This window comes from Schistocerca serialis, unplaced genomic scaffold (assembly GCF_023864345.2).
Source record: "Schistocerca serialis cubense isolate TAMUIC-IGC-003099 unplaced genomic scaffold, iqSchSeri2.2 HiC_scaffold_1297, whole genome shotgun sequence".
NCBI lineage: Eukaryota > Metazoa > Arthropoda > Insecta > Orthoptera > Acrididae > Schistocerca > Schistocerca serialis.
In genome coordinates, this window is record NW_026047510.1 from 166,434 (window position 1) to 238,522 (window position 72,089).

Here is a 72,089-nt window from a genome sequence, read left to right on the forward strand (position 1 = left end):
CTTTCTTTCTTTCTTTCTTTCTTTCTTTGGCCCTCTCTCCTTCCCGCCATGGCGGTTACGGCACCGCCTGCAGCGGCAGATTTTTTGCGCCCACACGCCTACTCCTACCACCATTAACCTTGCCCTGCCCTGCCCTGCCCTGCCCTGCCCTGCCCTGCCCTGCCCTGCCCTGCCCATCAACGTCGCAGTCGAACCGACGCTTGCCAACACACTGCCCACGTTCCTTTCTCTTTTCGGCCTACGCCCATTACGCGCCGCCGCCACAGCACCTTCCCTTCCCACAACACACCGACGTCATCACACGCACCCAAAACAGGGGGCCACGACCGTGTTCCTCGCCCACTCCCATCCCGCACGGTACGCACATTCCCAACTACTACCGCGCACCCTCCCTTTCCAATCTGTGTGTCTCTGTGTCTGTGTCCTGTCCGCGCGTGACGCCTCTCAGCATCCGCCGTCCCCCGTCCCGTTTTCGCCCCCATGCCGTCGTCGCGCCGCCTCCTCCCCGTCCACCGCCGCCCCTGTCCGCCCCGCACCACACCATACACCGCTGCTTGTCCCGGCTGTTGCCACCAAAGGCGCCGACCGCAAACGCGCCACGCCGCAGCCCCCGTGCGTCTCGCGCTCGCTTGCATCTCCGTGCCGACGCTGCCTCTCTTCCCGCTCGCACTCGACCTCGACAACACAGTCTTTGGCTCCGCCACTGCGTGTTCCGGTGGTACGCACGCTGCAACACGTATGTATTCATTACCAGAGCGATGGCGAGGCATGACAGCATCTCTGTCTGACCAGAGAGTTATTTATCGTTGCTAGTCGGCGCTTGGACCGCGCCAGACGACAGTAGTGGCACGCACCGGGTCGCCAGGAACAGTTGTTATATATATATTGTAGCGCGAGTCGGGAGAGGTAGTAGTCGGTCGACAGTAGTAGCGGGTGGACGGTTGTACTGAGCGGGCGTCGGCGGCGTGCTCTGCTCGTCTCGCGACTCTGGCCACGGTTCGGGACGATGTATAGTATATTGTGTTATAATCAAAAGGTAGTGTGAAGCTGCATTGCGCAAATCTGATAACGTATGTTCATTGTACTTATTTTGTTCAACAACAAAAGCCCCACTATTACTTTTTTCTAACGTACCTTTTGTCTTTTAACGAAAAACATTCACTTTTTAAAGACTACTTCCTATGGCATTTCCCTCCAAGGAGTGCAATTAATTACCAGCCAGCACTCATTCATTGCACACAGCTGTGTAAGGGGTATCTACAATTGAGGAGCGGATATAAATGCAATTTTTTTTTTTTTTTGTGTGTGTTGCAACCTCCCCGCAAATTTTAAAATAATGGACAATGTTATTTACGGATGCTAATGGACATTGCGCTAATTGTAACCTCGCCCACAATGAGAGGTATTGAAAATGGCAACAAAAATGTGAAATTCGCAATCTGCCTCAAATATAAATTCTTCACAACATTTAAAGTCCGTTCAGTGACAAGAAACTTCAATTACACCGAAATATCGGTCTTTGGCCCTGTGCAAAACAATCAGAATTAAAGTCTTACCTCCGAATAAATGGATGTCACATTTCTGCTCTTGTTGTTGCGCAGCGCTTGGAGGAACTGCATTGCAAATAATAATAATATTCTCTTTTTTTTGTGATTTTAGTGAAATTTTTCTTCAAAGAAGTGGAATGAAATGTGAAGTGCAACGAACTCTTTAGTTCAATAAAAAATTAAATGTTTGAAAAATGCTTTTGAAATAAACATTATTATTGGGGAACTTGTTGGAGAATAATTACAATAAATAAAATGTTTCATTATCTAATGGTTATATTAATTAACAGTATACCTTATGCACCATCTTGACCAGTGTTGCCAACCGCCTACATCACACAACCGCACTCGGCTCCTACTACTGACCGACCGCTCTGCATGACGACTATTAGCGTACTGCACGCGACGACTACTGACAGAGTACAGCCCTCAACTACACAGAGCTACAGACTCGCAACGACTGACTGACTGACTGAGAACCGCTCGCAACACTCGCGCAGTCCAGCGCAAACTCTCTGGTCACAGATGCTACAATGTCTCGCCATCGCTGCTATGTTACATACGTGTTTCAGTGTCTTTTTCATTGGGGTAACGATCTTTGGCTCTTTTTATTCTGAATACAGGGCCAAAGGTCAACGCTGCTGCCCTTATACAATTTATCAGGTTTCATTGTGTCTGTTGCAATGTTACATACGGTTCATTCTTTCATTAATATTATCGTTGGGTTTCTTTTGTAGGGACGTTAACATTCTGGCACATTTTTATTACCATCGGACTCTCTGCTATTTGTGCAGGGAGGTTATACCTGGGTCCATTTCCATTTCCATTTACATTTTAATATTGATAGACTTTTTGTTTTCTTTTTTGTTTCTTGTTGTTTTTCCTTCTTTTTTTTTTTTTGTTGTTTTTTTTTTGTTTTGTTTTTCCCGCTCTCACCACCACCGCCGCATCACGCCTTCCGTTTTCTTGGTTTCTTTTCTGCTTCAACATCACCGCGCCCCATTTCCACACCACAGCCATCAGCCTCCAAGACGGGCAGGCGCAGTGTGCCATTTCCGGCGCACAAGCACACCCGTACGGTACTCTCCTCGCCCCCACGCCACCAACAACACAGCGACCACGCGGCTTTCAGGCATGGCACGGCACGGCACGGCACCGGCGAAATGCGCCGCCCCCGCCCCTCCGTGCATCCGTCCGTCTCGCCACGTTCACTGACAGCCGCGTCTGCGGCTACACCACGACAACCACAACACAACACCGCTCCCCTCCCTGGCAACTCATTGTTTTTCTCCTCCTCTTTTGCACAAACCACAACGCCGAGCACAGGCGCAAGCCACCCACACCGCGCCCCTCCCCGTCCCGTCTTTGGCCGCCGCTCCTCGTTTCCTCGTTTGCCCCCTCCCATCTCCCGAAATGCCATGCCAGCAGCGTTACGCATGCCCCTCCCCTGTCCACACAACACTACCGCCAAACGAACAGCCTTCCGGGCCACATGCAGGGCACGCCCACCTCCAAACACTGCCAATTCACGGACGCGCGCGCACACACACACACACACACACACACACACACACACACTCACTCACTTTCTCGACACCTTTCTGTACGGAGGGTGCGTCATCTCGACCGTGACAGAGTGACGGCAACTATCGACGATCCATTTCCCCCCACTGGTAAAACATGTCCACTAACACCTACATACATCATTCAAGTACACAGACAATAGCATACACACAATGGGAGGGCACACGAACATGGACGGCACGGCACTGTCATACACTCTTCCTCAGAACCATATCAACAAACGTTACGTACATCCGGGAAAGCGAAAGCGAAAGCGAAAGCGAAAGCAAAGGCAAAGCCCAATGCAGCCGTCAAAGGTAACGTTCACCACGGCAGACACTTGCAGCCGCGCCGCCGTTAAACGCATTTCAGTCCGGCTCCAATACGCCTCCGACACGGGAACGTTCCGTTGCTCTACGAATGCGTTTCTCCCCTTTTTCCCTTCCTCTCTCTTTTGCCCCCCCCCCTCCTTGCACTCTTGCCTCATTCCTCACGTTCTGCCCAGACATTCGACCGATCAAAGTCAACCTTTCGTTACCGCTCTCAGCGCGACGGTGTACAACAGTATGACGGGTGTGCCCAAGACTTCGGTTCAGTTGCGTGACGCCGGTCTATCGCGCCGATCGACAGTTACTCAGGGGGCGACGGATCGGACCACGTCACCGACACACAAAACACTTTCAAACAAACAAATACATACCGGATGGACACAGACAAACACGTGTACAGACATTCGCCAAACAAACGACGACCGCCGCCGCCGTCGTCGTCGTCGTCGTCGTCTAGCGTCGCGCTTACTGTACTGCACTGGACACGCGTGCATCTTGAATGACGACATCGGTGTGCGTGCGTCGTACGCAATCAGTCAGACACGGCTATCAAAAATCAGAGTCGAATGGTACATCATCGTGCGTGTCGCCGTACACGTACAGTACAATACAACAACAATGCGTCTTAATGGCACGTTCATTTCAACGTCACTCACACACCTCCACGCTGCAGTTACGTCGCACCATTGTCAAACTCGGCGTACAGCAAAGGGGAAAAAAAAACAAACCAAACAAAAACATTTCACATTTCACCCTCGCCATGTATGATGTGCAAAAAACAAACCCGCAAACGGCCGTCGTTACGGTGACACAAAAGTCGCCGATCGCACTGTCCCCCCTCGCAGACAGGTAACACACACACACACACACACACACCAACACCAACACCAATGGGTCAAAACCACTCCAACGAGGCGTGCCACCATTCCACGCCACGGCGACCAACCTCGTGGCCGTACCCCGCAACACGCTTTGACGCGCCCCCCCCACCCACAATCAAAATGCACACATACATCACAGCCGTCCACACAAACAACAACAACAACAATTCCGCCCTTCCCGCAAAAGGCAAGTTGGTGGCCCTGAAAAGGGCCGTTTTGCCGCTCTCGCAACGGAGGAGCCTTCTCCATCCTTCCTTCCTTCCATTCCAGAGCCACCTCCTTACTTGGAGCTCGTGTACTTGGTCACCGCCTTCGTGCCCTCGCTCACGGCGTGCTTGGCCAGCTCGCCAGGCAGCAACAGCCGCACAGCGGTCTGGATCTCGCGGGACGTGATGGTCGAGCGCTTGTTGTAGTGCGCCAGGCGAGAAGCCTCGGCCGCAATGCGCTCGAAAATGTCGTTCACGAAGCTGTTCATGATGCTCATCGCCTTCGACGAGATGCCCGTGTCAGGGTGCACCTGCTTCAGCACCTTGTAGATGTAGATGGCATAGCTCTCCTTCCTCTTGCGCTTCTTCTTCTTGTCGCCCTTCGAAATGTTCTTCTGCGCCTTGCCAGCCTTCTTGGCGGCCTTCCCGCTAGTCTTGGGCGGCATCTCGAACGAACGTACGGCAGCAGCAACACCAGTAGCAAGCGCTCCGCTCTAGTCAGCGTCTCCCCACACAGTGGCACCCGCCGCCAGCCGCCGCCGCACCTTTACCAGCTCGCCCTGTTGCGGCCGCCGACCAATGGGGCGCGCGCGCAACCGGCCGCCGCACCCGAGCCCATAAAGCACCCCCACCCCGGCTGCGCCGGCACGCACTCCGCTGCTCGACTCGCTGCCGCTCGCACCGGTCGTTTTCGTTTCCGTTTCGTGTGCACCGTCGCTAGCCCATCGCCATGTCCGGACGCGGAAAGGGAGGCAAAGTCAAGGGCAAGTCAAAGTCCCGCTCAAGCAGGGCTGGGCTCCAGTTCCCGGTCGGCAGAATCCACCGCCTCCTGCGCAAGGGAAACTACGCAGAGCGCGTCGGCGCCGGGGCGCCCGTCTACCTCGCCGCCGTCATGGAGTACCTCGCGGCTGAGGTGCTCGAGCTGGCCGGAAACGCGGCCCGCGACAACAAGAAGACGCGCATCATCCCGCGCCACCTGCAGCTTGCCATCCGCAACGACGAGGAGCTCAACAAGCTCTTGTCGGGCGTCACCATCGCACAGGGTGGTGTCCTGCCCAACATCCAGGCCGTCCTGCTGCCAAAGAAGACCGAGAAGAAGGCCTAAAGGAGGCCAGGCAATCGCAGCCGCCGCGTGCTCCCCTGCACGCAACGCGCTTTGCCGGCTCGGCCCACAACAATCGGCCCTTTTCAGGGCCACCACACAAACCTACGTCCAAAGCAAAATTTCAGTCGTCCTCGCCGCACCTTGTTTTGTTTTTTAACTTTGCACTTTCACAGCACAGCCGCCGCCGGCGCACGTCCGCCATCTTGTCGTCCACACAGCCCGTGTGGCCCAACACACACACACACACACACACACACACACATTTTGCACGGTCGCAGTCGCCTTCCAAACGACAACGGCAGCAATAATGACCATTGTTAAAGGGAGGCGTGTCGACACACCGCCCTCCACTCCCGCGCGCAACGGCCGTCGACACGAACGAAACAGCTGATCCGGCCGCCTTGCCTCGGAAACCCCAACGCCGCCGCAAACACACAGAGCCAAACCACGCAAGCAAATAATCACCGCCTCTCGCACAACAACACACAGCCCGCCATCTCCGTCGCGATCGATACAAAGACACACAAACGAAGCAGCTCCACACACAGCCAGCCACATGACACGTTTCCTTTCCTTCTCCCCTCCCAGTCACATCACGTCGCTCACAAACGGAAAGAAAGAAACAAAGAAAGAAAGAGAGAGAGAAACAAACAAACAACACAGCGCACACACGCAGCAACAACACAGACTCTTTCGCACTTTTCAACTTCCGAACAGTGTGGTGGCCCTGAAAAGGGCCGTTTTCTAGTCTCTCCCACCCACAAGCACGGCCGCGGGAAGGCCAGCGCCCGCTGCGACGCAGCCTAACCGCCGAAACCGTACAGGGTGCGCCCCTGCCTCTTCAGGGCGTACACCACGTCCGTGGCCGTCACAGTCTTGCGCTTGGCGTGCTCAGTGTACGTCACCGCGTCGCGGATCACGTTCTCCAGGAACACCTTCAGCACCCCGCGGGTCTCCTCGTAGATCAGACCAGAGATGCGCTTCACGCCGCCCCTGCGAGCCAGGCGGCGGATGGCGGGCTTCGTGATGCCCTGGATGTTGTCGCGCAACACCTTGCGGTGCCGCTTGGCGCCACCCTTGCCGAGCCCCTTTCCTCCCTTGCCGCGGCCTGTCATCCTTCCTTCCTCGGGCAAAGCAAAACGTGCACAAACAGCAGCTGCAGCGGCTGGAGAGTCGGCTACGGTCTGCGCCCAGCGCGCCCGCCGCCCCCCTATATAGACTCTGGCCCGCCCTCCCCCCACCACGCGCAACCGAGGGCATATAAGCGCAGCACGGAGGCGCGCGGGCCCGTTGTCAAGGCAGCACCGGACGCCGCGCCGCACCTAACCTCCACGCACGCCGCTCCGCTACCGCTATGGCCCGCACAAAGCAAACGGCCCGCAAGTCCACCGGCGGAAAGGCGCCGCGCAAACAGCTCGCCACCAAGGCGGCGAGGAAGAGCGCGCCCGCCACCGGAGGCGTCAAGAAGCCCCACCGCTACAGGCCGGGCACCGTCGCCCTGCGAGAAATCAGGCGCTACCAGAAGAGCACAGAGCTGCTCATCCGCAAGCTGCCATTCCAGCGCCTAGTGCGCGAGATCGCCCAGGACTTCAAGACCGACCTGCGCTTCCAGAGCTCCGCAGTCATGGCCCTGCAGGAGGCCAGCGAGGCCTACCTCGTCGGCCTCTTCGAAGACACCAACCTGTGCGCAATCCACGCCAAGCGCGTCACCATCATGCCCAAGGACATCCAGCTCGCGCGCCGCATCCGCGGCGAGCGCGCCTAAACCGCGCCGCGGCACCGCACCGCACAAACAAAAACGGCCCTTTTCAGGGCCACTAACATCTCTCCGTCGCGAGCAAACTTTGTCGGTCGCCTGCCTCTCGCCCCGCAACCCAAAAACAAAAACCACCACTTCCCGTCCGTCCGCCACACCCGCTCACTCTGCCTGCCTGCCTGCTAGCAGCGCGCAACAATCACACATCATCCCTCCCCGGCGCTCCAAGCGCACAATACCCAACGGCCGACGTCACACCGCACGGGTGGCTGGCCGGCCGGCCGCCGCTTTCGTTTCGAAAACAAAAACAAAAAAACCCGCACTCCACTCCGACGGCCAACGGCCAGGCAGGCGCGCTCGCTCGCTCTACACGCCACCGAAATCCCCCGCCGACTCCTTCCCACATCTCAACGTGCCCCCCGTTGCAAAACATAACACACACAAAGGAACAAAACAAAGACCAGACACGACTCGACAAGACAGACATCCGAGAAGAACGAACGCAGGCAAGCCAACCAACGTATTCAAACAAAACAACAACGTGACAGAAAACCAACCGTCGGCCGCCGCCACAAACACGGCGACAATCAACCACGACAACAACAACAACACCGCTTACCGCTACCGCCGCCCACACCCGCCACCGACCCCCGCAATCCAACCACCGCGGCACGCAAACAGCATCCCCACGGGCATACAGAAACGCCAGACAGACAGACACCCACACCAAACAAACGCAACACGACAATCAAAACCTTCCCCGACGTGCTTTGATGGCCCTGAGAAGGGCCGTTTTGGGCCGCGCGTCTCTTGCGCGCCACTAGACGACGACGGGGGGTGGGGACGACGGAGTCAAGCGCCAAACCCTTCCTTTCCCATCTCTTTCTCCTCTACTCTACTTCTTCTTCTTGGGCGAAGCCTTCGCCTTAGACGGCGTCGTCGCCTTCTTCGGGCGCGGCGCCTTCGGCTTCTTCGTCGGAACCTTGGCGGCCTTCTTCGCCTTCGACGGCGACTTGGCCTTGGCCGGCTTGGCCGCAGCCGCCTTCTTCGCACCCGCGGGAGCGGCCGACGCCGCAGACGCCTTCTTGGCGGCGCCCGCCTTCCGACCGGTCGCCGCCTTCACGCCACCAGCCTTCTTTGCGCCGGCCGCACGGGCGCCCTTCTTCTCCTTGCTGGCCGGAGCGGCGCGCTTCTTCTTGGCACCGCCAGCACGAGCCTTGCCGCCCTCGGCCGCCCCCCCGCCGCCGGCGCCGGCAAGCTTGAACGAGCCGGACGCGCCCTTCCCCTTCGTCTGCACCAGCTCGCCCGCCACGACGGCCGACTTGAGGTACTTCTTGATAAACGGCGCCAGCTTCTCCGCGTCCAGCTTGTAGTGCGCGGCTATGTACTTCTTGATCGCCTGCAGCGACGACCCGCCGCGCTCCTTCAGACTCTTGATGGCGGCCGTCACCATCTCAGAGGTGCGCGGGTGCGCAGGCTTGGCGCGCGGCTTCTTCGCAGACGACGCAGACTTGGCCTTCTTCGTAGTGCCGGTGGCGGCGGGTGCCGCAGCAGTCTCGTTCGTAGCCGCCTGATCTGCCATTTCGACGACGCGCGTAACACACAGCGAGAGCGAGAGCGAGAGCGAGCGGGACGGCAGGCACGCAAGCACAGCACAGCAGCGGAGCAGAGAATCACAAGGGCCCAGCCAGTGTCGCGGGCGGGCGCGGACGGCCGAGAGAGCGGCCGCCACTCTGCGCGCCGCCGCGCCGCGCCTCCCGCGCTTGCTACCGCCCAACGTCCGACAGCCTGTGCGGAGCAGCCCCAAACCTGCGCCACAACCGCCCGCGCCTTTCAAACCACCGAGGATGGGGCTACACACAGCCACACCACAGTCGCCAACCAGTCGCCACGGCAGCGCCGCAAACCACGGCCAAACTGCAGCTACCGCGCGCTACAGCCTGGGTCGGCCCGCCGAGAATCGCCGCCCCCGCCCAAATGCCGCCCCCACAGCCCCAGCCGACGACCCGCCACAATGGCCAAACCTTCGGCAAAACTCCCACACCGTCGCCGCGGCAGCCCGGCCAGCGCGGCCGGCGCCACAGCCACACAAGCCGAGGCGTGCGGCGATGACGGCCGTGCAAACGCGCCTCCGCCGCCCCATCGCCTTCCGTCGCCCTCCCGCCGTTTCCCGATCGGCCCGCAGCCGTCGGGCCACATCGCGCGCCGTCCTCCTCCTCTCGCCCGCCAACATTCACAGCCGTTTCTCAACAATTGCCCGCCGCAAACGGACGCCGCCTGCGCAACAGGCGCCGCCGCCCCTCGCCGCTTCCGACCCAACCCCTCGACCGAGGCAAACCGCAATCCGAATCTACAGACCAACCCAATCTGCCGTCAGCACACACGCCAGCCGACCTTACACGTTACGCGTTACACATTACGTTTACACGTCTAGGTTAGGTTAGGTTAGGTGGACGTGGGTTAGGTTAAGGGGACTTGGGTTAGGTTAAGCGTCAAACTTAGGTTAAGCATTCAAACACGTCAGGCGTCAGAGGCTAGGTTAGGTTAGGTTAGGTTAGGTTAGGTTACACGTTAGGTTAAGGGGTCAGTGCTAGGTTAAGAAGCGTCAAACGTAGGTTAAAAAAGCGTTCAAACGTGAGGCGTGAGCCGGACAGCTTACCGTACGTAGACGTTAGGGGCTCACAGGCTGAGCTCACCTCGCCACACCACAGGTTAGGTTCGGTTCGCTCGGCTCAGCGTAAAGCGCCGAGGTCAGGGTTACGTTCGTTCACCTTCGGGCGCCACACTTTCGGTTGAAAGGTCGCGACGGGACGACGTCGGCAGGCACGCCGCAAACGAACAAAAACGTACAGACGACGTCGAAAACCGCCGACAGACGGGGGAGCAGCACGACCACGACCAGATACCGAGCGCGAACGAGACACACGCGAACCACCCCCACCGGCCAAAGGGCACCACACAACAACCCAGAGCACCACGTGTCGACACCAGAGCAACCCGCCGCTCACGCGACATGGCTGGCACCGAAGGGCAACCGCCCGCAACTGCGCTTTCCGCGCCGGCCCGGATGCACGTCGTGCTACAACAACACCACTACCGTACACAGCCGCTGTTCACAACATCACTATCATGCGCGCCCGCGGCTCGCCGCCGTCGCAGTCGCAGTCGCAGTCGCAGCCCCAACGCCAGCACTTTTGCACCACCGTTCACACGCACCGCAACACAGCTCGCCGACACAGCCGAACAAAACAAACACCACACAACAACAGCAACAACGCCGCCGCCTCTACTTGTGCCGGCGACCCACCCCGCCGATGGCGCACCTTTCGCCAGCCGGCAATCGACACACACGCACCCACCCACCCACCCCCCGGGGCCCAGTGCAAAAAAAAACAAAACAACACAAACGACACGGGAAGCGCACACCGCCACTTCGCGCGCACGCCACCAACCAGTCGTCGTCTCAAAATAACAAACACAAACAAAATAAACTAACAACTAGGGCAGGGCAACACAAAACAAAAACGCCTCGCACGAACCGCCCACAAAAAAGGACAAGCACACGCACAGCCTCTGCTGACGACCACGACGCAGCGGCACGCTGCTCCTGTCCCGCGCCCCGCGCCCCGCTCGATTCACAACTCACGCGACACCGTCAACGACGGGCTCGCTTCCCGCAACCTACCACCTTTCCGCCACGACGCACAGCCCCAGCCCCACCCGACGACGCCCGTGGCAACGACTGCACTTTCACCACCGCCTCCCCCTTCCCCCCCAAAACACACACACACACACACACACACACACACACACACAGCCAGCCAAAAACGCACTCGCGACCCACACATGCACGTGCATCGGCACACGCCAACCAGTCAACGTCGACAACCACACGCAAGGCTCGAAACGAAACCGGCGTCCTTCCACGTTGCCATCAAGCTACGCGACACAAGACACAAGGAACCAACACAACAGCCGGCCCCACTAATTCCCACTCTCACGCCGCAAAAAGCACACCGAAACCGCCAAACGCACGCACATTCCCCGTCGCACTGACAACGACCGGCTCGCTACCACACACCTCTCGGCAGCCGTTTCACGCCAATTCGCCACACCGCCCACACAGTCGACAAGCGCCCGCCCTGTACGGCACACGCAACGACGCAGCGCAGCAAAGGGCGCCCGCAACACATACCTCTCCTCCCTCTCTCTCTCCGCCGCCCGACGCGCCAACCGCCACACCACACCGCCAGCCACTCGCAAATTGTGCACTGCCACCAGCCACACGTCCAACACGCCGCGCCGCCTCCGGCCACCCGCCAGGGGGCGCTCACGTCCGCGACAACAGCGCGGCCCGCCGGGCCGGGCCGAACCGAACCGAACCGAGCCGCCGCTGCTCTGCACTCGGCACGGCCACACCCTGCTGCAGACCGGGCTCGTCCCTCTGTACGCGTCTGCCTGCGCATCAACACAACACGACCTTTTTTTTTTTTTTTTTTCCTCTCTACCGCCATCCCTTCTTCTCGCGTTTTACTCGTTGTTGCAGCAGCGGCGCACACCTACACATCCACAGCCCCAGCCGAGCCGGCCTCACCTCAGGGCCCGCCGCCAGCGTCTCCTCCTCGGGCACAGGTGCGGTGCTGTGGCCGCCCATCCAACCGCATTGCTGGCCGTCCAGCCACCAGGCGTTCCCACTGCCGCGAGCCACGCCGCGCACCGACCCTGCTGCAGAAAACGAAGCATAGCCAGAGACCGACCGATACACAAAGCAAGCCGTCGCCTCGCCTCGCCTCTTGTCCTTCCTGCCTTCCTTCCGCCCCCGCCCTTCTCACACCACCGCCTCTCCACTTTCGCCCCCGCCTCCTTTTTTTTTTTTTTTTGTTTTCTTCTTTCTTTCTTTCTTTCTTTCTTCTTTGGCCCTCTCTCCTTCCCGCCATGGCGGTTACGGCACCGCCTGCAGCGGCAGATTTTTTGCGCCCACACGCCTACTCCTACCACCATTAACCTTGCCCTGCCCTGCCCTGCCCTGCCCTGCCCTGCCCTGCCCTGCCCTGCCCTGCCCATCAACGTCGCAGTCGAACCGACGCTTGCCAACACACTGCCCACGTTCCTTTCTCTTTTCGGCCTACGCCCATTACGCGCCGCCGCCACAGCACCTTCCCTTCCCACAACACACCGACGTCATCACACGCACCCAAAACAGGGGGCCACGACCGTGTTCCTCGCCCACTCCCATCCCGCACGGTACGCACATTCCCAACTACTACCGCGCACCCTCCCTTTCCAATCTGTGTGTCTCTGTGTCTGTGTCCTGTCCGCGCGTGACGCCTCTCAGCATCCGCCGTCCCCCGTCCCGTTTTCGCCCCCATGCCGTCGTCGCGCCGCCTCCTCCCCGTCCACCGCCGCCCCTGTCCGCCCCGCACCACACCATACACCGCTGCTTGTCCCGGCCGTTGCCACCAAAGGCGCCGACCGCAAACGCGCCACGCCGCAGCCCCCGTGCGTCTCGCGCTCGCTTGCATCTCCGTGCCGACGCTGCCTCTCTTCCCGCTCGCACTCGACCTCGACAACACAGTCTTTGGCTCCGCCACTGCGTGTTCCGGTGGTACGCACGCTGCAACACGTATGTATTCATTACCAGAGCGATGGCGAGGCATGACAGCATCTCTGTCTGACCAGAGAGTTATTTATCGTTGCTAGTCGGCGCTTGGACCGCGCCAGACGACAGTAGTGGCACGCACCGGGTCGCCAGGAACAGTTGTTATATATATATTGTAGCGCGAGTCGGGAGAGGTAGTAGTCGGTCGACAGTAGTAGCGGGTGGACGGTTGTACTGAGCGGGCGTCGGCGGCGTGCTCTGCTCGTCTCGCGACTCTGGCCACGGTTCGGGACGATGTATAGTATATTGTGTTATAATCAAAAGGTAGTGTGAAGCTGCATTGCGCAAATCTGATAACGTATGTTCATTGTACTTATTTTGTTCAACAACAAAAGCCCCACTATTACTTTTTTCTAACGTACCTTTTGTCTTTTAACGAAAAACATTCACTTTTTAAAGACTACTTCCTATGGCATTTCCCTCCAAGGAGTGCAATTAATTACCAGCCAGCACTCATTCATTGCACACAGCTGTGTAAGGGGTATCTACAATTGAGGAGCGGATATAAATGCAATTTTTTTTTTTTTTTTGTGTGTGTTGCAACCTCCCCGCAAATTTTAAAATAATGGACAATGTTATTTACGGATGCTAATGGACATTGCGCTAATTGTAACCTCGCCCACAATGAGAGGTATTGAAAATGGCAACAAAAATGTGAAATTCGCAATCTGCCTCAAATATAAATTCTTCACAACATTTAAAGTCCGTTCAGTGACAAGAAACTTCAATTACACCGAAATATCGGTCTTTGGCCCTGTGCAAAACAATCAGAATTAAAGTCTTACCTCCGAATAAATGGATGTCACATTTCTGCTCTTGTTGTTGCGCAGCGCTTGGAGGAACTGCATTGCAAATAATAATAATATTCTCTTTTTTTTGTGATTTTAGTGAAATTTTTCTTCAAAGAAGTGGAATGAAATGTGAAGTGCAACGAACTCTTTAGTTCAATAAAAAATTAAATGTTTGAAAAATGCTTTTGAAGTAAACATTATTATTGGGGAACTTGTTGGAGAATAATTACAATAAATAAAATGTTTCATTATCTAATGGTTATATTAATTAACAGTATACCTTATGCACCATCTTGACCAGTGTTGCCAACCGCCTACATCACACAACCGCACTCGGCTCCTACTACTGACCGACCGCTCTGCATGACGACTATTAGCGTACTGCACGCGACGACTACTGACAGAGTACAGCCCTCAACTACACAGAGCTACAGACTCGCAACGACTGACTGACTGACTGAGAACCGCTCGCAACACTCGCGCAGTCCAGCGCAAACTCTCTGGTCACAGATGCTACAATGTCTCGCCATCGCTGCTATGTTACATACGTGTTTCAGTGTCTTTTTCATTGGGGTAACGATCTTTGGCTCTTTTTATTCTGAATACAGGGCCAAAGGTCAACGCTGCTGCCCTTATACAATTTATCAGGTTTCATTGTGTCTGTTGCAATGTTACATACGGTTCATTCTTTCATTAATATTATCGTTGGGTTTCTTTTGTAGGGACGTTAACATTCTGGCACATTTTTATTACCATCGGACTCTCTGCTATTTGTGCAGGGAGGTTATACCTGGGTCCATTTCCATTTCCATTTACATTTTAATATTGATAGACTTTTTGTTTTCTTTTTTGTTTCTTGTTGTTTTTCCTTCTTTTTTTTTTTTGTTGTTTTTTTTTTGTTTTGTTTTTCCCGCTCTCACCACCACCGCCGCATCACGCCTTCCGTTTTCTTGGTTTCTTTTCTGCTTCAACATCACCGCGCCCCATTTCCACACCACAGCCATCAGCCTCCAAGACGGGCAGGCGCAGTGTGCCATTTCCGGCGCACAAGCACACCCGTACGGTACTCTCCTCGCCCCCACGCCACCAACAACACAGCGACCACGCGGCTTTCAGGCATGGCACGGCACGGCACGGCACCGGCGAAATGCGCCGCCCCCGCCCCTCCGCGCATCCGTCCGTCTCGCCACGTTCACTGACAGCCGCGTCTGCGGCTACACCACGACAACCACAACACAACACCGCTCCCCTCCCTGGCAACTCATTGTTTTTCTCCTCCTCTTTTGCACAAACCACAACGCCGAGCACAGGCGCAAGCCACCCACACCGCGCCCCTCCCCGTCCCGTCTTTGGCCGCCGCTCCTCGTTTCCTCGTTTGCCCCCTCCCATCTCCCGAAATGCCATGCCAGCAGCGTTACGCATGCCCCTCCCCTGTCCACACAACACTACCGCCAAACGAACAGCCTTCCGGGCCACATGCAGGGCACGCCCACCTCCAAACACTGCCAATTCACGGACGCGCGCGCACACACACACACACACACACACACACACACACACTCACTCACTTTCTCGACACCTTTCTGTACGGAGGGTGCGTCATCTCGACCGTGACAGAGTGACGGCAACTATCGACGATCCATTTCCCCCCACTGGTAAAACATGTCCACTAACACCTACATACATCATTCAAGTACACAGACAATAGCATACACACAATGGGAGGGCACACGAACATGGACGGCACGGCACTGTCATACACTCTTCCTCAGAACCATATCAACAAACGTTACGTACATCCGGGAAAGCGAAAGCGAAAGCGAAAGCGAAAGCAAAGGCAAAGCCCAATGCAGCCGTCAAAGGTAACGTTCACCACGGCAGACACTTGCAGCCGCGCCGCCGTTAAACGCATTTCAGTCCGGCTCCAATACGCCTCCGACACGGGAACGTTCCGTTGCTCTACGAATGCGTTTCTCCCCTTTTTCCCTTCCTCTCTCTTTTGCCCCCCCCTCCTTGCACTCTTGCCTCATTCCTCACGTTCTGCCCAGACATTCGACCGATCAAAGTCAACCTTTCGTTACCGCTCTCAGCGCGACGGTGTACAACAGTATGACGGGTGTGCCCAAGACTTCGGTTCAGTTGCGTGACGCCGGTCTATCGCGCCGATCGACAGTTACTCAGGGGGCGACGGATCGGACCACGTCACCGACACACAAAACACTTTCAAACAAACAAATACATACCGGATGGACACAGACAAACACGTGTACAGACATTCGCCAAACAAACGACGACCGCCGCCGCCGTCGTCGTCGTCGTCGTCGTCTAGCGTCGCGCTTACTGTACTGCACTGGACACGCGTGCATCTTGAATGACGACATCGGTGTGCGTGCGTCGTACGCAATCAGTCAGACACGGCTATCAAAAATCAGAGTCGAATGGTACATCATCGTGCGTGTCGCCGTACACGTACAGTACAATACAACAACAATGCGTCTTAATGGCACGTTCATTTCAACGTCACTCACACACCTCCACGCTGCAGTTACGTCGCACCATTGTCAAACTCGGCGTACAGCAAAGGGGAAAAAAAAACAAACCAAACAAAAACATTTCACATTTCACCCTCGCCATGTATGATGTGCAAAAAACAAACCCGCAAACGGCCGTCGTTACGGTGACACAAAAGTCGCCGATCGCACTGTCCCCCCTCGCAGACAGGTAACACACACACACACACACACACACCAACACCAACACCAATGGGTCAAAACCACTCCAACGAGGCGTGCCACCATTCCACGCCACGGCGACCAACCTCGTGGCCGTACCCCGCAACACGCTTTGACGCGCCCCCCCCACCCACAATCAAAATGCACACATACATCACAGCCGTCCACACAAACAACAACAACAACAATTCCGCCCTTCCCGCAAAAGGCAAGTTGGTGGCCCTGAAAAGGGCCGATTTGCCGCTCTCGCAACGGAGGAGCCTTCTCCATCCTTCCTTCCTTCCATTCCAGAGCCACCTCCTTACTTGGAGCTCGTGTACTTGGTCACCGCCTTCGTGCCCTCGCTCACGGCGTGCTTGGCCAGCTCGCCAGGCAGCAACAGCCGCACAGCGGTCTGGATCTCGCGGGACGTGATGGTCGAGCGCTTGTTGTAGTGCGCCAGGCGAGAAGCCTCGGCCGCAATGCGCTCGAAAATGTCGTTCACGAAGCTGTTCATGATGCTCATCGCCTTCGACGAGATGCCCGTGTCAGGGTGCACCTGCTTCAGCACCTTGTAGATGTAGATGGCATAGCTCTCCTTCCTCTTGCGCTTCTTCTTCTTGTCGCCCTTCGAAATGTTCTTCTGCGCCTTGCCAGCCTTCTTGGCGGCCTTCCCGCTAGTCTTGGGCGGCATCTCGAACGAACGTACGGCAGCAGCAACACCAGTAGCAAGCGCTCCGCTCTAGTCAGCGTCTCCCCACACAGTGGCACCCGCCGCCAGCCGCCGCCGCACCTTTACCAGCTCGCCCTGTTGCGGCCGCCGACCAATGGGGCGCGCGCGCAACCGGCCGCCGCACCCGAGCCCATAAAGCACCCCCACCCCGGCTGCGCCGGCACGCACTCCGCTGCTCGACTCGCTGCCGCTCGCACCGGTCGTTTTCGTTTCCGTTTCGTGTGCACCGTCGCTAGCCCATCGCCATGTCCGGACGCGGAAAGGGAGGCAAAGTCAAGGGCAAGTCAAAGTCCCGCTCAAGCAGGGCTGGGCTCCAGTTCCCGGTCGGCAGAATCCACCGCCTCCTGCGCAAGGGAAACTACGCAGAGCGCGTCGGCGCCGGGGCGCCCGTCTACCTCGCCGCCGTCATGGAGTACCTCGCGGCTGAGGTGCTCGAGCTGGCCGGAAACGCGGCCCGCGACAACAAGAAGACGCGCATCATCCCGCGCCACCTGCAGCTTGCCATCCGCAACGACGAGGAGCTCAACAAGCTCCTGTCGGGCGTCACCATCGCACAGGGTGGTGTCCTGCCCAACATCCAGGCCGTCCTGCTGCCAAAGAAGACCGAGAAGAAGGCCTAAAGGAGGCCAGGCAATCGCAGCCGCCGCGTGCTCCCCTGCACGCAACGCGCTTTGCCGGCTCGGCCCACAACAATCGGCCCTTTTCAGGGCCACCACACAAACCTACGTCCAAAGCAAAATTTCGGTCGTCCTCGCCGCACCTTGTTTTGTTTTTTAACTTTGCACTTTCACAGCACAGCCGCCGCCGGCGCACGTCCGCCATCTTGTCGTCCACACAGCCCGTGTGGCCCAACACACACACACACACACACACACACACATTTTGCACGGTCGCAGTCGCCTTCCAAACGACAACGGCAGCAATAATGACCATTGTTAAAGGGAGGCGTGTCGACACACCGCCCTCCACTCCCGCGCGCAACGGCCGTCGACACGAACGAAACAGCTGATCCGGCCGCCTTGCCTCGGAAACCCCAACGCCGCCGCAAACACACAGAGCCAAACCACGCAAGCAAATAATCACCGCCTCTCGCACAACAACACACAGCCCGCCATCTCCGTCGCGATCGATACAAAGACACACAAACGAAGCAGCTCCACACACAGCCAGCCACATGACACGTTTCCTTTCCTTCTCCCCTCCCAGTCACATCACGTCGCTCACAAACGGAAAGAAAGAAACAAAGAAAGAAAGAGAGAGAGAAACAAACAAACAACACAGCGCACACACGCAGCAACAACACAGACTCTTTCGCACTTTTCAACTTCCGAACAGTGTGGTGGCCCTGAAAAGGGCCGTTTTCTAGTCTCTCCCACCCACAAGCACGGCCGCGGGAAGGCCAGCGCCCGCTGCGACGCAGCCTAACCGCCGAAACCGTACAGGGTGCGCCCCTGCCTCTTCAGGGCGTACACCACGTCCATGGCCGTCACAGTCTTGCGCTTGGCGTGCTCAGTGTACGTCACCGCGTCGCGGATCACGTTCTCCAGGAACACCTTCAGCACCCCGCGGGTCTCCTCGTAGATCAGACCAGAGATGCGCTTCACGCCGCCCCTGCGAGCCAGGCGGCGGATGGCGGGCTTCGTGATGCCCTGGATGTTGTCGCGCAACACCTTGCGGTGCCGCTTGGCGCCACCCTTGCCGAGCCCCTTTCCTCCCTTGCCGCGGCCTGTCATCCTTCCTTCCTCGGGCAAAGCAAAACGTGCACAAACAGCAGCTGCAGCGGCTGGAGAGTCGGCTACGGTCTGCGCCCAGCGCGCCCGCCGCCCCCCTATATAGACTCTGGCCCGCCCTCCCCCCACCACGCGCAACCGAGGGCATATAAGCGCAGCACGGAGGCGCGCGGGCCCGTTGTCAAGGCAGCACCGGACGCCGCGCCGCACCTAACCTCCACGCACGCCGCTCCGCTACCGCTATGGCCCGCACAAAGCAAACGGCCCGCAAGTCCACCGGCGGAAAGGCGCCGCGCAAACAGCTCGCCACCAAGGCGGCGAGGAAGAGCGCGCCCGCCACCGGAGGCGTCAAGAAGCCCCACCGCTACAGGCCGGGCACCGTCGCCCTGCGAGAAATCAGGCGCTACCAGAAGAGCACAGAGCTGCTCATCCGCAAGCTGCCATTCCAGCGCCTAGTGCGCGAGATCGCCCAGGACTTCAAGACCGACCTGCGCTTCCAGAGCTCCGCAGTCATGGCCCTGCAGGAGGCCAGCGAGGCCTACCTCGTCGGCCTCTTCGAAGACACCAACCTGTGCGCAATCCACGCCAAGCGCGTCACCATCATGCCCAAGGACATCCAGCTCGCGCGCCGCATCCGCGGCGAGCGCGCCTAAACCGCGCCGCGGCACCGCACCGCACAAACAAAAACGGCCCTTTTCAGGGCCACTAACATCTCTCCGTCGCGAGCAAACTTTGTCGGTCGCCTGCCTCTCGCCCCGCAACCCAAAAACAAAAACCACCACTTCCCGTCCGTCCGCCACACCCGCTCACTCTGCCTGCCTGCCTGCTAGCAGCGCGCAACAATCACACATCATCCCTCCCCGGCGCTCCAAGCGCACAATACCCAACGGCCGACGTCACACCGCACGGGTGGCTGGCCGGCCGGCCGCCGCTTTCGTTTCGAAAACAAAAACAAAAAAACCCGCACTCCACTCCGACGGCCAACGGCCAGGCAGGCGCGCTCGCTCGCTCTACACGCCACCGAAATCCCCCGCCGACTCCTTCCCACATCTCAACGTGCCCCCCGTTGCAAAACATAACACACACAAAGGAACAAAACAAAGACCAGACACGACTCGACAAGACAGACATCCGAGAAGAACGAACGCAGGCAAGCCAACCAACGTATTCAAACAAAACAACAACGTGACAGAAAACCAACCGTCGGCCGCCGCCACAAACACGGCGACAATCAACCACGACAACAACAACAACACCGCTTACCGCTACCGCCGCCCACACCCGCCACCGACCCCCGCAATCCAACCACCGCGGCACGCAAACAGCATCCCCACGGGCATACAGAAACGCCAGACAGACAGACACCCACACCAAACAAACGCAACACGACAATCAAAACCTTCCCCGACGTGCTTTGATGGCCCTGAGAAGGGCCGTTTTGGGCCGCGCGTCTCTTGCGCGCCACTAGACGACGACGGGGGGTGGGGACGACGGAGTCAAGCGCCAAACCCTTCCTTTCCCATCTCTTTCTCCTCTACTCTACTTCTTCTTCTTGGGCGAAGCCTTCGCCTTAGACGGCGTCGTCGCCTTCTTCGGGCGCGGCGCCTTCGGCTTCTTCGTCGGAACCTTGGCGGCCTTCTTCGCCTTCGACGGCGACTTGGCCTTGGCCGGCTTGGCCGCAGCCGCCTTCTTCGCACCCGCGGGAGCGGCCGACGCCGCAGACGCCTTCTTGGCGGCGCCCGCCTTCCGACCGGTCGCCGCCTTCACGCCACCAGCCTTCTTTGCGCCGGCCGCACGGGCGCCCTTCTTCTCCTTGCTGGCCGGAGCGGCGCGCTTCTTCTTGGCACCGCCAGCACGAGCCTTGCCGCCCTCGGCCGCCCCCCCGCCGCCGGCGCCGGCAAGCTTGAACGAGCCGGACGCGCCCTTCCCCTTCGTCTGCACCAGCTCGCCCGCCACGACGGCCGACTTGAGGTACTTCTTGATAAACGGCGCCAGCTTCTCCGCGTCCAGCTTGTAGTGCGCGGCTATGTACTTCTTGATCGCCTGCAGCGACGACCCGCCGCGCTCCTTCAGACTCTTGATGGCGGCCGTCACCATCTCAGAGGTGCGCGGGTGCGCAGGCTTGGCGCGCGGCTTCTTCGCAGACGACGCAGACTTGGCCTTCTTCGTAGTGCCGGTGGCGGCGGGTGCCGCAGCAGTCTCGTTCGTAGCCGCCTGATCTGCCATTTCGACGACGCGCGTAACACACAGCGAGAGCGAGAGCGAGAGCGAGCGGGACGGCAGGCACGCAAGCACAGCACAGCAGCGGAGCAGAGAATCACAAGGGCCCAGCCAGTGTCGCGGGCGGGCGCGGACGGCCGAGAGAGCGGCCGCCACTCTGCGCGCCGCCGCGCCGCGCCTCCCGCGCTTGCTACCGCCCAACGTCCGACAGCCTGTGCGGAGCAGCCCCAAACCTGCGCCACAACCGCCCGCGCCTTTCAAACCACCGAGGATGGGGCTACACACAGCCACACCACAGTCGCCAACCAGTCGCCACGGCAGCGCCGCAAACCACGGCCAAACTGCAGCTACCGCGCGCTACAGCCTGGGTCGGCCCGCCGAGAATCGCCGCCCCCGCCCAAATGCCGCCCCCACAGCCCCAGCCGACGACCCGCCACAATGGCCAAACCTTCGGCAAAACTCCCACACCGTCGCCGCGGCAGCCCGGCCAGCGCGGCCGGCGCCACAGCCACACAAGCCGAGGCGTGCGGCGATGACGGCCGTGCAAACGCGCCTCCGCCGCCCCATCGCCTTCCGTCGCCCTCCCGCCGTTTCCCGATCGGCCCGCAGCCGTCGGGCCACATCGCGCGCCGTCCTCCTCCTCTCGCCCGCCAACATTCACAGCCGTTTCTCAACAATTGCCCGCCGCAAACGGACGCCGCCTGCGCAACAGGCGCCGCCGCCCCTCGCCGCTTCCGACCCAACCCCTCGACCGAGGCAAACCGCAATCCGAATCTACAGACCAACCCAATCTGCCGTCAGCACACACGCCAGCCGACCTTACACGTTACGCGTTACACATTACGTTTACACGTCTAGGTTAGGTTAGGTTAGGTGGACGTGGGTTAGGTTAAGGGGACTTGGGTTAGGTTAAGCGTCAAACTTAGGTTAAGCATTCAAACACGTCAGGCGTCAGAGGCTAGGTTAGGTTAGGTTAGGTTAGGTTAGGTTACACGTTAGGTTAAGGGTCAGTGCTAGGTTAAGAAGCGTCAAACGTAGGTTAAAAAAGCGTTCAAACGTGAGGCGTGAGCCGGACAGCTTACCGTACGTAGACGTTAGGGGCTCACAGGCTGAGCTCACCTCGCCACACCACAGGTTAGGTTCGGTTCGCTCGGCTCAGCGTAAAGCGCCGAGGTCAGGGTTACGTTCGTTCACCTTCGGGCGCCACACTTTCGGTTGAAAGGTCGCGACGGGACGACGTCGGCAGGCACGCCGCAAACGAACAAAAACGTACAGACGACGTCGAAAACCGCCGACAGACGGGGGAGCAGCACGACCACGACCAGATACCGAGCGCGAACGAGACACACGCGAACCACCCCCACCGGCCAAAGGGCACCACACAACAACCCAGAGCACCACGTGTCGACACCAGAGCAACCCGCCGCTCACGCGACATGGCTGGCACCGAAGGGCAACCGCCCGCAACTGCGCTTTCCGCGCCGGCCCGGATGCACGTCGTGCTACAACAACACCACTACCGTACACAGCCGCTGTTCACAAACATCACTATCATGCGCGCCCGCGGCTCGCCGCCGTCGCAGTCGCAGTCGCAGTCGCAGCCCCAACGCCAGCACTTTTGCACCACCGTTCACACGCACCGCAACACAGCTCGCCGACACAGCCGAACAAAACAAACACCACACAACAACAGCAACAACGCCGCCGCCTCTACTTGTGCCGGCGACCCACCCCGCCGATGGCGCACCTTTCGCCAGCCGGCAATCGACACACACGCACCCACCCACCCACCCCCCGGGGCCCAGTGCAAAAAAAAACAAAACAACACAAACGACACGGAAGCGCACACCGCCACTTCGCGCGCACGCCACCAACCAGTCGTCGTCTCAAAATAACAAACACAAACAAAATAAACTAACAACTAGGGCAGGGCAACACAAAACAAAAACGCCTCGCACGAACCGCCCACAAAAAAGGACAAGCACACGCACAGCCTCTGCTGACGACCACGACGCAGCGGCACGCTGCTCCTGTCCCGCGCCCCGCGCCCCGCTCGATTCACAACTCACGCGACACCGTCAACGACGGGCTCGCTTCCCGCAACCTACCACCTTTCCGCCACGACGCACAGCCCAGCCCCACCCGACGACGCCCGTGGCAACGACTGCACTTTCACCACCGCCTCCCCCTTCCCCCCCAAAACACACACACACACACACACACACACACACACACAGCCAGCCAAAAACGCACTCGCGACCCACACATGCACGTGCATCGGCACACGCCAACCAGTCAACGTCGACAACCACACGCAAGGCTCGAAACGAAACCGGCGTCCTTCCACGTTGCCATCAAGCTACGCGACACAAGACACAAGGAACCAACACAACAGCCGGCCCCACTAATTCCCACTCTCACGCCGCAAAAAGCACACCGAAACCGCCAAACGCACGCACATTCCCCGTCGCACTGACAACGACCGGCTCGCTACCACACACCTCTCGGCAGCCGTTTCACGCCAATTCGCCACACCGCCCACACAGTCGACAAGCGCCCGCCCTGTACGGCACACGCAACGACGCAGCGCAGCAAAGGGCGCCCGCAACACATACCTCTCCTCCCTCTCTCTCTCCGCCGCCCGACGCGCCAACCGCCACACCACACCGCCAGCCACTCGCAAATTGTGCACTGCCACCAGCCACACGTCCAACACGCCGCGCCGCCTCCGGCCACCCGCCAGGGGCGCTCACGTCCGCGACAACAGCGCGGCCCGCCGGGCCGGGCCGAACCGAACCGAACCGAGCCGCCGCTGCTCTGCACTCGGCACGGCCACACCCTGCTGCAGACCGGGCTCGTCCCTCTGTACGCGTCTGCCTGCGCATCAACACAACACGACCTTTTTTTTTTTTTTTTTTCCTCTCTACCGCCATCCCTTCTTCTCGCGTTTTACTCGTTGTTGCAGCAGCGGCGCACACCTACACATCCACAGCCCCAGCCGAGCCGGCCTCACCTCAGGGCCCGCCGCCAGCGTCTCCTCCTCGGGCACAGGTGCGGTGCTGTGGCCGCCCATCCAACCGCATTGCTGGCCGTCCAGCCACCAGGCGTTCCCACTGCCGCGAGCCACGCCGCGCACCGACCCTGCTGCAGAAAACGAAGCATAGCCAGAGACCGACCGATACACAAAGCAAGCCGTCGCCTCGCCTCGCCTCTTGTCCTTCCTGCCTTCCTTCCGCCCCCGCCCTTCTCACACCACCGCCTCTCCACTTTCGCCCCCGCCTCCTTTTTTTTTTTTTTTTTGTTTTCTTCTTTCTTTCTTTCTTTCTTTCTTTCTTTGGCCCTCTCTCCTTCCGCCATGGCGGTTACGGCACCGCCTGCAGCGGCAGATTTTTTGCGCCCACACGCCTACTCCTACCACCATTAACCTTGCCCTGCCCTGCCCTGCCCTGCCCTGCCCTGCCCTGCCCTGCCCTGCCCTGCCCATCAACGTCGCAGTCGAACCGACGCTTGCCAACACACTGCCCACGTTCCTTTCTCTTTTCGGCCTACGCCCATTACGCGCCGCCGCCACAGCACCTTCCCTTCCCACAACACACCGACGTCATCACACGCACCCAAAACAGGGGGCCACGACCGTGTTCCTCGCCCACTCCCATCCCGCACGGTACGCACATTCCCAACTACTACCGCGCACCTCCCTTTCCAATCTGTGTGTCTCTGTGTCTGTGTCCTGTCCGCGCGTGACGCCTCTCAGCATCCGCCGTCCCCCGTCCCGTTTTCGCCCCCATGCCGTCGTCGCGCCGCCTCCTCCCGTCCACCGCCGCCCCTGTCCGCCCCGCACCACACCATACACCGCTGCTTGTCCCGGCCGTTGCCACCAAAGGCGCCGACCGCAAACGCGCCACGCCGCAGCCCCCGTGCGTCTCGCGCTCGCTTGCATCTCCGTGCCGACGCTGCCTCTCTTCCCGCTCGCACTCGACCTCGACAACACAGTCTTTGGCTCCGCCACTGCGTGTTCCGGTGGTACGCACGCTGCAACACGTATGTATTCATTACCAGAGCGATGGCGAGGCATGACAGCATCTCTGTCTGACCAGAGAGTTATTTATCGTTGCTAGTCGGCGCTTGGACCGCGCCAGACGACAGTAGTGGCACGCACCGGGTCGCCAGGAACAGTTGTTATATATATATTGTAGCGCGAGTCGGGAGAGGTAGTAGTCGGTCGACAGTAGTAGCGGGTGGACGGTTGTACTGAGCGGGCGTCGGCGGCGTGCTCTGCTCGTCTCGCGACTCTGGCCACGGTTCGGGACGATGTATAGTATATTGTGTTATAATCAAAAGGTAGTGTGGTAGTGTGAAGCTGCATTGCGCAAATCTGATAACGTATGTTCATTGTACTTATTTTGTTCAACAACAAAAGCCCCACTATTACTTTTTTCTAACGTACCTTTTGTCTTTTAACGAAAAACATTCACTTTTTAAAGACTACTTCCTATGGCATTTCCCTCCAAGGAGTGCAATTAATTACCAGCCAGCACTCATTCATTGCACACAGCTGTGTAAGGGGTATCTACAATTGAGGAGCGGATATAAATGCAATTTTTTTTTTTTTTTTTGTGTGTGTTGCAACCTCCCCGCAAATTTTAAAATAATGGACAATGTTATTTACGGATGCTAATGGACATTGCGCTAATTGTAACCTCGCCCACAATGAGAGGTATTGAAAATGGCAACAAAAATGTGAAATTCGCAATCTGCCTCAAATATAAATTCTTCACAACATTTAAAGTCCGTTCAGTGACAAGAAACTTCAATTACACCGAAATATCGGTCTTTGGCCCTGTGCAAAACAATCAGAATTAAAGTCTTACCTCCGAATAAATTGATGTCACATTTCTGCTCTTGTTGTTGCGCAGCGCTTGGAGGAACTGCATTGCAAATAATAATAATATTCTCTTTTTTTTGTGATTTTAGTGAAATTTTTCTTCAAAGAAGTGGAATGAAATGTGAAGTGCAACGAACTCTTTAGTTCAATAAAAAATTAAATGTTTGAAAAATGCTTTTGAAATAAAAATTATTATTGGGGAACTTGTTGGAGAATAATTACAATAAATAAAATGTTTCATTATCTAATGGTTATATTAATTAACAGTATACCTTATGCACCATCTTGACCAGTGTTGCCAACCGCCTACATCACACAACCGCACTCGGCTCCTACTACTGACCGACCGCTCTGCATGACGACTATTAGCGTACTGCACGCGACGACTACTGACAGAGTACAGCCCTCAACTACACAGAGCTACAGACTCGCAACGACTGACTGACTGACTGAGAACCGCTCGCAACACTCGCGCAGTCCAGCGCAAACTCTCTGGTCACAGATGCTACAATGTCTCGCCATCGCTGCTATGTTACATACGTGTTTCAGTGTCTTTTTCATTGGGGTAACGATCTTTGGCTCTTTTTATTCTGAATACAGGGCCAAAGGTCAACGCTGCTGCCCTTATACAATTTATCAGGTTTCATTGTGTCTGTTGCAATGTTACATACGGTTCATTCTTTCATTAATATTATCGTTGGGTTTCTTTTGTAGGGACGTTAACATTCTGGCACATTTTTATTACCATCGGACTCTCTGCTATTTGTGCAGGGAGGTTATACCTGGGTCCATTTCCATTTCCATTTACATTTTAATATTGATAGACTTTTTGTTTTCTTTTTTGTTTCTTGTTGTTTTTCCTTCTTTTTTTTTTTTGTTGTTTTTTTTTTGTTTTGTTTTTCCCGCTCTCACCACCACCGCCGCATCACGCCTTCCGTTTTCTTGGTTTCTTTTCTGCTTCAACATCACCGCGCCCCATTTCCACACCACAGCCATCAGCCTCCAAGACGGGCAGGCGCAGTGTGCCATTTCCGGCGCACAAGCACACCCGTACGGTACTCTCCTCGCCCCCACGCCACCAACAACACAGCGACCACGCGGCTTTCAGGCATGGCACGGCACGGCACGGCACCGGCGAAATGCGCCGCCCCCGCCCCTCCGCGCATCCGTCCGTCTCGCCACGTTCACTGACAGCCGCGTCTGCGGCTACACCACGACAACCACAACACAACACCGCTCCCCTCCCTGGCAACTCATTGTTTTTCTCCTCCTCTTTTGCACAAACCACAACGCCGAGCACAGGCGCAAGCCACCCACACCGCGCCCCTCCCCGTCCCGTCTTTGGCCGCCGCTCCTCGTTTCCTCGTTTGCCCCCTCCCATCTCCCGAAATGCCATGCCAGCAGCGTTACGCATGCCCCTCCCCTGTCCACACAACACTACCGCCAAACGAACAGCCTTCCGGGCCACATGCAGGGCACGCCCACCTCCAAACACTGCCAATTCACGGACGCGCGCGCACACACACACACACACACACACACACACACACACTCACTCACTTTCTCGACACCTTTCTGTACGGAGGGTGCGTCATCTCGACCGTGACAGAGTGACGGCAACTATCGACGATCCATTTCCCCCCACTGGTAAAACATGTCCACTAACACCTACATACATCATTCAAGTACACAGACAATAGCATACACACAATGGGAGGGCACACGAACATGGACGGCACGGCACTGTCATACACTCTTCCTCAGAACCATATCAACAAACGTTACGTACATCCGGGAAAGCGAAAGCGAAAGCGAAAGCGAAAGCAAAGGCAAAGCCCAATGCAGCCGTCAAAGGTAACGTTCACCACGGCAGACACTTGCAGCCGCGCCGCCGTTAAACGCATTTCAGTCCGGCTCCAATACGCCTCCGACACGGGAACGTTCCGTTGCTCTACGAATGCGTTTCTCCCCTTTTTCCCTTCCTCTCTCTTTTGCCCCCCCCTCCTTGCACTCTTGCCTCATTCCTCACGTTCTGCCCAGACATTCGACCGATCAAAGTCAACCTTTCGTTACCGCTCTCAGCGCGACGGTGTACAACAGTATGACGGGTGTGCCCAAGACTTCGGTTCAGTTGCGTGACGCCGGTCTATCGCGCCGATCGACAGTTACTCAGGGGGCGACGGATCGGACCACGTCACCGACACACAAAACACTTTCAAACAAACAAATACATACCGGATGGACACAGACAAACACGTGTACAGACATTCGCCAAACAAACGACGACCGCCGCCGCCGTCGTCGTCGTCGTCGTCGTCTAGCGTCGCGCTTACTGTACTGCACTGGACACGCGTGCATCTTGAATGACGACATCGGTGTGCGTGCGTCGTACGCAATCAGTCAGACACGGCTATCAAAAATCAGAGTCGAATGGTACATCATCGTGCGTGTCGCCGTACACGTACAGTACAATACAACAACAATGCGTCTTAATGGCACGTTCATTTCAACGTCACTCACACACCTCCACGCTGCAGTTACGTCGCACCATTGTCAAACTCGGCGTACAGCAAAGGGGAAAAAAAAACAAACCAAACAAAAACATTTCACATTTCACCCTCGCCATGTATGATGTGCAAAAAACAAACCCGCAAACGGCCGTCGTTACGGTGACACAAAAGTCGCCGATCGCACTGTCCCCCCTCGCAGACAGGTAACACACACACACACACACACACACACCAACACCAACACCAATGGGTCAAAACCACTCCAACGAGGCGTGCCACCATTCCACGCCACGGCGACCAACCTCGTGGCCGTACCCCGCAACACGCTTTGACGCGCCCCCCCCACCCACAATCAAAATGCACACATACATCACAGCCGTCCACACAAACAACAACAACAACAATTCCGCCCTTCCCGCAAAAGGCAAGTTGGTGGCCCTGAAAAGGGCCGTTTTGCCGCTCTCGCAACGGAGGAGCCTTCTCCATCCTTCCTTCCTTCCATTCCAGAGCCACCTCCTTACTTGGAGCTCGTGTACTTGGTCACCGCCTTCGTGCCCTCGCTCACGGCGTGCTTGGCCAGCTCGCCAGGCAGCAACAGCCGCACAGCGGTCTGGATCTCGCGGGACGTGATGGTCGAGCGCTTGTTGTAGTGCGCCAGGCGAGAAGCCTCGGCCGCAATGCGCTCGAAAATGTCGTTCACGAAGCTGTTCATGATGCTCATCGCCTTCGACGAGATGCCCGTGTCAGGGTGCACCTGCTTCAGCACCTTGTAGATGTAGATGGCATAGCTCTCCTTCCTCTTGCGCTTCTTCTTCTTGTCGCCCTTCGAAATGTTCTTCTGCGCCTTGCCAGCCTTCTTGGCGGCCTTCCCGCTAGTCTTGGGCGGCATCTCGAACGAACGTACGGCAGCAGCAACACCAGTAGCAAGCGCTCCGCTCTAGTCAGCGTCTCCCCACACAGTGGCACCCGCCGCCAGCCGCCGCCGCACCTTTACCAGCTCGCCCTGTTGCGGCGGCCGACCAATGGGGCGCGCGCGCAACCGGCCGCCGCACCCGAGCCCATAAAGCACCCCCACCCCGGCTGCGCCGGCATACGCTGAGCAGCAGCCGGTGCGAACGCACGCGTGTTAGGCTACGCTAGTTCCACCGACCGCGCTGACTGTGAAGCCTTAGGAATCTCGCTTGCGAGGAACACTGCGGGGGCATTTGGTGAATTCCAGTGCAGCCCCGAGTGAGAAGTGTCCCGGTTGTGTTCTTGTTAGGGCACAAACGGGCCTTGTAGGGCCAGCGGTTTCGTTTAGAATCGTGCAAGGCGGCACCCTGAGCTTTTTAGCGTCAGCGGGAGCCGTCGGGCAAATTGTCGTTGTGTTTGGTGAGTTGGAGCTGCGCCTTGGGAGTCGCTGCAGTTATTACTGCCGCGACGCAAGGCGCGTCTTCTTGTTGCCGTGGGCTGTTTTGCCGCCCGGCTCGGGCGCCCCAGCTGCCGCGGGGTATCTCCCTGCTCCCCCGAGAAGTAGGGCATTTACGTGTCAGGGCCTGGAAGACGACCAGAACCGCCAGGAACTGCTCGCCGGCCAGTATACCCGCGCACGTCAGACGTTAGGGCTGAGTGTTGGCCGGAAACGTATAACGGTGTCAACAAAGGCCTCACTCAGCAATCCCTTGGCAGCCCTTGACTTTGCCGCCCCCACCCTGCGCATGGAGATGGAAGACTCGGTGGAGATCCATGTGGCGAGAGAAGGGACGAGTTTCACGATAGAAAGGAGGGACCGCAGGGGACTAGGCTCGATACTCAATTGCCCGCTAATTCAGAACGTTCTTCCACACCTCGACCCCGAAGAGGAGAAGAGGCTGATGGAGAGAGTTATTAGGACGGAAAAACGTAGGGAACGGAGGAGAGAGGAACAACGGAGGGAACAGACAAGACAAGACACAAAAATCAGTAGGGAAATAGAGAGGAAAGCAGAAAGGAAAATTCTCCCAAAGGCGACAGCAAAACTGCTCGTCAGGGAGAAAAGGAAACGCGCTAAGTCACCAAAGCGCAAAGCAGATGCGCCTGTGCTTCCTTCCCTAGCTTTCCAAACACAGACAGACATAGATAGGGCGGACACAGTTGCAGGGCAGGCCAATCCAGGCCCAAGCAACACACACGTGAGGGAACCGACTGCGACTGACGAGCCCTCCGCAGACGCACTAGCGACAGACGGGACTGCAAATGACGAACCAAAAGCAGGCACGACTGCGACAGACGCGCCTCCCGCTGACGCACTAGTGACAGACGAGACTGCAAATGACGAACCAAAAGCAGACACGTCCTCCCTAACACACAACACACATGACACACCGGCCCAAATACACAACACACACAACACCATACACGACACACCGGCCACGGACTCACCCCAGAGCCCAGAGCCGGCACACACAGGCACCAGCGCAGCAGCAGAGAATTCGCCCGCCACAGCCGAGGAACCGGAAGATAACGGGACCTTTGAACTGGCGCGGCGCACGGCTAAGGCCACGCCACCACCAACCGCGGCCGGCACTGCATGCGCCACACAAAATAAATTCGCCGCGCTCGATGAAGACGCACAAGCACAAGCACCACCACCACAGACAAAACAAAACGCACACACCCCAAAACACGAGAAACTGCCACCCATAGTAGCCACATTCCCTGACACATACAAAAAGATGTACGATCTTATCACCGCCGCCATAGGCGACGAGCGCTTCCACGCAAAATCCGCCGGCGGAGATAAGATAAAAATTACACTAAAAACACTAGAAGACTACACCACCGTCAAGAACACACTAAAAACTCACAAAATAGCACACTACACCTACCCAACAGGCGCACAGAAGACCCTGAAAGTCGTTCTGAGAGGCTTTCCCACACGCACCGATCCCGTCGATATCAAGGAAGCCATAACGGCGAAAGGATACGACGTAAGATCGGTACGCAAACAGGGCTCAAACAACCGAGACCCGCTCTACTGTGCCACACTAACCGACACTCCACAGCACCGGAAGCTGTTCCAGGAGACCCGACTAATGGGCCTTGGAATAACTACGGAACCACTGAAGCAGAGAGCAAGGGCACCTCAGTGCTTTAATTGCCAAATCATCGGGCATGTTAACTATCACTGCGATATGCCACCACGCTGCGTGAAGTGCGCTGGCAACCACGCGTCAAGGGAGTGCCGAATGACGCCCCAAGACAAGCCAAAATGCGCAAACTGCAGCGGCGCACACACAGCCAGTTACCAAGGCTGTCCAGCTCACAAGAGGGCCAAGGCCCGACAAACAGGGCAGATCACAAACAACAAAAACACTAACCAAGCACTAACACGAAACAGTACAAACAAACCAACCAGCACCACTCAAAAAACGCATACAGAAGACACTAAAACAAAACCACGAAACAAAGAAAAAGAAGACAACGCAAACACACAAACTTCCAGCCCAAGTACACGAATACAGGACGACACACGCTCTTACGCAAGAGCAGTATCACCCGCACAGACCCCCACAACAGAAAACACGAACCCAGCAGCAGCAACAACAACACAAACATGCAACACACCCATACACCACTTCTCCCAAGCCCTGACGGAAGTCATCAAGCTCATGGACAAGCTGATGCAGACCATGACAAAGAAATTTGACCAGCTCTCCGCCGACATCTCATCGGCAGTTAGGCCCTCGCAGTCCACTGCGACAACAAGCGCTGCAACACCGCAACATGGCTAGGCCAGCAATTCAGGGTTTCAAACTATGCACGTTTAACGCCATGAGCCTCTTCCCCCAGGGTCTAGAATTTAGACAATTCCTGGCGGAAGAAGAAATAGACATATGCATGGTGCAGGAGACCAACCTGAAACCGGGAATCAGAGTTTCTGCACCAAACTACCTCTGCTACAGACGAGACCGACCAACTGCAGGGGGCGGGGTAGCAATCTACATAAAAAGGGGGATTCCGCACCACCAGATTCACACACCAGAAATGACGCAGTTGGAAACAGTAGCATTAGAGGTACAGACATCCACAGGACCGGTAACTGTGGTGTCAGCATATCGACAACCCAAAAACCACAGGTTAGTTGAAGACGACATCGTCAAATTAGGACAAATTGGAGGCAAGCTGATACTTGGAGGAGACCTTAACTCCAAGCACTCCGACTGGAATTCCAGGAGGACAAACCAAGCCGGCCGACAATTAAAAAGCATTGCGCGCATCCACCACATGCACGTGTGGGCCCCCGAGGAGCCCACACACTTTCCCAGAAACGGAAACAACCCGGACGTAATCGATGTAGCAATCACCAAAGGTCTCACAGGGTTTGTGACGGCGCATTCGCTGAATAGAATGTCGTCCGATCACAACCCTGTCACATTCGAGATTGACATGGGCGGCTGGTTACCGCGCAACCGGCATTCAACCTCGTACAAACGCATCGACTGGGAAAGATTCCAAACACAAGTCATGGAAGAACTCACCAACACCCCGCTCCCGACAGAGGACACAGAACAAACGCTGAGTACCTTCACAGACGCGGTCCTGCAAGCAGCACAGGGCGCAACACCTGAACTACCTCCGTCCCCTCCCCACACACAGCGACTGCCACCCCAGCTGCTTGCCCAGATTAGGCACAAAAACAGGACCGCGAAGGAATGGAAACTTACGCGAAATCCGGACACCAGGAAGCTGCTTAATAGGCTACAGAGAGAACTTAAGGTGGCGCTCACTGAGCACAGAAACCAGCAATGGTCAAACCGCCTTACAGCTCTCAATGTGCAGGATAACAGCCTCTGGCAAGCCACCAAGCAGTTCACTAAAAGACGCGCAAGAATGCCGCCTCTGCACGGCGAGAGAGGACTAGTGTTCAGCGCCCAAGATAAAGCCAACGCACTCGCCGACGTCTTTGAGAAACAGTTCACACCAGCAGAGGCGCAGGATCACGAACATGAAAGAATGGTCCGCAGACAACTAACCGCATTTCTGGCAGCGGATGACGACGTCGATGACGATGCACCTGCCTTCTCCACGGAGGAGGTAGCGAAAGCCATCAAAACGCTGCCCAACAAGAAAGCCCCAGGACACGATCTCCTCACCAATGAACTGCTTAAGCACCTGCCCCAGCTAGCGATAGAAAAATTGACAGAAACGTTCAACGAAATCACGCGATCACAAAAATTCCCGAAACAGTGGAAACACGCGGAAGTGGTCGCGATCGCTAAGCCTGGAAAAGACCCCATCTTTCCCCAGCACCATCGCCCCATAAGCCTACTCCCAACACTGAGTAAGCTGTACGAGCGCCTCATCTTAGTGCACATAGACAGGCACATAAGAAGAGAGAACATGCTCCCCAAATTCCAGTTCGGATTTCGCAACCAACACTCAGCACCCCAACAACTCATGCGAGTGGTCGAAGCCGCAACAGAAGCCTTTAACCGGAAAGGCTACTGTGGACTAGTGCTGCTAGACGTAGCCAAGGCCTTCGACAGTGTGTGGCACACTGGACTACTGTACAAATTGTACACGTTAGGGTTCCCTGGCCATGTCGTTAAGCTCCTGAAGAGCTACCTAGCCAACCGCACATTTTGCGTCAAAGTGGACACTGCGAGGTCCTCAAAGCGCACCATCAAAGCTGGAGTACCACAGGGATCGGTGTTAGGCCCAATACTGTACAACCTGTACACGGCCGACACACCGTCTGCCCCACAGACCCAGACAGCCCAATACGCCGACGACACGGCATTCTTCGCCGTTAGTACAAATAGGGGGATAGTGACGACAAGACTCCAAGACCTACTACACCAGACGGAAGCCTGGGCCAGGAAATGGCGGATTGCAATAAATGGGGAGAAAACACAAGCAATAATGCTCACCCAAAGGAGAGGCAAACGCAACCCTGCCCACCGCCGACGACAAAACAGACAACTAAGACTACACAGACGAGACATCCCATGGAGGGCCACGGCCAAATACCTGGGTGTCACCCTTGACAAAAGACTGACATGGCGCGCACATATCGACGATATCAGAAGGAAGGCCAGCGCCAGACTTAACGACATTTACCCCATACTAAATACTGAAAGCAGCCTGGCGGCAACTACAGGAGTGAGGCTGTACTGTACGCTTGTCCGCCCCATCATCGAATATGCCTGTCCAGTCTGGGGCTATGCAGCCAAAACGCACCTGCAAAGGCTGCAGAGAGTCCAAAATCGGGCACTCAGACGGGCAATTCATGTCAGGACGCGCTTCCCCACTGCCGACACCCACGAGGCAACGGAAGTAAAGATGCTGAAAGACAGGATCAGAGAACTCGCGGTAGCATTCTACCAAACCGCGAGCCAATCTGAAAACCAGCTAATTAAACACTTAGGCAATTACAACACCTACAACCTCAAATACAGGAGGCCAAAATGCATCCTAAATTAAACACAAAATAATTACCATAAACACAAAATAGTGGTTCAGAAAAACTAGCATAAAAAGCAAGGACAAAACTAAAAGTAAGGTGCATTCTACATGCAAAATTTAACGTACAGGATTGGAGGAAATGTCAAAGGACAAAGAACCTCCACCACAAGACTACTCAACGTCCGAGTACGTCATATATGCGAGAGAGAGCTGCGCCGGCACGCACTCCGCTGCTCGACTCGCTGCCGCTCGCACCGGTCGTTTTCGTTTCCGTTTCGTGTGCACCGTCGCTAGCCCATCGCCATGTCCGGACGCGGAAAGGGAGGCAAAGTCAAGGGCAAGTCAAAGTCCCGCTCAAGCAGGGCTGGGCTCCAGTTCCCAGTCGGCAGAATCCACCGCCTCCTGCGCAAGGGAAACTACGCAGAGCGCGTCGGCGCCGGGGCGCCCGTCTACCTCGCCGCCGTCATGGAGTACCTCGCGGCTGAGGTGCTCGAGCTGGCCGGAAACGCGGCCCGCGACAACAAGAAGACGCGCATCATCCCGCGCCACCTGCAGCTTGCCATCCGCAACGACGAGGAGCTCAACAAGCTCCTGTCGGGCGTCACCATCGCACAGGGTGGTGTCCTGCCCAACATCCAGGCCGTCCTGCTGCCAAAGAAGACCGAGAAGAAGGCCTAAAGGAGGCCAGGCAATCGCAGCCGCCGCGTGCTCCCCTGCACGCAACGCGCTTTGCCGGCTCGGCCCACAACAATCGGCCCTTTTCAGGGCCACCACACAAACCTACGTCCAAAGCAAAATTTCAGTCGTCCTCGCCGCACCTTGTTTTGTTTTTTAACTTTGCACTTTCACAGCACAGCCGCCGCCGGCGCACGTCCGCCATCTTGTCGTCCACACAGCCCGTGTGGCCCAACACACACACACACACACACACACACACATTTTGCACGGTCGCAGTCGCCTTCCAAACGACAACGGCAGCAATAATGACCATTGTTAAAGGGAGGCGTGTCGACACACCGCCCTCCACTCCCGCGCGCAACGGCCGTCGACACGAACGAAACAGCTGATCCGGCCGCCTTGCCTCGGAAACCCCAACGCCGCCGCAAACACACAGAGCCAAACCACGCAAGCAAATAATCACCGCCTCTCGCACAACAACACACAGCCCGCCATCTCCGTCGCGATCGATACAAAGACACACAAACGAAGCAGCTCCACACACAGCCAGCCACATGACACGTTTCCTTTCCTTCTCCCCTCCCAGTCACATCACGTCGCTCACAAACGGAAAGAAAGAAACAAAGAAAGAAAGAGAGAGAGAAACAAACAAACAACACAGCGCACACACGCAGCAACAACACAGACTCTTTCGCACTTTTCAACTTCCGAACAGTGTGGTGGCCCTGAAAAGGGCCGTTTTCTAGTCTCTCCCACCCACAAGCACGGCCGCGGGAAGGCCAGCGCCCGCTGCGACGCAGCCTAACCGCCGAAACCGTACAGGGTGCGCCCCTGCCTCTTCAGGGCGTACACCACGTCCATGGCCGTCACAGTCTTGCGCTTGGCGTGCTCAGTGTACGTCACCGCGTCGCGGATCACGTTCTCCAGGAACACCTTCAGCACCCCGCGGGTCTCCTCGTAGATCAGACCAGAGATGCGCTTCACGCCGCCCCTGCGAGCCAGGCGGCGGATGGCGGGCTTCGTGATGCCCTGGATGTTGTCGCGCAACACCTTGCGGTGCCGCTTGGCGCCACCCTTGCCGAGCCCCTTTCCTCCCTTGCCGCGGCCTGTCATCCTTCCTTCCTCGGGCAAAGCAAAACGTGCACAAACAGCAGCTGCAGCGGCTGGAGAGTCGGCTACGGTCTGCGCCCAGCGCGCCCGCCGCCCCCCTATATAGACTCTGGCCCGCCCTCCCCCCACCACGCGCAACCGAGGGCATATAAGCGCAGCACGGAGGCGCGCGGGCCCGTTGTCAAGGCAGCACCGGACGCCGCGCCGCACCTAACCTCCACGCACGCCGCTCCGCTACCGCTATGGCCCGCACAAAGCAAACGGCCCGCAAGTCCACCGGCGGAAAGGCGCCGCGCAAACAGCTCGCCACCAAGGCGGCGAGGAAGAGCGCGCCCGCCACCGGAGGCGTCAAGAAGCCCCACCGCTACAGGCCGGGCACCGTCGCCCTGCGAGAAATCAGGCGCTACCAGAAGAGCACAGAGCTGCTCATCCGCAAGCTGCCATTCCAGCGCCTAGTGCGCGAGATCGCCCAGGACTTCAAGACCGACCTGCGCTTCCAGAGCTCCGCAGTCATGGCCCTGCAGGAGGCCAGCGAGGCCTACCTCGTCGGCCTCTTCGAAGACACCAACCTGTGCGCAATCCACGCCAAGCGCGTCACCATCATGCCCAAGGACATCCAGCTCGCGCGCCGCATCCGCGGCGAGCGCGCCTAAACCGCGCCGCGGCACCGCACCGCACAAACAAAAACGGCCCTTTTCAGGGCCACTAACATCTCTCCGTCGCGAGCAAACTTTGTCGGTCGCCTGCCTCTCGCCCCGCAACCCAAAAACAAAAACCACCACTTCCCGTCCGTCCGCCACACCCGCTCACTCTGCCTGCCTGCCTGCTAGCAGCGCGCAACAATCACACATCATCCCTCCCCGGCGCTCCAAGCGCACAATACCCAACGGCCGACGTCACACCGCACGGGTGGCTGGCCGGCCGGCCGCCGCTTTCGTTTCGAAAACAAAAACAAAAAAACCCGCACTCCACTCCGACGGCCAACGGCCAGGCAGGCGCGCTCGCTCGCTCTACACGCCACCGAAATCCCCCGCCGACTCCTTCCCACATCTCAACGTGCCCCCCGTTGCAAAACATAACACACACAAAGGAACAAAACAAAGACCAGACACGACTCGACAAGACAGACATCCGAGAAGAACGAACGCAGGCAAGCCAACCAACGTATTCAAACAAAACAACAACGTGACAGAAAACCAACCGTCGGCCGCCGCCACAAACACGGCGACAATCAACCACGACAACAACAACAACACCGCTTACCGCTACCGCCGCCCACACCCGCCACCGACCCCCGCAATCCAACCACCGCGGCACGCAAACAGCATCCCCACGGGCATACAGAAACGCCAGACAGACAGACACCCACACCAAACAAACGCAACACGACAATCAAAACCTTCCCCGACGTGCTTTGATGGCCCTGAGAAGGGCCGTTTTGGGCCGCGCGTCTCTTGCGCGCCACTAGACGACGACGGGGGGTGGGGACGACGGAGTCAAGCGCCAAACCCTTCCTTTCCCATCTCTTTCTCCTCTACTCTACTTCTTCTTCTTGGGCGAAGCCTTCGCCTTAGACGGCGTCGTCGCCTTCTTCGGGCGCGGCGCCTTCGGCTTCTTCGTCGGAACCTTGGCGGCCTTCTTCGCCTTCGACGGCGACTTGGCCTTGGCCGGCTTGGCCGCAGCCGCCTTCTTCGCACCCGCGGGAGCGGCCGACGCCGCAGACGCCTTCTTGGCGGCGCCCGCCTTCCGACCGGTCGCCGCCTTCACGCCACCAGCCTTCTTTGCGCCGGCCGCACGGGCGCCCTTCTTCTCCTTGCTGGCCGGAGCGGCGCGCTTCTTCTTGGCACCGCCAGCACGAGCCTTGCCGCCCTCGGCCGCCCCCCCGCCGCCGGCGCCGGCAAGCTTGAACGAGCCGGACGCGCCCTTCCCCTTCGTCTGCACCAGCTCGCCCGCCACGACGGCCGACTTGAGGTACTTCTTGATAAACGGCGCCAGCTTCTCCGCGTCCAGCTTGTAGTGCGCGGCTATGTACTTCTTGATCGCCTGCAGCGACGACCCGCCGCGCTCCTTCAGACTCTTGATGGCGGCCGTCACCATCTCAGAGGTGCGCGGGTGCGCAGGCTTGGCGCGCGGCTTCTTCGCAGACGACGCAGACTTGGCCTTCTTCGTAGTGCCGGTGGCGGCGGGTGCCGCAGCAGTCTCGTTCGTAGCCGCCTGATCTGCCATTTCGACGACGCGCGTAACACACAGCGAGAGCGAGAGCGAGAGCGAGCGGGACGGCAGGCACGCAAGCACAGCACAGCAGCGGAGCAGAGAATCACAAGGGCCCAGCCAGTGTCGCGGGCGGGCGCGGACGGCCGAGAGAGCGGCCGCCACTCTGCGCGCCGCCGCGCCGCGCCTCCCGCGCTTGCTACCGCCCAACGTCCGACAGCCTGTGCGGAGCAGCCCCAAACCTGCGCCACAACCGCCCGCGCCTTTCAAACCACCGAGGATGGGGCTACACACAGCCACACCACAGTCGCCAACCAGTCGCCACGGCAGCGCCGCAAACCACGGCCAAACTGCAGCTACCGCGCGCTACAGCCTGGGTCGGCCCGCCGAGAATCGCCGCCCCCGCCCAAATGCCGCCCCCACAGCCCCAGCCGACGACCCGCCACAATGGCCAAACCTTCGGCAAAACTCCCACACCGTCGCCGCGGCAGCCCGGCCAGCGCGGCCGGCGCCACAGCCACACAAGCCGAGGCGTGCGGCGATGACGGCCGTGCAAACGCGCCTCCGCCGCCCCATCGCCTTCCGTCGCCCTCCCGCCGTTTCCCGATCGGCCCGCAGCCGTCGGGCCACATCGCGCGCCGTCCTCCTCCTCTCGCCCGCCAACATTCACAGCCGTTTCTCAACAATTGCCCGCCGCAAACGGACGCCGCCTGCGCAACAGGCGCCGCCGCCCCTCGCCGCTTCCGACCCAACCCCTCGACCGAGGCAAACCGCAATCCGAATCTACAGACCAACCCAATCTGCCGTCAGCACACACGCCAGCCGACCTTACACGTTACGCGTTACACATTACGTTTACATGTCTAGGTTAGGTTAGGTTAGGTGGACGTGGGTTAGGTTAAGGGGACTTGGGTTAGGTTAAGCGTCAAACTTAGGTTAAGCATTCAAACACGTCAGGCGTCAGAGGCTAGGTTAGGTTAGGTTAGGTTAGGTTAGGTTACACGTTAGGTTAAGGGGTCAGTGCTAGGTTAAGAAGCGTCAAACGTAGGTTAAAAAAGCGTTCAAACGTGAGGCGTGAGCCGGACAGCTTACCGTACGTAGACGTTAGGGGCTCACAGGCTGAGCTCACCTCGCCACACCACAGGTTAGGTTCGGTTCGCTCGGCTCAGCGTAAAGCGCCGAGGTCAGGGTTACGTTCGTTCACCTTCGGGCGCCACACTTTCGGTTGAAAGGTCGCGACGGGACGACGTCGGCAGGCACGCCGCAAACGAACAAAAACGTACAGACGACGTCGAAAACCGCCGACAGACGGGGGAGCAGCACGACCACGACCAGATACCGAGCGCGAACGAGACACACGCGAACCACCCCCACCGGCCAAAGGGCACCACACAACAACCCAGAGCACCACGTGTCGACACCAGAGCAACCCGCCGCTCACGCGACATGGCTGGCACCGAAGGGCAACCGCCCGCAACTGCGCTTTCCGCGCCGGCCCGGATGCACGTCGTGCTACAACAACACCACTACCGTACACAGCCGCTGTTCACAACATCACTATCATGCGCGCCCGCGGCTCGCCGCCGTCGCAGTCGCAGCCCCAACGCCAGCACCATTCACACGCACCGCAACACAGCTCGCCGACACAGCCGAACAAAACAAACACCACACAACAACAGCAACAACGCCGCCGCCTCTACTTGTGCCGGCGACCCACCCCGCCGATGGCGCACCTTTCGCCAGCCGGCAATCGACACACACGCACCCACCCACCCACCCCCCGGGGCCCAGTGCAAAAAAAAACAAAACAACACAAACGACACGGGAAGCGCACACCGCCACTTCGCGCGCACGCCACCAACCAGTCGTCGTCTCAAAATAACAAACACAAACAAAATAAACTAACAACTAGGGCAGGGCAACACAAAACAAAAACGCCTCGCACGAACCGCCCACAAAAAAGGACAAGCACACGCACAGCCTCTGCTGACGACCACGACGCAGCGGCACGCTGCTCCTGTCCCGCGCCCCGCGCCCCGCTCGATTCACAACTCACGCGACACCGTCAACGACGGGCTCGCTTCCCGCAACCTACCACCTTTCCGCCACGACGCACAGCCCCAGCCCCACCCGACGACGCCCGTGGCAACGACTGCACTTTCACCACCGCCTCCCCCTTCCCCCCCAAAACACACACACACACACACACACACACACACACACACACACACAGCCAGCCAAAAACGCACTCGCGACCCACACATGCACGTGCATCGGCACACGCCAACCAGTCAACGTCGACAACCACACGCAAGGCTCGAAACGAAACCGGCGTCCTTCCACGTTGCCATCAAGCTACGCGACACAAGACACAAGGAACCAACACGACAGCCGGCCCCACTAATTCCCACTCTCACGCCGCAAAAAGCACACCGAAACCGCCAAACGCACGCACATTCCCCGTCGCACTGACAACGACCGGCTCGCTACCACACACCTCTCGGCAGCCGTTTCACGCCAATTCGCCACACCGCCCACACAGTCGACAAGCGCCCGCCCTGTACGGCACACGCAACGACGCAGCGCAGCAAAGGGCGCCCGCAACACATACCTCTCCTCCCTCTCTCTCTCCGCCGCCCGACGCGCCAACCGCCACACCACACCGCCAGCCACTCGCAAATTGTGCACTGCCACCAGCCACACGTCCAACACGCCGCGCCGCCTCCGGCCACCCGCCAGGGGGCGCTCACGTCCGCGACAACAGCGCGGCCCGCCGGGCCGGGCCGAACCGAACCGAACCGAGCCGCCGCTGCTCTGCACTCGGCACGGCCACACCCTGCTGCAGACCGGGCTCGTCCCTCTGTACGCGTCTGCCTGCGCATCAACACAACACGACCTTTTTTTTTTTTTTTTTTCCTCTCTACCGCCATCCCTTCTTCTCGCGTTTTACTCGTTGTTGCAGCAGCGGCGCACACCTACACATCCACAGCCCCAGCCGAGCCGGCCTCACCTCAGGGCCCGCCGCCAGCGTCTCCTCCTCGGGCACAGGTGCGGTGCTGTGGCTGCCCATCCAACCGCATTGCTGGCCGTCCAGCCACCAGGCGTTCCCACTGCCGCGAGCCACGCCGCGCACCGACCCTGCTGCAGAAAACGAAGCATAGCCAGAGACCGACCGATACACAAAGCAAGCCGTCGCCTCGCCTCGCCTCTTGTCCTTCCTGCCTTCCTTCCGCCCCCGCCCTTCTCACACCACCGCCTCTCCACTTTCGCCCCCGCCTCCTTTTTTTTTTTTTTTTTTGTTTTCTTCTTTCTTTCTTTCTTTCTTTCTTTCTTTGGCCCTCTCTCCTTCCCGCCATGGCGGTTACGGCACCGCCTGCAGCGGCAGATTTTTTGCGCCCACACGCCTACTCCTACCACCATTAACCTTGCCCTGCCCTGCCCTGCCCTGCCCTGCCCTGCCCTGCCCTGCCCTGCCCTGCCCATCAACGTCGCAGTCGAACCGACGCTTGCCAACACACTGCCCACGTTCCTTTCTCTTTTCGGCCTACGCCCATTACGCGCCGCCGCCACAGCACCTTCCCTTCCCACAACACACCGACGTCATCACACGCACCCAAAACAGGGGGCCACGACCGTGTTCCTCGCCCACTCCCATCCCGCACGGTACGCACATTCCCAACTACTACCGCGCACCCTCCCTTTCCAATCTGTGTGTCTCTGTGTCTGTGTCCTGTCCGCGCGTGACGCCTCTCAGCATCCGCCGTCCCCCGTCCCGTTTTCGCCCCCATGCCGTCGTCGCGCCGCCTCCTCCCCGTCCACCGCCGCCCCTGTCCGCCCCGCACCACACCATACACCGCTGCTTGTCCCGGCCGTTGCCACCAAAGGCGCCGACCGCAAACGCGCCACGCCGCAGCCCCCGTGCGTCTCGCGCTCGCTTGCATCTCCGTGCCGACGCTGCCTCTCTTCCCGCTCGCACTCGACCTCGACAACACAGTCTTTGGCTCCGCCACTGCGTGTTCCGGTGGTACGCACGCTGCAACACGTATGTATTCATTACCAGAGCGATGGCGAGGCATGACAGCATCTCTGTCTGACCAGAGAGTTATTTATCGTTGCTAGTCGGCGCTTGGACCGCGCCAGACGACAGTAGTGGCACGCACCGGGTCGCCAGGAACAGTTGTTATATATATATTGTAGCGCGAGTCGGGAGAGGTAGTAGTCGGTCGACAGTAGTAGCGGGTGGACGGTTGTACTGAGCGGGCGTCGGCGGCGTGCTCTGCTCGTCTCGCGACTCTGGCCACGGTTCGGGACGATGTATAGTATATTGTGTTATAATCAAAAGGTAGTGTGAAGCTGCATTGCGCAAATCTGATAACGTATGTTCATTGTACTTATTTTGTTCAACAACAAAAGCCCCACTATTACTTTTTTCTAACGTACCTTTTGTCTTTTAACGAAAAACATTCACTTTTTGAAGACTACTTCCTATGGCATTTCCCTCCAAGGAGTGCAATTAATTACCAGCCAGCACTCATTCATTGCACACAGCTGTGTAAGGGGTATCTACAATTGAGGAGCGGATATAAATGCAATTTTTTTTTTTTTTTGTGTGTGTTGCAACCTCCCCGCAAATTTTAAAATAATGGACAATGTTATTTACGGATGCTAATGGACATTGCGCTAATTGTAACCTCGCCCACAATGAGAGGTATTGAAAATGGCAACAAAAATGTGAAATTCGCAATCTGCCTCAAATATAAATTCTTCACAACATTTAAAGTCCGTTCAGTGACAAGAAACTTCAATTACACCGAAATATCGGTCTTTGGCCCTGTGCAAAACAATCAGAATTAAAGTCTTACCTCCGAATAAATGGATGTCACATTTCTGCTCTTGTTGTTGCGCAGCGCTTGGAGGAACTGCATTGCAAATAATAATAATATTCTCTTTTTTTTGTGATTTTAGTGAAATTTTTCTTCAAAGAAGTGGAATGAAATGTGAAGTGCAACGAACTCTTTAGTTCAATAAAAAATTAAATGTTTGAAAAATGCTTTTGAAATAAACATTATTATTGGGGAACTTGTTGGAGAATAATTACAATAAATAAAATGTTTCATTATCTAATGGTTATATTAATTAACAGTATACCTTATGCACCATCTTGACCAGTGTTGCCAACCGCCTACATCACACAACCGCACTCGGCTCCTACTACTGACCGACCGCTCTGCATGACGACTATTAGCGTACTGCACGCGACGACTACTGACAGAGTACAGCCCTCAACTACACAGAGCTACAGACTCGCAACGACTGACTGACTGACTGAGAACCGCTCGCAACACTCGCGCAGTCCAGCGCAAACTCTCTGGTCACAGATGCTACAATGTCTCGCCATCGCTGCTATGTTACATACGTGTTTCAGTGTCTTTTTCATTGGGGTAACGATCTTTGGCTCTTTTTATTCTGAATACAGGGCCAAAGGTCAACGCTGCTGCCCTTATACAATTTATCAGGTTTCATTGTGTCTGTTGCAATGTTACATACGGTTCATTCTTTCATTAATATTATCGTTGGGTTTCTTTTGTAGGGACGTTAACATTCTGGCACATTTTTATTACCATCGGACTCTCTGCTATTTGTGCAGGGAGGTTATACCTGGGTCCATTTCCATTTCCATTTACATTTTAATATTGATAGACTTTTTGTTTTCTTTTTTGTTTCTTGTTGTTTTTCCTTCTTTTTTTTTTTTGTTGTTTTTTTTTTGTTTTGTTTTTCCCGCTCTCACCACCACCGCCGCATCACGCCTTCCGTTTTCTTGGTTTCTTTTCTGCTTCAACATCACCGCGCCCCATTTCCACACCACAGCCATCAGCCTCCAAGACGGGCAGGCGCAGTGTGCCATTTCCGGCGCACAAGCACACCCGTACGGTACTCTCCTCGCCCCCACGCCACCAACAACACAGCGACCACGCGGCTTTCAGGCATGGCACGGCACGGCACGGCACCGGCGAAATGCGCCGCCCCCGCCCCTCCGCGCATCCGTCCGTCTCGCCACGTTCACTGACAGCCGCGTCTGCGGCTACACCACGACAACCACAACACAACACCGCTCCCCTCCCTGGCAACTCATTGTTTTTCTCCTCCTCTTTTGCACAAACCACAACGCCGAGCACAGGCGCAAGCCACCCACACCGCGCCCCTCCCCGTCCCGTCTTTGGCCGCCGCTCCTCGTTTCCTCGTTTGCCCCCTCCCATCTCCCGAAATGCCATGCCAGCAGCGTTACGCATGCCCCTCCCCTGTCCACACAACACTACCGCCAAACGAACAGCCTTCCGAGCCACATGCAGGGCACGCCCACCTCCAAACACTGCCAATTCACGGACGCGCGCGCACACACACACACACACACACACACACACACACACTCACTCACTTTCTCGACACCTTTCTGTACGGAGGGTGCGTCATCTCGACCGTGACAGAGTGACGGCAACTATCGACGATCCATTTCCCCCCACTGGTAAAACATGTCCACTAACACCTACATACATCATTCAAGTACACAGACAATAGCATACACACAATGGGAGGGCACACGAACATGGACGGCACGGCACTGTCATACACTCTTCCTCAGAACCATATCAACAAACGTTACGTACATCCGGGAAAGCGAAAGCGAAAGCGAAAGCGAAAGCAAAGGCAAAGCCCAATGCAGCCGTCAAAGGTAACGTTCACCACGGCAGACACTTGCAGCCGCGCCGCCGTTAAACGCATTTCAGTCCGGCTCCAATACGCCTCCGACACGGGAACGTTCCGTTGCTCTACGAATGCGTTTCTCCCCTTTTTCCCTTCCTCTCTCTTTTGCCCCCCCCCTCCTTGCACTCTTGCCTCATTCCTCACGTTCTGCCCAGACATTCGACCGATCAAAGTCAACCTTTCGTTACCGCTCTCAGCGCGACGGTGTACAACAGTATGACGGGTGTGCCCAAGACTTCGGTTCAGTTGCGTGACGCCGGTCTATCGCGCCGATCGACAGTTACTCAGGGGGCGACGGATCGGACCACGTCACCGACACACAAAACACTTTCAAACAAACAAATACATACCGGATGGACACAGACAAACACGTGTACAGACATTCGCCAAACAAACGACGACCGCCGCCGCCGTCGTCGTCGTCGTCGTCGTCTAGCGTCGCGCTTACTGTACTGCACTGGACACGCGTGCATCTTGAATGACGACATCGGTGTGCGTGCGTCGTACGCAATCAGTCAGACACGGCTATCAAAAATCAGAGTCGAATGGTACATCATCGTGCGTGTCGCCGTACACGTACAGTACAATACAACAACAATGCGTCTTAATGGCACGTTCATTTCAACGTCACTCACACACCTCCACGCTGCAGTTACGTCGCACCATTGTCAAACTCGGCGTACAGCAAAGGGGAAAAAAAAACAAACCAAACAAAAACATTTCACATTTCACCCTCGCCATGTATGATGTGCAAAAAACAAACCCGCAAACGGCCGTCGTTACGGTGACACAAAAGTCGCCGATCGCACTGTCCCCCCTCGCAGACAGGTAACACACACACACACACACACACACCAACACCAACACCAATGGGTCAAAACCACTCCAACGAGGCGTGCCACCATTCCACGCCACGGCGACCAACCTCGTGGCCGTACCCCGCAACACGCTTTGACGCGCCCCCCCCACCCACAATCAAAATGCACACATACATCACAGCCGTCCACACAAACAACAATAACAACAATTCCGCCCTTCCCGCAAAAGGCAAGTTGGTGGCCCTGAAAAGGGCCGTTTTGCCGCTCTCGCAACGGAGGAGCCTTCTCCATCCTTCCTTCCTTCCATTCCAGAGCCACCTCCTTACTTGGAGCTCGTGTACTTGGTCACCGCCTTCGTGCCCTCGCTCACGGCGTGCTTGGCCAGCTCGCCAGGCAGCAACAGCCGCACAGCGGTCTGGATCTCGCGGGACGTGATGGTCGAGCGCTTGTTGTAGTGCGCCAGGCGAGAAGCCTCGGCCGCAATGCGCTCGAAAATGTCGTTCACGAAGCTGTTCATGATGCTCATCGCCTTCGACGAGATGCCCGTGTCAGGGTGCACCTGCTTCAGCACCTTGTAGATGTAGATGGCATAGCTCTCCTTCCTCTTGCGCTTCTTCTTCTTGTCGCCCTTCGAAATGTTCTTCTGCGCCTTGCCAGCCTTCTTGGCGGCCTTCCCGCTAGTCTTGGGCGGCATCTCGAACGAACGTACGGCAGCAGCAACACCAGTAGCAAGCGCTCCGCTCTAGTCAGCGTCTCCCCACACAGTGGCACCCGCCGCCAGCCGCCGCCGCACCTTTACCAGCTCGCCCTGTTGCGGCCGCCGACCAATGGGGCGCGCGCGCAACCGGCCGCCGCACCCGAGCCCATAAAGCACCCCCACCCCGGCTGCGCCGGCACGCACTCCGCTGCTCGACTCGCTGCCGCTCGCACCGGTCGTTTTCGTTTCCGTTTCGTGTGCACCGTCGCTAGCCCATCGCCATGTCCGGACGCGGAAAGGGAGGCAAAGTCAAGGGCAAGTCAAAGTCCCGCTCAAGCAGGGCTGGGCTCCAGTTCCCGGTCGGCAGAATCCACCGCCTCCTGCGCAAGGGAAACTACGCAGAGCGCGTCGGCGCCGGGGCGCCCGTCTACCTCGCCGCCGTCATGGAGTACCTCGCGGCTGAGGTGCTCGAGCTGGCCGGAAACGCGGCCCGCGACAACAAGAAGACGCGCATCATCCCGCGCCACCTGCAGCTTGCCATCCGCAACGACGAGGAGCTCAACAAGCTCCTGTCGGGCGTCACCATCGCACAGGGTGGTGTCCTGCCCAACATCCAGGCCGTCCTGCTGCCAAAGAAGACCGAGAAGAAGGCCTAAAGGAGGCCAGGCAATCGCAGCCGCCGCGTGCTCCCCTGCACGCAACGCGCTTTGCCGGCTCGGCCCACAACAATCGGCCCTTTTCAGGGCCACCACACAAACCTACGTCCAAAGCAAAATTTCAGTCGTCCTCGCCGCACCTTGTTTTGTTTTTTAACTTTGCACTTTCACAGCACAGCCGCCGCCGGCGCACGTCCGCCATCTTGTCGTCCACACAGCCCGTGTGGCCCAACACACACACACACACACACACACACACATTTTGCACGGTCGCAGTCGCCTTCCAAACGACAACGGCAGCAATAATGACCATTGTTAAAGGGAGGCGTGTCGACACACCGCCCTCCACTCCCGCGCGCAACGGCCGTCGACACGAACGAAACAGCTGATCCGGCCGCCTTGCCTCGGAAACCCCAACGCCGCCGCAAACACACAGAGCCAAACCACGCAAGCAAATAATCACCGCCTCTCGCACAACAACACACAGCCCGCCATCTCCGTCGCGATCGATACAAAGACACACAAACGAAGCAGCTCCACACACAGCCAGCCACATGACACGTTTCCTTTCCTTCTCCCCTCCCAGTCACATCACGTCGCTCACAAACGGAAAGAAAGAAACAAAGAAAGAAAGAGAGAGAGAAACAAACAAACAACACAGCGCACACACGCAGCAACAACACAGACTCTTTCGCACTTTTCAACTTCCGAACAGTGTGGTGGCCCTGAAAAGGGCCGTTTTCTAGTCTCTCCCACCCACAAGCACGGCCGCGGGAAGGCCAGCGCCCGCTGCGACGCAGCCTAACCGCCGAAACCGTACAGGGTGCGCCCCTGCCTCTTCAGGGCGTACACCACGTCCATGGCCGTCACAGTCTTGCGCTTGGCGTGCTCAGTGTACGTCACCGCGTCGCGGATCACGTTCTCCAGGAACACCTTCAGCACCCCGCGGGTCTCCTCGTAGATCAGACCAGAGATGCGCTTCACGCCGCCCCTGCGAGCCAGGCGGCGGATGGCGGGCTTCGTGATGCCCTGGATGTTGTCGCGCAACACCTTGCGGTGCCGCTTGGCGCCACCCTTGCCGAGCCCCTTTCCTCCCTTGCCGCGGCCTGTCATCCTTCCTTCCTCGGGCAAAGCAAAACGTGCACAAACAGCAGCTGCAGCGGCTGGAGAGTCGGCTACGGTCTGCGCCCAGCGCGCCCGCCGCCCCCCTATATAGACTCTGGCCCGCCCTCCCCCCACCACGCGCAACCGAGGGCATATAAGCGCAGCACGGAGGCGCGCGGGCCCGTAAAGGGCCCAGTGCTACTCATGCCAGGGCCTGGATCATGTTGCATACTATTGCAGCATGCCATCCCGCTGCGTTAAGTGCGCTGGAGATCATCAAAGCCGGGACTGCGCGAAAAAGAGGGAAGAACCCCCGCAGTGCTGCAACTGTGGCGAGCCACATGTGGCCAGCTACAGGGGCTGCACTATATTTAAGCGCACAAGCAGACCCCAAGGGAAAAAGCCCCCCTCGCGCAAGGTACAACCAGGCACAAACTACGCTGCCGCTGCCAAGGGGACCACTGCCACCCCATCGCGCCAGCCAGTACAGAAGTCTCCGCCGCAACACCAAAACGCGGAGACAAACCTCACAGCCACAGGATTGCTGGACATGCCCTTGTCCAGCAACACAGGGTGCGGACACCCCCAAGTGCCCCCCACCACCAGCAACCCACTGCAAAGTGCGGAGCGTCCTACGCGGCGACCGGTAGCGGCGTCGCAGCCGCAAACCGTAGCCGCCACCTCGGCGCCCGCCCATGCAGCCGCCACCTCCCCAGGTAGCGATGCAACCAGTTTGGGTGAGCTACTACGCTCACTCAACACCCTACTCACCCAACTGCCAGTACTAGTCACGGCAGTAACGGGGGCCCTCCAGGCTGTCACCGTTCCCTCAGCAGCTCACCATGGATAGACAGCAAATCCATGGTCTATCGGTATGCGTATTCAACGCAAACGGCCTGGTAAAACAACAAGGTGAGTTTCGCCAATTTATACAGGACGAGACAGTCGACCTGTGCCTAGTGTGCGAAACTCACCTGAAACCAGGAGTCCAGGTAAAGGTAGCGAACTACGCCTGCTACCGCCACGACAGGCCAACCGCCGGAGGAGGTACTGCCATCTATGTCAGGACCTCCCTCCGACACCACCAGATCCATCTCCCAGCCCTGGCAACCCTTGAAGCCACAGGCGTCAATGTCTCCTCCATGGTGGGACAGATCACCTTCGTGGCTGCCTACAGGCCGCCACGGGGTAATCTCTTGGAGGCAGACTTTGACACACTACTGACGATTGGGGGACGGGTTTTCCTGGCTGGCGACTTTAACGCTAAGCACACGGAGTGGAACTCCCGTCTCACCAACGTCAGCGGTCGTCGACTCCTCCGTGCCGCCCTCCGCAACGGCGCCATCGCGCTCGGACCCCAGGACCACACCATCTATCCACACCGAGGACAGTCAGATGTGCTCGATATCGCCATTATTAAGGGCATCGGGAACCACATGACCGCTGCCACCCGGTGTGCACTGTCGTCAGACCACCTACCAGTGGTCTACGACATCGACGTAAGGGGGGCCACCCTCCCACCCCGCCGTAGGAACTACCACCGTATGGACAGCGAGAGGTTTCAGGAGAACGTCCTGGAACTTCTCTCGGATGCTCCTGACCCCACGGAAGTGGGGGTAGATAACGCACTACGGTACCTCAACCGCCAGCTGCTACTTGCAGCTGAAGTAGCATCACCTCCTCCCCCACGCCAGCCAAAGGATTTCGCCCGTAGCCTCCCGTTGCACATACGGGAGACTATACGGGAGAAGAACAGAGTGTTCCGCGAATGGCAACTTACGCGACAACCTGCCACCAAACGCCTCCTAAACAGGATGAGGAGGGAGATCAAGGCGGCGGTTGAGGAACACAGAAACCGCGACTGGGCCGACCTAGTCGCCACCCTCAACACACAGGACGGCAGTGCTTGGCGAGTCGTCAAGTCATTCCTGCGCCGGCGGCAGCGAGTCCCACCGCTGCAGGCTGGGCAGATGGTCGTCTGTAGTCCAGATGGGAAAGCAGGATTACTGGCCGACCACTTCGAGTCGTCATTCACCCCAGTGGATGACAATCTCGATGTGGCCCACATTAGCAGAGTGGAGGAAGAGCTCCCCATCTTCCTAGCAGCGAGAGATGAAGGGGACAGGATCGACCCAATCTCAGAGGAGGAAGTGGCTGAACAGATACGGACGCTCAACACCAAAAGGGCGGGAGGCGCCGACGGCGTCAACAACCACCTGCTGAAGAACTTGCCGGAAGGGGCCCACCAGCTCCTTACAGGCATCTTCAATCAGGTCCTCCGCTCTGGGATCTACCCCTCTGAGTGGAAACACGCGGAGGTGGTAGCCATACCCAAAGCGAATAAGGACGCAAGGCAGGCTGAAAACTACAGGCCAATCAGCCTCCTCCCATCCCTCTCCAAGGTGTTCGAGCGTCTGTACGCCAAGAGACTGCTCCGACATGTGACGGTCGAGGGCATCATCCCGGACGAACAGTTCGGATTCAGGAGTGGTCATTCCACCACCCACCAGCTCCTGCGGCTGGTGGAAGAAGCCATGCGCGCCCTGGAGACCAGGGAATACCTTGGGGCCGTATTCCTTGATGTCTCCAGAGCCTTCGACTCCGTGTGGCACGACGGCCTCGTGTACAAACTCTTTGTGCACGGGGTGCCGACATCACATGGAGTCCTCATCAGCTCCTACCTGGCCGACCGGACCTTCCACGTCCGACTAGATGATGGCACCTCGACCCACAGGCCGATACGAGCAGGAGTGCCACAGGGGTCCGTACTTGGCCCCCTGCTGTACTCCATTTTCACTGCAGACGCCCCACGAGTGGCGCCGGTGAAATTAGCACTCTACGCTGACGACACCGCGCTATTCGTGCGGAGCATGAACGTGAGGGAAATGCGACGCCTCCTCCAGATTGGCTGCGACACCCTGGGCGCGTGGTCAACTAAGTGGCGGCTCAAACAGAACGCCGCAAAGAGCCAGGCAGTAGTATTCACTAGAAGGCTACTGCCTGCCGATCTGCCGCCGGTTACTATCACGGGAAGCCCCGTGCCGTGGAGTAAAACCGGCAAATACCTCGGGGTCACACTCGACCAGAGGCTTACCTGGAGACCACACGTCCAGGACGTTAGGAGCAGGGCTATAGGGCGACTTCACACCCTGTACCCCCTGCTTAACCCATCGTCAACGCTGGCCCCCCAGCACGGCATCACCCTGTACCTAGCGCTGGTCAGACCAGTGCTAGAGTACGCAGCCGTGGTGTGGGGTATGGCAGCCGACACCCATATAGGCACACTACAGAGGGTGCAGAACAGAGCCCTAAAGCTCGCCCTGCGCCTTCCACGAAGATATTCCTCCACTCTGCTACACGAACAGACCGGCATCCTGCATCTGCGGGACCGATTCAGACAGTCGGCGCGACTGTTCTACAGTAAGGCTGAGAACTCAGAAAACCGGCTCATACAGGGCCTGGGCCACAACATACACCACAGGCCAACCACACGTTGGCCTGACCTACTGAGGGACTAACAACCCTCAGCAGGCAGGATGCAAATGTATCCCCATAGGCCGAATCAATAAATCAGGCACCATAATCAAAACAACAGGCATAGCAGGAACAACAAAGCATTGTTTACCCTGCTCCTACGCGAGCAAAGGACAGCTCGTAAGGAAGAAGCGAAGCGAAGCGCGGGCCCGTTGTCAAGGCAGCACCGGACGCCGCGCCGCACCTAACCTCCACGCACGCCGCTCCGCTACCGCTATGGCCCGCACAAAGCAAACGGCCCGCAAGTCCACCGGCGGAAAGGCGCCGCGCAAACAGCTCGCCACCAAGGCGGCGAGGAAGAGCGCGCCCGCCACCGGAGGCGTCAAGAAGCCCCACCGCTACAGGCCGGGCACCGTCGCCCTGCGAGAAATCAGGCGCTACCAGAAGAGCACAGAGCTGCTCATCCGCAAGCTGCCATTCCAGCGCCTAGTGCGCGAGATCGCCCAGGACTTCAAGACCGACCTGCGCTTCCAGAGCTCCGCAGTCATGGCCCTGCAGGAGGCCAGCGAGGCCTACCTCGTCGGCCTCTTCGAAGACACCAACCTGTGCGCAATCCACGCCAAGCGCGTCACCATCATGCCCAAGGACATCCAGCTCGCGCGCCGCATCCGCGGCGAGCGCGCCTAAACCGCGCCGCGGCACCGCACCGCACAAACAAAAACGGCCCTTTTCAGGGCCACTAACATCTCTCCGTCGCGAGCAAACTTTGTCGGTCGCCTGCCTCTCGCCCCGCAACCCAAAAACAAAAACCACCACTTCCCGTCCGTCCGCCACACCCGCTCACTCTGCCTGCCTGCCTGCTAGCAGCGCGCAACAATCACACATCATCCCTCCCCGGCGCTCCAAGCGCACAATACCCAACGGCCGACGTCACACCGCACGGGTGGCTGGCCGGCCGGCCGCCGCTTTCGTTTCGAAAACAAAAACAAAAAAACCCGCACTCCACTCCGACGGCCAACGGCCAGGCAGGCGCGCTCGCTCGCTCTACACGCCACCGAAATCCCCCGCCGACTCCTTCCCACATCTCAACGTGCCCCCCGTTGCAAAACATAACACACACAAAGGAACAAAACAAAGACCAGACACGACTCGACAAGACAGACATCCGAGAAGAACGAACGCAGGCAAGCCAACCAACGTATTCAAACAAAACAACAACGTGACAGAAAACCAACCGTCGGCCGCCGCCACAAACACGGCGACAATCAACCACGACAACAACAACAACACCGCTTACCGCTACCGCCGCCCACACCCGCCACCGACCCCCGCAATCCAACCACCGCGGCACGCAAACAGCATCCCCACGGGCATACAGAAACGCCAGACAGACAGACACCCACACCAAACAAACGCAACACGACAATCAAAACCTTCCCCGACGTGCTTTGATGGCTCTGAGAAGGGCCGTTTTGGGCCGCGCGTCTCTTGCGCGCCACTAGACGACGACGGGGGGTGGGGACGACGGAGTCAAGCGCCAAACCCTTCCTTTCCCATCTCTTTCTCCTCTACTCTACTTCTTCTTCTTGGGCGAAGCCTTCGCCTTAGACGGCGTCGTCGCCTTCTTCGGGCGCGGCGCCTTCGGCTTCTTCGTCGGAACCTTGGCGGCCTTCTTCGCCTTCGACGGCGACTTGGCCTTGGCCGGCTTGGCCGCAGCCGCCTTCTTCGCACCCGCGGGAGCGGCCGACGCCGCAGACGCCTTCTTGGCGGCGCCCGCCTTCCGACCGGTCGCCGCCTTCACGCCACCAGCCTTCTTTGCGCCGGCCGCACGGGCGCCCTTCTTCTCCTTGCTGGCCGGAGCGGCGCGCTTCTTCTTGGCACCGCCAGCACGAGCCTTGCCGCCCTCGGCCGCCCCCCCGCCGCCGGCGCCGGCAAGCTTGAACGAGCCGGACGCGCCCTTCCCCTTCGTCTGCACCAGCTCGCCCGCCACGACGGCCGACTTGAGGTACTTCTTGATAAACGGCGCCAGCTTCTCCGCGTCCAGCTTGTAGTGCGCGGCTATGTACTTCTTGATCGCCTGCAGCGACGACCCGCCGCGCTCCTTCAGACTCTTGATGGCGGCCGTCACCATCTCAGAGGTGCGCGGGTGCGCAGGCTTGGCGCGCGGCTTCTTCGCAGACGACGCAGACTTGGCCTTCTTCGTAGTGCCGGTGGCGGCGGGTGCCGCAGCAGTCTCGTTCGTAGCCGCCTGATCTGCCATTTCGACGACGCGCGTAACACACAGCGAGAGCGAGAGCGAGAGCGAGCGGGACGGCAGGCACGCAAGCACAGCACAGCAGCGGAGCAGAGAATCACAAGGGCCCAGCCAGTGTCGCGGGCGGGCGCGGACGGCCGAGAGAGCGGCCGCCACTCTGCGCGCCGCCGCGCCGCGCCTCCCGCGCTTGCTACCGCCCAACGTCCGACAGCCTGTGCGGAGCAGCCCCAAACCTGCGCCACAACCGCCCGCGCCTTTCAAACCACCGAGGATGGGGCTACACACAGCCACACCACAGTCGCCAACCAGTCGCCACGGCAGCGCCGCAAACCACGGCCAAACTGCAGCTACCGCGCGCTACAGCCTGGGTCGGCCCGCCGAGAATCGCCGCCCCCGCCCAAATGCCGCCCCCACAGCCCCAGCCGACGACCCGCCACAATGGCCAAACCTTCGGCAAAACTCCCACACCGTCGCCGCGGCAGCCCGGCCAGCGCGGCCGGCGCCACAGCCACACAAGCCGAGGCGTGCGGCGATGACGGCCGTGCAAACGCGCCTCCGCCGCCCCATCGCCTTCCGTCGCCCTCCCGCCGTTTCCCGATCGGCCCGCAGCCGTCGGGCCACATCGCGCGCCGTCCTCCTCCTCTCGCCCGCCAACATTCACAGCCGTTTCTCAACAATTGCCCGCCGCAAACGGACGCCGCCTGCGCAACAGGCGCCGCCGCCCCTCGCCGCTTCCGACCCAACCCCTCGACCGAGGCAAACCGCAATCCGAATCTACAGACCAACCCAATCTGCCGTCAGCACACACGCCAGCCGACCTTACACGTTACGCGTTACACATTACGTTTACACGACTAGGTTAGGTTAGGTTAGGTGGACGTGGGTTAGGTTAAGGGGACTTGGGTTAGGTTAAGCGTCAAACTTAGGTTAAGCATTCAAACACGTCAGGCGTCAGAGGCTAGGTTAGGTTAGGTTAGGTTAGGTTAGGTTACACGTTAGGTTAAGGGGTCAGTGCTAGGTTAAGAAGCGTCAAACGTAGGTTAAAAAAGCGTTCAAACGTGAGGCGTGAGCCGGACAGCTTACCGTACGTAGACGTTAGGGGCTCACAGGCTGAGCTCACCTCGCCACACCACAGGTTAGGTTCGGTTCGCTCGGCTCAGCGTAAAGCGCCGAGGTCAGGGTTACGTTCGTTCACCTTCGGGCGCCACACTTTCGGTTGAAAGGTCGCGACGGGACGACGTCGGCAGGCACGCCGCAAACGAACAAAAACGTACAGACGACGTCGAAAACCGCCGACAGACGGGGGAGCAGCACGACCACGACCAGATACCGAGCGCGAACGAGACACACGCGAACCACCCCCACCGGCCAAAGGGCACCACACAACAACCCAGAGCACCACGTGTCGACACCAGAGCAACCCGCCGCTCACGCGACATGGCTGGCACCGAAGGGCAACCGCCCGCAACTGCGCTTTCCGCGCCGGCCCGGATGCACGTCGTGCTACAACAACACCACTACCGTACACAGCCGCTGTTCACAACATCACTATCATGCGCGCCCGCGGCTCGCCGCCGTCGCAGTCGCAGTCGCAGTCGCAGCCCCAACGCCAGCACTTTTGCACCACCGTTCACACGCACCGCAACACAGCTCGCCGACACAGCCGAACAAAACAAACACCACACAACAACAGCAACAACGCCGCCGCCTCTACTTGTGCCGGCGACCCACCCCGCCGATGGCGCACCTTTCGCCAGCCGGCAATCGACACACACGCACCCACCCACCCACCCCCCGGGGCCCAGTGCAAAAAAAAACAAAACAACACAAACGACACGGGAAGCGCACACCGCCACTTCGCGCGCACGCCACCAACCAGTCGTCGTCTCAAAATAACAAACACAAACAAAATAAACTAACAACTAGGGCAGGGCAACACAAAACAAAAACGCCTCGCACGAACCGCCCACAAAAAAGGACAAGCACACGCACAGCCTCTGCTGACGACCACGACGCAGCGGCACGCTGCTCCTGTCCCGCGCCCCGCGCCCCGCTCGATTCACAACTCACGCGACACCGTCAACGACGGGCTCGCTTCCCGCAACCTACCACCTTTCCGCCACGACGCACAGCCCCAGCCCCACCCGACGACGCCCGTGGCAACGACTGCACTTTCACCACCGCCTCCCCCTTCCCCCCCAAAACACACACACACACACACACACACACACACACACACAGCCAGCCAAAAACGCACTCGCGACCCACACATGCACGTGCATCGGCACACGCCAACCAGTCAACGTCGACAACCACACGCAAGGCTCGAAACGAAACCGGCGTCCTTCCACGTTGCCATCAAGCTACGCGACACAAGACACAAGGAACCAACACAACAGCCGGCCCCACTAATTCCCACTCTCACGCCGCAAAAAGCACACCGAAACCGCCAAACGCACGCACATTCCCCGTCGCACTGACAACGACCGGCTCGCTACCACACACCTCTCGGCAGCCGTTTCACGCCAATTCGCCACACCGCCCACACAGTCGACAAGCGCCCGCCCTGTACGGCACACGCAACGACGCAGCGCAGCAAAGGGCGCCCGCAACACATACCTCTCCTCCCTCTCTCTCTCCGCCGCCCGACGCGCCAACCGCCACACCACACCGCCAGCCACTCGCAAATTGTGCACTGCCACCAGCCACACGTCCAACACGCCGCGCCGCCTCCGGCCACCCGCCAGGGGGCGCTCACGTCCGCGACAACAGCGCGGCCCGCCGGGCCGGGCCGAACCGAACCGAACCGAGCCGCCGCTGCTCTGCACTCGGCACGGCCACACCCTGCTGCAGACCGGGCTCGTCCCTCTGTACGCGTCTGCCTGCGCATCAACACAACACGACCTTTTTTTTTTTTTTTTTTCCTCTCTACCGCCATCCCTTCTTCTCGCGTTTTACTCGTTGTTGCAGCAGCGGCGCACACCTACACATCCACAGCCCCAGCCGAGCCGGCCTCACCTCAGGGCCCGCCGCCAGCGTCTCCTCCTCGGGCACAGGTGCGGTGCTGTGGCCGCCCATCCAACCGCATTGCTGGCCGTCCAGCCACCAGGCGTTCCCACTGCCGCGAGCCACGCCGCGCACCGACCCTGCTGCAGAAAACGAAGCATAGCCAGAGACCGACCGATACACAAAGCAAGCCGTCGCCTCGCCTCGCCTCTTGTCCTTCCTGCCTTCCTTCCGCCCCCGCCCTTCTCACACCACCGCCTCTCCACTTTCGCCCCCGCCTCCTTTTTTTTTTTTTTTTTGTTTTCTTCTTTCTTTCTTTCTTTCTTTCTTTCTTTGGGCCTCTCTCCTTCCCGCCATGGCGGATACGGCACCGCCTGCAGCGGCAGATTTTTTGCGCCCACACGCCTACTCCTACCACCATTAACCTTGCCCTGCCCTGCCCTGCCCTGCCCTGCCCTGCCCTGCCCTGCCCATCAACGTCGCAGTCGAACCGACGCTTGCCAACACACTGCCCACGTTCCTTTCTCTTTTCGGCCTACGCCCATTACGCGCCGCCGCCACAGCACCTTCCCTTCCCACAACACACCGACGTCATCACACGCACCCAAAACAGGGGGCCACGACCGTGTTCCTCGCCCACTCCCATCCCGCACGGTACGCACATTCCCAACTACTACCGCGCACCCTCCCTTTCCAATCTGTGTGTCTCTGTGTCTGTGTCCTGTCCGCGCGTGACGCCTCTCAGCATCCGCCGTCCCCCGTCCCGTTTTCGCCCCCATGCCTTCGTCGCGCCGCCTCCTCCCCGTCCACCGCCGCCCCTGTCCGCCCCGCACCACACCATACACCGCTGCTTGTCCCGGCCGTTGCCACCAAAGGCGCCGACCGCAAACGCGCCACGCCGCAGCCCCCGTGCGTCTCGCGCTCGCTTGCATCTCCGTGCCGACGCTGCCTCTCTTCCCGCTCGCACTCGACCTCGACAACACAGTCTTTGGCTCCGCCACTGCGTGTTCCGGTGGTACGCACGCTGCAACACGTATGTATTCATTACCAGAGCGATGGCGAGGCATGACAGCATCTCTGTCTGACCAGAGAGTTATTTATCGTTGCTAGTCGGCGCTTGGACCGCGCCAGACGACAGTAGTGGCACGCACCGGGTCGCCAGGAACAGTTGTTATATATATATTGTAGCGCGAGTCGGGAGAGGTAGTAGTCGGTCGACAGTAGTAGCGGGTGGACGGTTGTACTGAGCGGGCGTCGGCGGCGTGCTCTGCTCGTCTCGCGACTCTGGCCACGGTTCGGGACGATGTATAGTATATTGTGTTATAATCAAAAGGTAGTGTGAAGCTGCATTGCGCAAATCTGATAACGTATGTTCATTGTACTTATTTTGTTCAACAACAATAGCCCCACTATTACTTTTTTCTAACGTACCTTTTGTCTTTTAACGAAAAACATTCACTTTTTAAAGACTACTTCCTATGGCATTTCCCTCCAAGGAGTGCAATTAATTACCAGCCAGCACTCATTCATTGCACACAGCTGTGTAAGGGGTATCTACAATTGAGGAGCGGATATAAATGCAATTTTTTTTTTTTTTGTGTGTGTTGCAACCTCCCCGCAAATTTTAAAATAATGGACAATGTTATTTACGGATGCTAATGGACATTGCGCTAATTGTAACCTCGCCCACAATGAGAGGTATTGAAAATGGCAACAAAAATGTGAAATTCGCAATCTGCCTCAAATATAAATTCTTCACAACATTTAAAGTCCGTTCAGTGACAAGAAACTTCAATTACACCGAAATATCGGTCTTTGGCCCTGTGCAAAACAATCAGAATTAAAGTCTTACCTCCGAATAAATGGATGTCACATTTCTGCTCTTGTTGTTGCGCAGCGCTTGGAGGAACTGCATTGCAAATAATAATAATATTCTCTTTTTTTTGTGATTTTAGTGAAATTTTTCTTCAAAGAAGTGGAATGAAATGTGAAGTGCAACGAACTCTTTAGTTCAATAAAAAATTAAATGTTTGAAAAATGCTTTTGAAATAAACATTATTATTGGGGAACTTGTTGGAGAATAATTACAATAAATAAAATGTTTCATTATCTAATGGTTATATTAATTAACAGTATACCTTATGCACCATCTTGACCAGTGTTGCCAACCGCCTACATCACACAACCGCACTCGGCTCCTACTACTGACCGACCGCTCTGCATGACGACTATTAGCGTACTGCACGCGACGACTACTGACAGAGTACAGCCCTCAACTACACAGAGCTACAGACTCGCAACGACTGACTGACTGACTGAGAACCGCTCGCAACACTCGCGCAGTCCAGCGCAAACTCTCTGGTCACAGATGCTACAATGTCTCGCCATCGCTGCTATGTTACATACGTGTTTCAGTGTCTTTTTCATTGGGGTAACGATCTTTGGCTCTTTTTATTCTGAATACAGGGCCAAAGGTCAACGCTGCTGCCCTTATACAATTTATCAGGTTTCATTGTGTCTGTTGCAATGTTACATACGGTTCATTCTTTCATTAATATTATCGTTGGGTTTCTTTTGTAGGGACGTTAACATTCTGGCACATTTTTATTACCATCGGACTCTCTGCTATTTGTGCAGGGAGGTTATACCTGGGTCCATTTCCATTTCCATTTACATTTTAATATTGATAGACTTTTTGTTTTCTTTTTTGTTTCTTGTTGTTTTTCCTTCTTTTTTTTTTTTGTTGTTTTTTTTTTGTTTTGTTTTTCCCGCTCTCACCACCACCGCCGCATCACGCCTTCCGTTTTCTTGGTTTCTTTTCTGCTTCAACATCACCGCGCCCCATTTCCACACCACAGCCATCAGCCTCCAAGACGGGCAGGCGCAGTGTGCCATTTCCGGCGCACAAGCACACCCGTACGGTACTCTCCTCGCCCCCACGCCACCAACAACACAGCGACCACGCGGCTTTCAGGCATGGCACGGCACGGCACGGCACCGGCGAAATGCGCCGCCCCCGCCCCTCCGCGCATCCGTCCGTCTCGCCACGTTCACTGACAGCCGCGTCTGCGGCTACACCACGACAACCACAACACAACACCGCTCCCCTCCCTGGCAACTCATTGTTTTTCTCCTCCTCTTTTGCACAAACCACAACGCCGAGCACAGGCGCAAGCCACCCACACCGCGCCCCTCCCCGTCCCGTCTTTGGCCGCCGCTCCTCGTTTCCTCGTTTGCCCCCTCCCATCTCCCGAAATGCCATGCCAGCAGCGTTACGCATGCCCCTCCCCTGTCCACACAACACTACCGCCAAACGAACAGCCTTCCGGGCCACATGCAGGGCACGCCCACCTCCAAACACTGCCAATTCACGGACGCGCGCGCACACACACACACACACACACACACACACACACACTCACTCACTTTCTCGACACCTTTCTGTACGGAGGGTGCGTCATCTCGACCGTGACAGAGTGACGGCAACTATCGACGATCCATTTCCCCCCACTGGTAAAACATGTCCACTAACACCTACATACATCATTCAAGTACACAGACAATAGCATACACACAATGGGAGGGCACACGAACATGGACGGCACGGCACTGTCATACACTCTTCCTCAGAACCATATCAACAAACGTTACGTACATCCGGGAAAGCGAAAGCGAAAGCGAAAGCGAAAGCAAAGGCAAAGCCCAATGCAGCCGTCAAAGGTAACGTTCACCACGGCAGACACTTGCAGCCGCGCCGCCGTTAAACGCATTTCAGTCCGGCTCCAATACGCCTCCGACACGGGAACGTTCCGTTGCTCTACGAATGCGTTTCTCCCCTTTTTCCCTTCCTCTCTCTTTTGCCCCCCCCTCCTTGCACTCTTGCCTCATTCCTCACGTTCTGCCCAGACATTCGACCGATCAAAGTCAACCTTTCGTTACCGCTCTCAGCGCGACGGTGTACAACAGTATGACGGGTGTGCCCAAGACTTCGGTTCAGTTGCGTGACGCCGGTCTATCGCGCCGATCGACAGTTACTCAGGGGGCGACGGATCGGACCACGTCACCGACACACAAAACACTTTCAAACAAACAAATACATACCGGATGGACACAGACAAACACGTGTACAGACATTCGCCAAACAAACGACGACCGCCGCCGCCGTCGTCGTCGTCGTCGTCGTCTAGCGTCGCGCTTACTGTACTGCACTGGACACGCGTGCATCTTGAATGACGACATCGGTGTGCGTGCGTCGTACGCAATCAGTCAGACACGGCTATCAAAAATCAGAGTCGAATGGTACATCATCGTGCGTGTCGCCGTACACGTACAGTACAATACAACAACAATGCGTCTTAATGGCACGTTCATTTCAACGTCACTCACACACCTCCACGCTGCAGTTACGTCGCACCATTGTCAAACTCGGCGTACAGCAAAGGGGAAAAAAAAACAAACCAAACAAAAACATTTCACATTTCACCCTCGCCATGTATGATGTGCAAAAAACAAACCCGCAAACGGCCGTCGTTACGGTGACACAAAAGTCGCCGATCGCACTGTCCCCCCTCGCAGACAGGTAACACACACACACACACACACACACCAACACCAACACCAATGGGTCAAAACCACTCCAACGAGGCGTGCCACCATTCCACGCCACGGCGACCAACCTCGTGGCCGTACCCCGCAACACGCTTTGACGCGCCCCCCCCACCCACAATCAAAATGCACACATACATCACAGCCGTCCACACAAACAACAACAACAACAATTCCGCCCTTCCCGCAAAAGGCAAGTTGGTGGCCCTGAAAAGGGCCGTTTTGCCGCTCTCGCAACGGAGGAGCCTTCTCCATCCTTCCTTCCTTCCATTCCAGAGCCACCTCCTTACTTGGAGCTCGTGTACTTGGTCACCGCCTTCGTGCCCTCGCTCACGGCGTGCTTGGCCAGCTCGCCAGGCAGCAACAGCCGCACAGCGGTCTGGATCTCGCGGGACGTGATGGTCGAGCGCTTGTTGTAGTGCGCCAGGCGAGAAGCCTCGGCCGCAATGCGCTCGAAAATGTCGTTCACGAAGCTGTTCATGATGCTCATCGCCTTCGACGAGATGCCCGTGTCAGGGTGCACCTGCTTCAGCACCTTGTAGATGTAGATGGCATAGCTCTCCTTCCTCTTGCGCTTCTTCTTCTTGTCGCCCTTCGAAATGTTCTTCTGCGCCTTGCCAGCCTTCTTGGCGGCCTTCCCGCTAGTCTTGGGCGGCATCTCGAACGAACGTACGGCAGCAGCAACACCAGTAGCAAGCGCTCCGCTCTAGTCAGCGTCTCCCCACACAGTGGCACCCGCCGCCACCACCACCACCGCCACCGCAAACTTGACGGGACTTTCGTCCACTTATGTGCCGAAGGATCGCCTTAGGCCTGCCTTCAGATTGAGTATTAGGTTCGAAATGGCTTTGTTATGTGTCTAGGTCGATAGAAATGATAAAGTTTGACAGATTAAAAAGATCAGTAGATACGCAACTGCAGTGAAACCGTCAGTTGGGACGGTACCGGCGCTGGAGTATCAGCGTCGGATGAGCGTAAGGTGTGTCTCCAACAGCACGACTAAGAACTGTGAGGTGATCATGAGGTGAGTTTTGTAGGAAGGTAAGGGTATTTGAGGCGCGAAGGCGGATTTGATGGACAAGGGGTGGAATGTGGAGAAGACGGCGGATGTCGTAGTTGGAGACATAACGTGGAGCGTTTAATATGATCCTGAGTGATTTGCTTTGCACTATTTGGACCTGGAGTACGTGAGTGTCGGCAGCTAGTCCCCATAGTTCACATCCATATAGCAGGAGTGACAGGACACAGGACGTCCAGATAAGCAACTTGGATTGTATCGAAAGGCCGGGGCTCTTCAGCAGAGGGTAGAGTTTGTGTATCATTCCGTAAGCCTTGTGGCAGGCGCCATCAACGTGGGGTTTCCACGTGAGGCGGCTGTCGAAGGTGAGACCTAGGTAGGTTACTGTCTGTGACCAAGGAATGTGTCGGCCTTCGAGTTCCACCAGGCGAGCTGGCGGAGTTCGTTTGTTTGTAAAGAGGATGGCCTGTGTCTTGTCTGCGTTAATTTTTATTTTCCATATGTTGCTCCATTGAGTGATCTGTTCTAGGTGGCGTGTAAGGTTCAGAGCGATAAACTGGAGGTTTCGGTGTGAAGTGAAGACGGCAGTATCATCAGCATAGAGGGCCAGATGGTTGGGGACACGGGAGGGGATATCATTAGTGTAAATAGCGTACAAAATCGGGGAGAGGAGAGACCCCTGGGGCACACCAGCTTCCACGGCCCGGATTGAGCTTCGGCTTCGGCCTTGCATGACATAAAATGTGCGCCCAGTTAAGAAGCGTCGGAGAATGTGAATGATGTGGAGAGGGCAACCATATTCGTCAAGCTTATATAGTAAGCCCTCGTGCCACACTCGGTCAAATGCTTTTTCAATGTCTAGTAAGACCATGCCTGTGCTTTGTCGCTCCAGTTGCGCTCTGCGGATGGTGTCGTGGAGGCGAATGAGTTGGTGGACCGTGCCATGGCCCGCCCGAAACCCAAACTGTTGGGGAATGAGGGTAGAATGAGAATCGAGGAAGGATTGAAGGTGGGAGAGGATGATGCGTTCTAGAATCTTGCCGAGGAAGTTGAGGAGGGAGATGGGACGGTAGTTCTGTGGGAAGAGTGGATCTTTGCGAGGTTTCGGGAGGGCAATGACACGGGCCAGTTTCCATACGGGAGGGAAGTAGTTGTAGGAAAGGCAGCTATTGTAAAGATTAACCAGGTACGAAAGTGCAACTGGAGAGAGGTGATGAAGAAGGGTCGGCCGGATACCGTCAGGACCAGGGGCCTTTCGGGCTGGAATACTACTAATGTAAGTCGCCACCACCGGGAGAGTGACCGGTGGAAAGGTGGTGTCTGTACGACGGCGAAGAAGCTGACGGACCCGACGATGAACGCGGGTCTCGTGGGCGTCAGCCTCGTCGTCGTCGACTTCGTTGAGGCGAAATTGCCGCTCAAGGCTGTGTGCGAGGGCCTCCGCCTTGTCCTGAGGCGAGTAAACCAGGCCTTGGGGACCATGGAGGGGCTGAGAAGGAGGGGGAGTGGTTGTAGTCTCCTTGACTATGCGCCACAGTCGGTCAGGACGGTCTGCGGCCTCTCGAAGGCGTTGGTTCCATGCCTGATCATGGACTTCTTGTAAGCGTACCCGAAGCTCTTGAGCCAGTGACTTCCAAATTCGTTTGTCGATTGGGTCGCGGAGGCGTTGCCACCGGCGACGAAATCGACGTTTGGTACGAATTAGTTCCTGGACGTCTGGCGGAAGGTCCAGGCGACGAGGAGGCTGGAGGACTCGTCGGGAAGAGGTGCGGTAGCATTCGCTGAGGATTTTTGCAAAACGGTCCGCCGACGGATCTATGTGGCTGCGGCGGGTAATGGGCGGAAGCTCAAGGACATGAAGGTCAACAAGTTGTTGGTAGCGCTCCCAGTCTGTGTTGATAACGTAAGCCGGACGGAGCTGGTCTTGTGGGCGAGCGTCTAGGAATTCGAGGGTCACCGGATTGTGATCGGAATCAAGTTCCGAAATCACAGAGATCCGGTGGACCCACGGAATGTCCCGCGCCAGGAAAATGTCGAGGATGTCAGGACGGTAAAGACCGGATTTGTGATAGTGTGTGGGAGAGTCTGGTGCAATAACACGGATAGCGGCATTCAGTTCTAGGTACTGGAATAGCCGACGTCCATTTGCATTTGTGGAACGGCATCCCCACGTCCCGTGCTTGGAATTGAAGTCCCCTCCCACGAGGACCTTGGGGCCCAGGTGGAAGAGGATATCCAAGTCGGCCGGGAGTATAGCGCGAGCGGGGGAGTTGTAAGCTGCGGCAAGAGTCAACGACTGTCCATATAGCTGTATATCTATAGCTGTGGCCTCCAGGTGTTGTAGTTGCGGTATCTGTCGAAGTCTGTGCGTATGGCACTGTTTGACTAGGACAAGAGTACCTCCATGTGGCCGATCCGCGCGGTCGGATCGGTATGCGTAATAATTAGGAACTGAAAACTGTTGATGTGGTTTTAAGTGCGTTTCGCAAATAAGGGCAATGTCGATCCCCCTGTCATCGAGAAAGCCCTCAAGACAATGACGTTGGCGGAGAACACCATCGGCGTTCCAACTGAATATACGAAATGGGCGGTGTAGATTACGGTCCATCGGAGAAGTAAGAGATGAAGGCAGACAGAATTATCATTAATTTACTGAACGGATCTGAAGCTGCATTGAGTTGTTGGATAGTTGAACGGAATGTAGAAATGATTTTGCGGATGTTGAACTGCTGCAGTAAGGCAGCAAGATCTGCAAGATGGTTTGAGAATGGGAAGGAGAAGGTAGGGGGCGGGGGTGTAGAAGGCTCTGGGGATGGGTTTGTTTTTCCCCAAGCAGAGTGGGAAGCTGTCTCTGGGCGTGAAGCTGGACGACGCGGAGGCAAGGGCCCCGGGCCGGCAGCAGAGGAAGAAGGTGAGGGAGGGGCACGACGTGCTCGCAGGTTTGGAAAGTTAGTAGTGTTAGCTGGTGGAGCAGCTGGCGTCGAAGGCGCCGAGGCTGCCGGAGTGGAAGAACTGCGAGAGTTCGCTAGTGCTTTTTGATATGCAGAGCATTTACGATAATTAGCTGGGTGAGCCTGACCGCAATTACAGCATTTGGGCGGTTCATTAGGCTTCTTTTGGCAGAGTCGGGTGAGATGGTCTCCGGCACACTTGACGCAACGCGGCAGACGGCCGCAGTTGCGGGAGCCGTGACCAAAACGCTGGCAGTTAAAGCATTGTGTCAAGCCAGATTCATTTCGGTAGGATTCTACATCCACTTTCATGTGCAGGAGGAATTTAATTTTGTAGACGTCGTAGACATTCGGTGTACAATGCAGTACAGCGACGAATAGAGGCTACTTGACGTCGGTCAGTTTTCCCTGTGCGTCTGGCACTTGCTGGTGCATAACAGCGACAGATTGCACAGTGAAGCCCAGCTCCTCCAGCGCTTCCTTAACGTCAGCGGGAGGAGTGGTGGGCTCAAGGTGCCTGACGACGACCTTCAAAATTTTGAAAGGGTCGAGATCATATGTGTGGTACTGAATGGCACGAGTCTTGAGATAATCGATCATGTATCGATAATCTGATGGGTGTTCAAACTCGTAACGGATATTACCTCTTTTATATTGGCAGGAAAAGGAACCCTTCAGGTGCCCCTTCAGTTCCCTGACGCGATCGAGGTAGTTGACCGTGTCGTGAACTATAATAGGTGGCACCTTGGGGGCCTTGACAGGAGTAGGAGCCGGCATATTGTCTGGAATGTCTTGGTCAGCTGGTGTGACATCATCTAAACTTTCAAATCTGTTCGACGTTGGAACTGTGACCTCGTAGTCAGTCGCCATGTCGACCAGACTGGAGTCGGTCGCCGCATGGGAAGCGGAGGCGTCCTGAGGCGAAACAGGGTCCTGACGGTCGGTTGATTGCTTCTTCCTGTCAGGCGCCCTGGATTCAGCTGATTCAGAGTCGGTATGCGAAGGCGGATGCGCATGCTTACGTGAAGCATGCGAGTATGGAGCATCCCGCGCCTTCGTGGATTTCGTCGATTTTCGACGCGTTACAGGCGGTGCAGCGTCAGCGGAGCCGGGTGTAGGGGCGGCCAGGACGGCATCGTTGTCACCGTTAGGTATCCCGCCGGAGCCTGGCCCCACGCTACTCGGCCCTGGGCCGGATGAACCCAGCTCAACGCTGTCCTGCTGCATCTGATCGGTCGCCTGATTGACTTGTTCTGACGTAAACTGAATTGTAGGATCCGACAGCCGACGGTGGACTGATCGAGAGATAGGCAGACAAGACTCTGATGAATACGACAGCAATTCAGCGCATGACATGATATTCTTGCCAGACGAGGGAAACAAACCTCGAGAACCGGCTGAGGAACTGGCCATCGTGGCCTTTGACTCCGCCGCGAACGACGAAATCAACGCGCGCGACGACCAACACCAACGCAGAAAATAACCGCTCCGACTGAAAGACGACGCGGCAAAACGTAGAAAAAGAACGTTCGACTAACGCCGAATAAACAGAAACGCGCGGAAAACACACTAAACTATCGCGACGGCAGCAACACCAGTAGCAAGCGCTCCGCTCTAGTCAGCGTCTCCCCACACAGTGGCACCCGCCGCCAGCCGCCGCCGCACCTTTACCAGCTCGCCCTGTTGCGGCCGCCGACCAATGGGGCGCGCGCGCAACCGGCCGCCGCACCCGAGCCCATAAAGCACCCCCACCCCGGCTGCGCCGGCACGCACTCCGCTGCTCGACTCGCTGCCGCTCGCACCGGTCGTTTTCGTTTCCGTTTCGTGTGCACCGTCGCTAGCCCATCGCCATGTCCGGACGCGGAAAGGGAGGCAAAGTCAAGGGCAAGTCAAAGTCCCGCTCAAGCAGGGCTGGGCTCCAGTTCCCGGTCGGCAGAATCCACCGCCTCCTGCGCAAGGGAAACTACGCAGAGCGCGTCGGCGCCGGGGCGCCCGTCTACCTCGCCGCCGTCATGGAGTACCTCGCGGCTGAGGTGCTCGAGCTGGCCGGAAACGCGGCCCGCGACAACAAGAAGACGCGCATCATCCCGCGCCACCTGCAGCTTGCCATCCGCAACGACGAGGAGCTCAACAAGCTCCTGTCGGGCGTCACCATCGCACAGGGTGGTGTCCTGCCCAACATCCAGGCCGTCCTGCTGCCAAAGAAGACCGAGAAGAAGGCCTAAAGGAGGCCAGGCAATCGCAGCCGCCGCGTGCTCCCCTGCACGCAACGCGCTTTGCCGGCTCGGCCCACAACAATCGGCCCTTTTCAGGGCCACCACACAAACCTACGTCCAAAGCAAAATTTCAGTCGTCCTCGCCGCACCTTGTTTTGTTTTTTAACTTTGCACTTTCACAGCACAGCCGCCGCCGGCGCACGTCCGCCATCTTGTCGTCCACACAGCCCGTGTGGCCCAACACACACACACACACACACACACACACACATTTTGCACGGTCGCAGTCGCCTTCCAAACGACAACGGCAGCAATAATGACCATTGTTAAAGGGAGGCGTGTCGACACACCGCCCTCCACTCCCGCGCGCAACGGCCGTCGACACGAACGAAACAGCTGATCCGGCCGCCTTGCCTCGGAAACCCCAACGCCGCCGCAAACACACAGAGCCAAACCACGCAAGCAAATAATCACCGCCTCTCGCACAACAACACACAGCCCGCCATCTCCGTCGCGATCGATACAAAGACACACAAACGAAGCAGCTCCACACACAGCCAGCCACATGACACGTTTCCTTTCCTTCTCCCCTCCCAGTCACATCACGTCGCTCACAAACGGAAAGAAAGAAACAAAGAAAGAAAGAGAGAGAGAAACAAACAAACAACACAGCGCACACACGCAGCAACAACACAGACTCTTTCGCACTTTTCAACTTCCGAACAGTGTGGTGGCCCTGAAAAGGGCCGTTTTCTAGTCTCTCCCACCCACAAGCACGGCCGCGGGAAGGCCAGCGCCCGCTGCGACGCAGCCTAACCGCCGAAACCGTACAGGGTGCGCCCCTGCCTCTTCAGGGCGTACACCACGTCCATGGCCGTCACAGTCTTGCGCTTGGCGTGCTCAGTGTACGTCACCGCGTCGCGGATCACGTTCTCCAGGAACACCTTCAGCACCCCGCAGGTCTCCTCGTAGATCAGACCAGAGATGCGCTTCACGCCGCCCCTGCGAGCCAGGCGGCGGATGGCGGGCTTCGTGATGCCCTGGATGTTGTCGCGCAACACCTTGCGGTGCCGCTTGGCGCCACCCTTGCCGAGCCCCTTTCCTCCCTTGCCGCGGCCTGTCATCCTTCCTTCCTCGGGCAAAGCAAAACGTGCACAAACAGCAGCTGCAGCGGCTGGAGAGTCGGCTACGGTCTGCGCCCAGCGCGCCCGCCGCCCCCCTATATAGACTCTGGCCCGCCCTCCCCCCACCACGCGCAACCGAGGGCATATAAGCGCAGCACGGAGGCGCGCGGGCCCGTTGTCAAGGCAGCACCGGACGCCGCGCCGCACCTAACCTCCACGCACGCCGCTCCGCTACCGCTATGGCCCGCACAAAGCAAACGGCCCGCAAGTCCACCGGCGGAAAGGCGCCGCGCAAACAGCTCGCCACCAAGGCGGCGAGGAAGAGCGCGCCCGCCACCGGAGGCGTCAAGAAGCCCCACCGCTACAGGCCGGGCACCGTCGCCCTGCGAGAAATCAGGCGCTACCAGAAGAGCACAGAGCTGCTCATCCGCAAGCTGCCATTCCAGCGCCTAGTGCGCGAGATCGCCCAGGACTTCAAGACCGACCTGCGCTTCCAGAGCTCCGCAGTCATGGCCCTGCAGGAGGCCAGCGAGGCCTACCTCGTCGGCCTCTTCGAAGACACCAACCTGTGCGCAATCCACGCCAAGCGCGTCACCATCATGCCCAAGGACATCCAGCTCGCGCGCCGCATCCGCGGCGAGCGCGCCTAAACCGCGCCGCGGCACCGCACCGCACAAACAAAAACGGCCCTTTTCAGGGCCACTAACATCTCTCCGTCGCGAGCAAACTTTGTCGGTCGCCTGCCTCTCGCCCCGCAACCCAAAAACAAAAACCACCACTTCCCGTCCGTCCGCCACACCCGCTCACTCTGCCTGCCTGCCTGCTAGCAGCGCGCAACAATCACACATCATCCCTCCCCGGCGCTCCAAGCGCACAATACCCAACGGCCGACGTCACACCGCACGGGTGGCTGGCCGGCCGGCCGCCGCTTTCGTTTCGAAAACAAAAACAAAAAAACCCGCACTCCACTCCGACGGCCAACGGCCAGGCAGGCGCGCTCGCTCGCTCTACACGCCACCGAAATCCCCCGCCGACTCCTTCCCACATCTCAACGTGCCCCCCGTTGCAAAACATAACACACACAAAGGAACAAAACAAAGACCAGACACGACTCGACAAGACAGACATCCGAGAAGAACGAACGCAGGCAAGCCAACCAACGTATTCAAACAAAACAACAACGTGACAGAAAACCAACCGTCGGCCGCCGCCACAAACACGGCGACAATCAACCACGACAACAACAACAACACCGCTTACCGCTACCGCCGCCCACACCCGCCACCGACCCCCGCAATCCAACCACCGCGGCACGCAAACAGCATCCCCACGGGCATACAGAAACGCCAGACAGACAGACACCCACACCAAACAAACGCAACACGACAATCAAAACCTTCCCCGACGTGCTTTGATGGCCCTGAGAAGGGCCGTTTTGGGCCGCGCGTCTCTTGCGCGCCACTAGACGACGACGGGGGGTGGGGACGACGGAGTCAAGCGCCAAACCCTTCCTTTCCCATCTCTTTCTCCTCTACTCTACTTCTTCTTCTTGGGCGAAGCCTTCGCCTTAGACGGCGTCGTCGCCTTCTTCGGGCGCGGCGCCTTCGGCTTCTTCGTCGGAACCTTGGCGGCCTTCTTCGCCTTCGACGGCGACTTGGCCTTGGCCGGCTTGGCCGCAGCCGCCTTCTTCGCACCCGCGGGAGCGGCCGACGCCGCAGACGCCTTCTTGGCGGCGCCCGCCTTCCGACCGGTCGCCGCCTTCACGCCACCAGCCTTCTTTGCGCCGGCCGCACGGGCGCCCTTCTTCTCCTTGCTGGCCGGAGCGGCGCGCTTCTTCTTGGCACCGCCAGCACGAGCCTTGCCGCCCTCGGCCGCCCCCCCGCCGCCGGCGCCGGCAAGCTTGAACGAGCCGGACGCGCCCTTCCCCTTCGTCTGCACCAGCTCGCCCGCCACGACGGCCGACTTGAGGTACTTCTTGATAAACGGCGCCAGCTTCTCCGCGTCCAGCTTGTAGTGCGCGGCTATGTACTTCTTGATCGCCTGCAGCGACGACCCGCCGCGCTCCTTCAGACTCTTGATGGCGGCCGTCACCATCTCAGAGGTGCGCGGGTGCGCAGGCTTGGCGCGCGGCTTCTTCGCAGACGACGCAGACTTGGCCTTCTTCGTAGTGCCGGTGGCGGCGGGTGCCGCAGCAGTCTCGTTCGTAGCCGCCTGATCTGCCATTTCGACGACGCGCGTAACACACAGCGAGAGCGAGAGCGAGAGCGAGCGGGACGGCAGGCACGCAAGCACAGCACAGCAGCGGAGCAGAGAATCACTTTTTTTTTTTTTTTTTTTTTTTTTTTTTTTTTTT